The sequence below is a fragment of the Vulpes vulpes genome, chromosome 1 (assembly GCF_048418805.1).
Source record: "Vulpes vulpes isolate BD-2025 chromosome 1, VulVul3, whole genome shotgun sequence".
Lineage (NCBI taxonomy): Eukaryota > Metazoa > Chordata > Mammalia > Carnivora > Canidae > Vulpes > Vulpes vulpes.
The window spans coordinates 17658196-17730284 of NC_132780.1; the positions used below are offsets into that span (position 1 = coordinate 17658196).

Consider the following 72089-nt stretch of genomic DNA (forward strand, 5'->3'; position numbering starts at 1 on the left):
GGCATGATCCCAGAGTCCCAGGATTGAGTCCTACATCAGGCTCCCTGCATGGAGCCTGCTTCTCCCTCTGCCTTTGCCTCTCTGTCTCTCATGAATAAATAAATAAAAATTTTAAAAAGTACACTTGGGGATCCCTGGGGTGGCTCAGCGGTTTAGCACCTGCCTTTGGCCCAGGTCGTGATCCTGGAGTCCCAGGATTGAGTCTCACAAAGAGCTCCCTGCATGAAGTCTGCTTCTCCCTCTGCCTCTCTGTGTCTCTCATGAATAAATAAAAAAAAAATTTTTTTTAAAGTACACTTAAATGTGGTGAGCACTGAATATTGAATCGTTGCATCACTATATTGTACACCTGAAACTAATATAACACTACATTAATTACACTGGAGATTTAAAAAGTTTATAAAGCCTAACAAAAAAGTTAGGTAAGGAAAGTAAGGAAAATACACAGTACTACACTGTAAAAAAATTCACATATACGTGAACTCATACAGTTCAAACCCATGTTGCTCAAGGGTCAACTGTATATTTTATTTTAGCCATTCTACTAGCAACATAGGAGAGACTCAGTTGCTCTCCATACTCCCCAGCACTTGGTAGTTTTGCTGTATTTTACAGTAACTGTTCCCTTGTTATATAGTAGTAAACAATCTTGAGCTTAACTTTCATTTCCCTAATGGCCAATGATGTTCAACACATCACTATTATTAGACTTATTTCTTTTTTTTTTAGACTTATTTCTCTTGTACCTTTTGACTGCCTTTACCTTCATCCACAATGTACCCCCACCAATTTTCCTCTAGAGTTTCTTTTTTTCTTTTAGATTCCACATATAAGTGAGGTCATACAGTACTGAACTTTCTCTGACTTATTTCACTTAACGTAATACCCTCAGGGTCTATTCATGAGTTATAAATGGCAGAGTTTTCTTTTTTATGGCTGAATAACATTCAGTTGTGTACCATATTTTCTTCATTCATTTGTATAGGACACTTAGGGTTTGATGCTATGGCTATTGTAAATAATGCCTCAATGAGCATGGGAAACAGCTGTCCTTTTGAGAGAGTGAGTTCATTTCCTTTGGGTAAATACAAATAGAGTTAGTGGATCAGGTGGTAGTTTTAATTTTATGAGGAACCTTCATACTGTTTTACATAGTGGCTGCATCAGTTCACAGTGTCCATTCTTTTTTTGTCTGTATGCTGTTCATGAAGGGACATTTATGATTTATTTAACAAATCACCTACTAGGGGCACTTGGGTGGCTCAGTGATTGAGCACCTGCCTTCTGCTCTGGGAGTGATCCTGGGGTCCTGGGATTGAGACTTGTATCAGGCTCCCTCTGGGGAGCCAGCTTCTCCCTCTGCCTATGTCTCTGCCTCTCTGGTGTGTCTCTCATGAATAAATAAAAAATTTTTTAAATCTTAAAAAAAAAGATAACTAATACCAATATGAAGCATATCAGTAGGTGACTTGTTTTTTGGGTTTTTAAAAAGATTTTATTTATTCATGAGAGACACAGATGCAGAGACATAGACGGAGAAGCTGGCTCCCCACACAGAACCTAATACAAGACTCAATCCCAGGACCCCGGGATCACTCCCTGAGCAGAAGGCAGATGCTCAACCACTGAGCCACCCAGGCGTCCTGGTATTAGTTACCTTTGATTGCATTATGAAACTAATTTCCTAAACATTTGCTAATTCTGTAGTATGGGTCTAGGGTTGGATTATCTGGTGGGGCTGCCTGGATAGAGGCTGCAAGAGCTAGCTGGCTTTTTTTATACATCTAAGCTTCCACTGGAATGGGGTGATTCAGTCTCTCATGCTGCAAGAAGTTAGCTTGGGCTTTATTCTAATGTGTTAGAAGACCTCCAAGAGATAGACCATAACTCCTTGAGCAAATCCAGTTTTATCCTTTTTGTTACTATCCTATTGGACACATTGGTCGGTCACTAGGAGAGGATGCTATCCAAACGTGTGAATATAGAGATGAAAAAGTATTATGTTACAAGCAGAAGAGTGTTTCCTAAAATTGTGGACATCGATGCTATAATTATCCTTGTACATGTTCTCAAAAAGGTTTTCTACTGAATCATTTCTTTAAAATTCCTAGCTAAAATAGATTGTTTAAATTGGATAATTGCAGAATTGTGCTCCAAAAACATTTTATTTATTTATTTTTTATTTATGATAGTCACACAGAGAGAGAGAGAGGCAGAAGGAGAAGCAGGCTCCATGCAGGGAGCCCGACGTGGGATTCGATCCCAGGTCTCCAGGATCGCGCCCTGGGCCAAAGGCAGGCGCCAAACCGCTGCGCCACCCAGGGATCCCCCCAAAAACATTTTAGATTTATATCCTGCCTCCCTTAAAACACATCAAATACCTAATATTAAATGTAGTGTGCATTTTTAACTCCCAACCATGATAAGCAGGATAGTAACAGTTCATTCAAAGCTGTATGTGGTAGACAATACTTACCTACCTAGGCAGTATGAGTAAAATAAGATTTAGGCTTAGCATGATAGAATGCCTGTATCCCATGGCCTCGCCATATTCATTGTTCAACCTTTATGACTTAAGGTTTAAAATATTTTTGTTTCATGTTTACTTTGCCTTTATTTGAATGTTAGACGCATTTAAAAAATCGGGTAATTCCAATGTAAAAAGATAAATGGCTTATTACTGAGCTGTTTAAATACTAGGTTGGTCTTTTTCTTATTCCTTTTATAACAGGATGTGGAGAGTGGATCTCATGTTGATGGTGGGAACAGAAACTGGTACACTGCCTGGAAAAGTGTGGCAATTACTCCGTCATACGCACAAGCCCTTCTCCCCATTCTACCTTGTTTCTGGCCCTTGGTCCTCAAAGCCTGCCTTCCTCTCTGGGCCCAGGGAAAGCTCCGCCTAGGTTCAGCCCTACACCCTGGGCACTAACTTTCCCCCATTTCGCTCCCCCAAGCCTATCTGGCGCGTTCCAGCGTTTTTATTTCCTAGTCAGTGACCACCATCCCTGTGCCCTCAAGGCTTCTCTGGTCGTCATTTTTTGCCCAAAAGTCGCTTCAAGCCTATTTTTGCTAGAAACTCAGTGGAGGAAGCTTCTCTGGGTGGGTTCGCCTTTTCCTAAACGAGTTCCGTGCCGGACAAATACCTCCCGGTCCTCAACAGGACAGCGCCAACTGAGCCGTCTAATTTAATTTTACAGTTGGCTCCCTGAAAGGGATCTTCCCCTCGCCGTCTTCGTGTCATATAAGATTCAGCCTGGACACACCTGTGCGTTTCTGCCGGGACGGAAGGGCCCTTACACTTTCCCAGCTGCCCCTCCTCGCGGGCGCCGAAGAGGCCCCTGGGCGTTCAGTAGGGCCGTGATCCAAGATGGCCGCCCCCGCGGGAAACGGCCAGGGCGCAGCCATGTTGATGCAGCGGAAAAGCCAAGAATACAGTTGTCTTTTCTCTAGAAATGCCTCAGACCCTTGTTGGCCACCGTCCTGTGGTGCGGAGGGACGCGGACGAAGTTCAGCGAAGTAAGTTCAGGCGCTGGCCGGTCGCGGTGGTGTGTGGTGAAAATCAGGTCAGTGTTGGGTGTATTCGTGGACCACGGCCGAGGAGGGTCGGTCGGCGCTCGCCTTGGGTGATGCGGCTGGGATTCCAGCGGGAGGAAGGCGTGGGTGGGCGTTCTTCCGGGCTTGGGGTGCCGGTGGCCTCGGTCAGGAGGTGCTTTCGGTGTTCGTGGTTCAAGATCTCTGGAAAACAGCGACCTGGTGCTGAGGGCACATTTGGGGGCCGTGTGCTTTCTGGGACTCGGAGATTGCGAGCCGGAGCGTGGTGGCTGTCAAGGAAGGCTGCGCGAGGTGCGGTTTTGTTCCAGGCTCAAAAATGAGGAGCTTCTTTGGGGATTCACGTGCAGGGGTCTGTGGGGTTCATGAAGGATGGGGTGGGGCGTCCGGGGCGCGGGTGCGAGTGTAGGTTGCGCCTGAAGGCCGGGGGCTGGGCCAGCGCGTGCTGAGCCGGGACCCCGGCCGTTGGCACCGAAGCAAGATGCGTTTGCATCCCCCTTCTGCCCTGTAGCCCCAAGTCCCGCCTTCGGTTCTAGTTTTTAAACCTTCTTTGGCAGCCAGCATCACCCATTACTTTCGAACTTTGAGAAATCAAAGTTTTTTGGCGAGGTTAATGATCCAGCATATCTAATAGCAGTTTTATTTATTTATTTTTAAAGATTTTATTTATTCATAAGAATACGCAGAGAGGAGAGAGAGAAGCAGAGACATAGGCAGAGGGAGAAGCAGGCTCCATGCAGGGAGCCCGACGTGGGACTCGATCCTGGGTCTCCAGGATGACACCCTGGGCTGAAGGCGGCGCTAAAACGCTGAGCCACTGGCGCTGCCCTAATAGCAGTTTTATATTTATTTATTATTTTTTTTATTTTTAAAATTCACTTATATATGATAGTCACAGAGAGAGAGAGGGGCAGAGACACAGGCAGAGGGAGAAGCAAGCTCCATGCACCGGGAGCCCAATATAGGATTCGATCCCGGGTCTCCAGGATTGTGCCCTGGGCCAAAGGCAGGCGCCAAACCGCTGCGCCACCCAGGGATCCCGCAGTTTTATATTTAAAATGCAGCCTTTTATACTTTGTCCTGCAAGATTCCTGCACATTGCTCTTGGATTTTTTTTTTTTTTTCAGACTCTGACATAAGTGAAATAACATCCATTGTCACTGTTAAGTTCTGTTCCCCAGGGATAATCCTTTTCAAGATCTTAGTAGATTTCAATTTGAGGCTTTTATAGTATGTGCTTAATATTGGTAATTCAGATAAATTGTGTACCTGGTACTATGATTTTCTCTATTACATGGTTTCATGTAATAAACATTTATAAATCATTTTTGATGTATGAACCGGTGGTATTATGAGTGGATTCTTACTCAGAGTTTGCATGTGTTTATATAAAGGTGAGATGTTTGAAGTGTTTAGGTATCATTTTGGGGGCGTTTTATTTTTTTGGGGGGGGGACAGTTTATGATTATGCATTTACTCATGGGTTTGTGCCCCTGACTTTCATCTTTAATGTAGACTATTTTTATCGAAGTTGTAACTGTGTTATTACTTTCTGACTCCCTTTTCCTTATAATTTTCTATAATGTAAAAGATCCATTAACTTTAAACATTTCCTTGCTTCTTGGCCACCCAACTAAATTCTTATTACAATATCTTTCTCTCCACCTAACATTTTAGTATGGAAAAATTTCAAGCATACAGAAATACTGAAAGAATGTTAAAGTACCCATCTATATACCTACCACCTAAATCCTACCATTAATGTCCTACTGGACTAGCTCTGTTACCTAACCCTCTATCCATCCTCTGTTCATGAATGAGTCTTTTTTTTTTTTTTTTTTTAAGAGTTGGGGAGGTGCTGAGCAAGAGGAAGAGAGAGAATCCCAAGCAGCCTCCATGCCCAATAGAGAGCCAGAAGCTGGGCTCCATCTCACAAACCTTAGATCATGACCTGAGCCAAAATCAAGAGTCAGAAGCTTAACACCCTCCAGGCACATCATGAATCAGTCTTCTCTTTTTGGTTTTGGTGCATTTTTTTTTTTTTTTTTTTTTAATTCATAGAGACAGAGAGAGGCAGAGGCACAGGCAGAGGGAGAAGCAGGCACCATACAGAGAGCCCAACGTGGGACTTGATCCGGGGTCTCCAGGATCATGCCCTGGGCTGCAGGCGGCACTAAACCGCTGCAGCACTAAACCGCTGCGCCACTGGGGCTGCCCAGTTTTGGTGCATTTTAAAGACAGGTGCACCCCTCTACTGTTACCCTAAATGCCTCTGCAATTACTTGAGTAACAGAATTTTAATAGCTTTTTACTCATTTCCTTTGTTTACTTAATGAACAGAGATCTTATTTATACATAGTTTTGGCTTGCTGAGAAGTGAGATGAAAGTGAATTTTGGAATGAAATGAATCTGATTTTTGTTTTAAGATGTTATTTATTGATTTGAGATAGAAAACAAACTGGAGGGGCAGAGGGAGAGGGAGAAGCATTCTTCCCACTGAGCGGGGAGTAGGGCAAGGGGCTCTATCCCAGGATCATGACCTGAGGTAAAGGCAAACACTTAACCAACTGAACCACCCAGGCACCCCTGAAATGAATCTGATTTTTCAAATCCCATTGTGTGATTGGTGTGACCTGTGTCTCTTTCCTTGATAGCAAAAGGAAGTTAAAATCTCTCCCTCAGGGGTGGTTTTGAAGATTAAGTGAAGTAAAATACCTAAAATAAAGATCTGTGAAGGCAGGAACCTAGTATATTTGAGTAAAAAGGCTGATAATTTCCCCATATTTATGGTTTTGTGCTTTGTAAAATTTGTATTTATAACTCATTTTCTCTCTCTGCCTCCCCCTTTTTTTTAAGTATGAAAACTTTCAAGCTGTGAACTTACATTAATGATCTAGCAACAGAAATTTTAATTATAGAATGCTGATAATTGTCTGATTAAAACATACATGCTCTTATTTTAAATTATTCCCATGAAATATCCTGTTCTTTAACACTGACCTTGACCTATGTATGCTTTAGGATGGTATAGAATTTTTCTATTTATTTATTTTAAAATATTTATTTATTTATTTGACGGAGAGAGAGTACAAGCAGAGGGGAGCAGCAGAGGGAGAGGGATAAGCAGGGAGCCTGATGCAGTGCTTGATTTCAGGACCCCGGGATCATGACCAAGTCGAAGCCAGATGCTTAACTGAGCTACCTATGCACCCCTAGAATTTTTCTTTTTTTTTTTTTTTTTTTGAATTTTTCTATTTAAACATTGTAACCAGCCACCTGCCTAAAGAGGTATATAGACATGTTAGGTGAATACTGATAATTTGCCTCTTTATATATTCAGAAGTCATCTTTGATTATTTTTTCTTTTTTTTTTAAGATTTTTATTTATTTATTCATGAGAGACACAGAGAGGCAGACATAGGCAGAGGGGTAAGCAGGCTCCCTTTGGGGGGCCTAGTTTGGGACTGGATCCCAGATCTTGAGATCATGACCTGAGCCAAAGGCAGACACACAACCACTGAGCCACCCAGGCGTCCCTGATTATTTTTTCAAACAGTGCCATATTGGGTAATGTTTTCAGACACAAATTCTCAACTCTGCCATTATAGTGTGAAAACCACCTGACTGAGACAATAGTCAACAAATGGATCTGTGTTCTCATAAAAGTTTATTTCCAAAAACAGGTGGTCTAGGCCCTATGTTACTGACCGTGATTTAGAAGATTATATGGCTTTTTTGTTCTGATTTGGAGTTGGGCAAGTAGAGCCCATGAACTGAATCTGGTCCAGTGCCTGTTTTTGTTAATAAATTTTATTGGAACTCAGACACACTATTTTTTTTTAATATGATTGTTTTCAAGCTGCAATGGTAGAATTGAGTAGTTGCTACAGAAACCATGTGCATTATATATTTTTTCTCTTTTAACATGGGAATTATGCATGTTTTAACAAATATATTAGTTTTATTCCTTACATGAGAGATTGCAAAATAACTTACAGTTTTTATTTGTCAAACTATTGTAGTAATTAGTACTTTTTTTTTAGACAGAGAGAGGGTGCTTGTCTGTGCTTGGCATTGGTGGGGTGGCGGGGTGTGATGGGGGATGCTGGGAGGGGTAGAGATGGTGCAATCTCACCACCCTGAGATCATGACCTGAGCTGAAATCAAGAGTCAGACGCTGAAGTGACTGAGCCACTCAGGCACTCCAGGAATTAGTTCTTTTATACTTTTCTCTATCTATACAGATATCTTAGAACAGTTTTTCATTTACCCATTTCCTAATTTATACGCTTTCATGGACTATTTTAACTCTTTATAGAGTTAGTCCTGATAGAGGTGCCTGGGTAGCTCAGTTGGTTAAGTGTCTGCCTTCAGCTCAGGTCATGATCGCAGGATCCTGGGATCAAGCCCCATGTCTGGCTCCTTGCTCAGTGGGAAGTCTGCTTCTCCCTCTTCCCCTGCCCTCCCCCACTCGTGCTCTCTCTTTCAAATAAATAAGATGTTTTAAAAAATAGATAAGACCTCCTGAGAGATGATCATTTTTATGTTCCTATTTAGTACTAATTTATTATTTTTTTAAAGATTTTTATTTATTTATTCATAAGAGACACACACACACACACACACACACAGACACAGAGGCAGAGACACAGGCAGAGGGAGAAGCAGGCTCCATGCAGGGAGCCTGATGTGGGACTCGATCCCAGGACTCCAGGATCATGTCCTGGGCCGAAGACAGGTGCTAAACCGCTGAGCCACCCAGGCATCCCTATTTGGTACTAATTTAGACTTAAACTCTTACATATCAGTTTTGTTTCTCTCGACTCCTTCTTGCTCCTGTGGTTATGTTGGAGGATCCTTTCCTTTTGCTTGAAGAACATTCATGTTTGCTATAACACAGGCCTTCTGATGAAGAATTCTTTCTTCTTTTGTCTGAAAATGTCTTTCAGTTCTATTTCTAAGGAGTATTTTTCTGACTATGCTATATAGGTTAATATTTATTACTCAACAGTATCAAAAAGTAGATGGTAATGAGAAATTAAGTAAGATGGTGCTTATTATTTGCTTTGCATGATCTTCTCAAAATCAAGTGAATGCATCCTGGGATGTAAAAAGACTTTTGAAGAGGTAGATGGACATGCATGATTTAAAATAAAAATGTGGAGGTGCCTGGTTGGCTCAGTCAGTTTAGGGTCCAACTCTTGATTTCAGCTCGAGGCATGATCTCAGGGTCATGAGATTGATCCCTGTGTTGGACTCAGTGCTGTGCATGGCTTCTGCTTGGGATTCTCTTTTTCTCTGTCCCTTTCCTGTTCACAGGTGCTCTCTCTTTCTGAATAAGTAAATAAATAAAATTTAAAAAAATAAAATTGAGATGTCTATATATTAACTGTCTGTATGCCCTCTTTCCTAAAATTGATCTGCCTGAGGAGTCCCCTGCCATTGGGCATTACACTGTTCTGGGTCACTGTCCCACATTCCCTTTGACAATCATACCATTTCTACTCTACAGAAGAAAAGCGTGCTTCTCAAACATTCTGAATGTTATGTTTTCTTGACCCAGAGCATTTAATAAAAAGACAGATCTTTTGGGGCCTTGGTTTAAGGTGGATGCTCAGCAACAGTGACAAGATCTGAGCCTAAAGATAATGTGCCACTATCTAAGTAATTTGCTTTTCAGCCTGTAGGTACTGGCTCCCCAGGAACAAAAGGGATGAAGGGAAGAAAGGAAAAGATTCCAAGACTTGGGTAATATAACATCATTTCTGGGGAAACCCTTGACTGAAAACCAAGATTTCTGAACAGAAATGTAGAGCTGATCCAGAAGAGCTAAAGACAGAGCATCCCAGTTACTAGCAATTTCACAAAATCAGAAGATGATCCAGGCCCAGGTGATTTTTTGGTTTCTTTTATTCTTTCCTTAATTTCCCAATAGATTTGTAGAGACCTGTTAAAAAAAAAAAATCAGTGCAATTAAAAAGAAAAGTTTAAATTGAGAATAGCAGGATCTGGAGAACGGGCAAAGTAGGAGCAGGAACCTATTTTTCATAGGTTTCATACTTTGTGATTCATGTTCTAATATATGTGACTGTGTGAGACCCTGTAGATCACATTAGCTAGCAGTGTGCTGCAAATATCTCTGACAGTCATCACAAGAGAATTTTGGTAAGTTACATGGTAGGCATTACTGTGATGTTTCTACTGCCAACACTTGTAACACCAAATATGTGAGTTTTTCCACACCAATGACAAGTTCTCCAACTTTCCAGACACCACCAATCTGCAATTTGATTCAATCTTGACACTGACTACATGGAGTTACTATCGTACTTCACAAGTTTATAGGGCTCAGCCCTGCAAGACTGCCCTCATTTCAGATGCCAAGTATTCTGACTTGGCTACAAACACACAGTTTCCCACAATCCCTTTGTTGAGTTTGATAATTAACTACAGTGGCTCACATAACTCAGGAAAATACTTTACTTCACATTTTCCAGTTTATTGTAAAGGATACAAAGTGGGAACAGCCAAATGGAAAAGAAGCATAGGGCAAGGTATGGGAGAATCCTTTTGCTTTATTATATGTTTCGTACAGTTACTTTTGTTTTATTAGCCACTGAAATTAGTATATATTGTCTTGTGATTCTAGCATCTGCCATCTCCTCATTACTCGTTTTGGTATTGGCTCAAATGCTCACGGTGAATTTAGAAATGTATTCATCTACTTATAAGTATTATATAGTTCAGTACTGGCAAGCAGATGCTCAAATATATATAGATTACAGATGTTCTTACACTAGCAGGAAGATTTAATGGTATGTGTAACAGAAACTTTCTTAAATTTTCGTTTATTGAATAGAAAATTGCACAATGACATAATATTTTATAAGATTTCTTCTATCACAATGTATTAAGGAATAACAATCACCCATTTCCTATATGGTGAAATGAACAGAATAATTTCCTTTATCTGTTTTTTCCATATCGCCACAAGAATTTCACTTCATTAAACATAACTGTGTTTAACAGGAATCCCTCACATTTGATGATGTGGCTGTGGACTTCACCTGGGAGGAGTGGCAGCTCCTGGCCCCTGCTCAGAAGGACCTGTACTGGGACATGATGTTGGAGAACTATAGAAATCTGGTGTCAGTGGGTGAGGACAGCTTCCCTGTGGCACTCACAGGGTGTTCTGCCAGTGGCTTTTTCTTTCTCATCTACTTAACTCTTTTGTACTTTGAATCAGAAGATTCTCAGATCCTTCTCTTGCCTCAGCCAAGAGGGTATAATATCCCATCTTTTGAGAGAATAGCCTTGATATTACCTGTTAAGTCCCTAAAATGTAACATTATCCCTTCTTGCTGTACCCCAGTCCATTGAGTCTTTTATCTTTTTTCATGAACAGGATATCAAGCCAGCAAACCAGATGCACTGTCCAAGTTGGAACGAGGAGGAGAACTTTCGATGATAGAAGATGAAATCCACAGTCGAATCTGCCCAGGTAAGTGAGAACTGGCAAGATGGGCAGCTGTAGTAGTATTCTGGTCAGTCAGAGAAGGCCTCAGAACCCTGACAGTATCTGAGGAAATGTAAATAGTCCCTCTATCTTTCTTCCCATATGAGAACTCTTTTTCTTTGTTGAAGTTTAGAGGAAAATATGCCCCCTTTTTTAAGATCTGATCTCTGTTTACTTTATATACTTCCTGGTTTTGTTTATTTACATAGTCATCTTCCTAGGACTTTCTTTTAATTTTATTTTTTAAAAGATCTATTTATTTTTAGAGAGAGAGTGTGTATGTGAGTGGGGGGGGGGGGGATAGTGGGAGAGGGAGACAAGAGAGAGAATCCTCAATCAGACTCCCTGCTGAGCACAGAGCCTGACACAGATCTCCATCTCACAACCCTGAGAGCATGACTGGAGTCAAAATCAAAACTGAAATCAACCAACTGAGCCACCCAGGTGCACTCTTTTTAATTTTTTTTTTAAGGATTTTTATTTTTACCAAGATGGGCCTTGAACTTAACTCTGAGATCAAGAGTTGCACCACACACTTCAGTGACTGAGCCAGCCAGGTGCCCCTTCCTATCATTTTCTAATCTTTCTCATCTTCATCCACTGTGACAGTGTCTCTGCCTGTTACCACCTCTCCTGCTATGAAATTCTACATTCCAGGCCTCTCTGTAAAGAAACAGCTTCGACTTCACTTTTTTCTTACTACTATGCTTGCCTGCCTTACTAGGAAATAATGTTTTCCTTCCATAACATCTGACCCCACCTTGGATGCTTTGTCTCCATGATAACCTGATTTTTGGTGTGCATTTAGGTCATTCTTTGACTCCCCTCCCCTACTGTTTTACCAGAAACCCCAGAGGTTCTCCATACTTCTATTTTCATTTTCTTCTCAGTTCTCATAACTCTTACAAGCTTCCTCTATTCCCATGAATTAACCCCTTTCCCTTCTCTGCGACATCTAAATTGGCTTCTCTCTTAATATTGTCTAATCCATGTTTTTTTTCTATGGATTTTACCTTTCTTCATGGCAGCTAGCCTAAGTCTTCCCATTTTGTGTGTGAGAATGAGAATCATCTTCTCTCCATCCTTTCTAAAAAAAATTTAGGTTCTCAGGACACCTGGGTGGCTTAGCAGTTAAGCGTCTGCCTTTGGCTCAAGGTGTGATCCTGGAGCCCCAGCCCCTGCGTGGAGCCTGCTTCTCCCTCTGCCTATAACTCTGCCCCTCTCTCTGTGTGTCTCTCATGAAAAAATAAATAAAATATTTAAAAAATAAATAAAATAAAATTTAGGTTCTCTTTCATCTTGACACAACTACCTTTTTAAAGTTCTCCTTAACCTGGCATTACCTCATTACCTTAAATGTTCTCTACTTGGGATCCCTGGGTGGCTCAGTGGTTTAGCGCCTGCCTTTGGCCCAGGGCGCGATCCTGGAGTCCCAGGATCGAGTTCCACATCAGGCTCCCGGCATGGAGCCTGCTTCTCCTTCCTTCTGTGTCTCTGCCTCTGCCTCTCTCTCTCTCTCTCTCTCTCTGTCTATCACGAATAAATAAATCTTTAAAAAAAAATGTTTTCAGGATCCCTGGGTGGCGCAGCGGTTTGGCGCCTGCCTTTGGCCCAGGGCGCGATCCTGGAGACCCAGGATCGAATCCCACGTCGGGCTCCCGGTGCATGGAGCCTGCTTCTCCCTCTGCCTATGTCTCTGCCTCTTTCTCTCTCTCTCTGTGTGACTATCATAAATAAATAAAAAAAATTAAAAAAAAATGTTTTCTACTTGCTGAACTCTCTTCTTTACTTGGGGGAGTGGGAGGAGGGGAAGAAAGAGAATCTTAATCAGGTTCCATACTGGGCTTGGGGCTCAGTATCACAACCCTGAGATCATGACCTGAGCAGGAATTAAGAGTTGGATGCTTAACTAACCGAGCCATCCAGGTGCCCCTGAACTCTCTTTGTAAAGGTCATTTGATTAACAAGAAGATATCTTTTTTAGCATGCTACATGATTTCCAAACCAAACTAGATCATGACTATGTCTACTTTAAATGATTTCCTTCATGGTTTTGCTAATTCACATTTTCCTTTAATTATTAGGTGTTATCACTGCATGTATTTTCCTAAAGCTTTTGTTTTCATATTATTTATTTATTTGTAATTTAGCCATGCCCTGACACTGGCTGTGCCCATTTATTGTTACTTACCAATTTCTAAAGTGATGGCAAAATGGAATTTTCACTAATTTTTTAAGAACTTGAGTCTGATTCTCTTTTTTTATTCAAATATCATTAGCATACAGTGTTACATAAGTTTTGGGTATACAGTGTAATGATTCAACAATTCTATACATTTCTCTGTGCTCATCCAGGTAAGTTGCTCTTAACTCCCCTTATCTCTTTAACCCATCCTCCCACCTACCTTCCCTCTGGCAATCATTAGTTTGTTCTCTGTATTTAAGAGTCTACTTTTTTGCTTTTTCCTTTGTTCATTTGTTTTGTTTCTTAAATTCCACATATGGGTAAAATCATAAGGTATTTGTCTTTCTCTGGCTGATATACTTCGCTTAGTCTTATACTCTTTAGGTCCCTTCATGTTGTTGCACATTGTAAGATTTCCTTTTTTATGGCTGAGTAATACTCCATTGTGTGTGTGTGTGTGTGTGTATCATTTTTATCTTTTTTTTTTCAAATTTATTGATTTTAGGAGTAGAATTTAATCATCACTCACATATAACACCCAGTGCTCATCGCAAGTACCCTCCTTACTACCCATCACTCATCTAGGTCACGTCCCACCTACCTCCCTCCACCAGCCCTCAGTTCTCTATAGATAAGAGTCTCATGGTTTGCTTTTCTCTCTTTTTTTTCCTTCCTGTATATTCATTTGTTTTGTTTCTTAAATTCCACATATGGGGGCACCTGGGCAGTTCAGTGGTTGAGTATTTGTCTTTGGCTCAGGTTGTGGTCCCGGGGTCCTGGGATCAAATCTTCCATCAGGCTCCCTGCCTGCTTCTCCCTCCGCCTATGTCTCTGCCTCTCTCTGTGTCTCTCATGAATATATAAATAAATTCTTTTAAAAAAAAATTTGACATATGAGTGAGATCCTATGGTATTTGGTTTTCTCTGGCTGACTTATTCCACTTAGCATAATACACTCTAGCTCCATCCATGTCATTGCAAAAGGCAAGATTTCATTCTTTTTGATGGCAGTAATATTCTGTTGCATATATATATATATAATATCATGTATATATATATATGCAACATATATATATATATATATATACCACATCGTCTTTATCCGTTCATCAGCAGGTAGACATTTGGGCTCTTTCCATCAGTTAGCTATTGTTGATAATGCTGCTATGAACATTGGGGATCACATGCCTCTTCAAATCTGTATTTTTCTATCCTTTGGTTAAATACCTAGTAATGTAATTGCTGTATCATAGGGTAGTTCTATTTTTAACAATTTTTTTAAAAGATTTTATTTATTTGAGAGGAACAAACCTGAGTAGGGGGAGAGGTAGAGGGAGAAGGACAAGCAGACTCCCCGCTGAGTGTGGAGCTGGACAAAGGGCTGGATCCCAGGACCCCAAGAACATGACCTGAGCTGAAGTCAGACACTTAACTGACTGATCCACCCAGCCACCCCCACATGAAGACATATTTAGTTTTATTCTAAGCCAAGATTATGAGAGATTACAGAATGATTCATTGTTCCTTTCTCTCCTAGAAATCAGGAAAGCTGATGATCCTCTGCAGTGTCACTTGCAAAATCGAAGCATTCAGAAGAGTGTGGAACAATGCTATGAACATAATACATTTGCAAATATTCTTAATCAGAGTGAAAGTCATTTCCTGTTAAAGCAAAATTATATGTTTGACTTATGTGAAAAACCTTTAAAATCAAATTTAAGTTTTGAAAGCCAGAGTATAAACTCAAAGAACTCTACTGAGTTTAATGAAAATGGAAAATCCCTTCTTCATTCTAACCATGAACAATTTTATAGTGTAATTAAATCTCCTGTAAACGTAAAACCCATCAACAATACTTCCCAGGTTTTTAAACAGCAGAGAACTCACAACATGCAGAAATCCCATGTATGTGGTGAATGTGGGAAAACCTTTGTCATGGTGTCTCAGCTCGTTGATCATCAGAGAGTTCATACTAGAGAGAAACCTCATGGGTGCAATCTGTGTGGGAAAGCATTCTCTAGAAAGTCCAGGCTAACTGAACATCAGAGAATTCATACAGGACTGAAACATTATGAATGTACTGAATGTGACAAAACATTCCTCAAGAAATCACAGTTCAGTATACACCAGAAAACTCATTTGGGACAGAAGCCTTATATGTGTAATGAATGTGGGAAAGCATTCATCAAGAAGTGTCAGCTTATTTATCATCAGCGAACTCATACAGGAGAGAAGCCTCATGGATGCAGCCTATGTGAGAAAGCCTTCTCTACAAAGTTTAGTCTCACTACGCATCAGAAAACTCATACAGGAGAAAAACCTTATATATGCAGTGAATGTGGAAAAGGCTTCATTGAGAAGAGACGTCTTGTTGCACATCACCGAACTCATACTGGTGAGAAACCTTTTATATGCAATGAATGTGGGAAAGGTTTCACCTTGAAAAACAGTCTTATCACACATCAGCAAACTCATACAGAAGAGAAATTGTATACATGTAGTGAATGTGGAAAGGGCTTTTCCATGAAGCAGTGTCTCATTGTACATCAGCGAACTCATACAGGAGAGAAACCCTACACATGCAGTGAGTGTGGAAAAGGCTTCACCCTGAAGAGTCCTCTCATCAGACATCAGCGAACACATACAGGAGAGAAACCCTATGTATGTAGTGTATGTGGAAAAGGCTTTACCATGAAGAGTGATCTCATTGTACATCAGCGAACTCATACTGCAGAGAAGCCATATATATGCAATGATTGTGGGAAAGGTTTCACTGTGAAGAGCCGTCTGATTGTACATCAGCGCACTCATACAGGAGAGAAACCCTATGTATGTAGTGTATGTGGAAAAGGCTTTCCAGCAAAGATACGGCTGATAGGACATCAACGAACTCATACAGGAGAGAAGCCCTATATATGCGCTGAATGTGGAAAAGGCTTCACAGAGAAGAGTCATCTCAATGTACATAGGCGCACTCATACGGGAGAGAAACCCTATATATGTAATGAATGTGGCAAAGGCTTAACTGGGAAAAGCATGCTTATTGCACATTTGCGAACTCATACTGGGGAGAAACCGTATATATGCAATGAATGTGGAAAAGGCTTCACCATGAAGAGCACTCTAGGTATACATCAGCAAACTCATACTGGGGAGAAACCATACAAATGCAATGAATGTGATAAAGCCTTCAGGAAGAAGACCTGCCTCATACAACATCAGAGGTTACACACCGGAAAAACTTCCTTTGCATGTACTGAATGTGGAAAATTTTCTTTGCGCAAAAATGATCTCATTACCCATCAGAGAATTCACACAGGAGAGAAACCATATGAATGCAGTGATTGTGGGAGAGCCTTCACTACAAAGTCAGGGCTCAATGTTCACCAAAGAAAACATACAGGAGAGAGGCCCTATGGCTGCAGTGATTGTGGGAAAACTTTTGCCCACTTGTCAATCCTTGTTAAACATAAGAGAATTCACAGATAGTCACTTTGGGATGACCTGTTGCCAGATGTAGGCCCTGAAGATAATAATAGTATGTAATGAAGAATAACAATGCAAAGAATGATATGTTTAGTGATCAATTGTGTCATATTTTATATAGATGAAAAAATTTACAAAACTCATACAATCAGCTTTGATGAAAATATTTTAGGACATTGTACATCTAAATCTAAAAAGTACAGATTGAAATAGATTCTATGAATGTGGCAGACTAAGAAAGCCTTCAATGGGAAGTAGACCCTTTTATGTTCATCATCACAGATCATGAATGAATATTTGTTATTGGTAGAAATATAACTGTGGGAAAACCTGTGCCCAGAAGTAAGACCTTAATAGATGTCAGTTCACACTAGACACGTACTTTCCTATGGCACTAAATGTAGCAGGGCTTGAAGTAATATATTTGCCAGGAAATCCATTCAGAAATAACCTAGGAACACATTCAATGTGGTAGACTTTAACAAAGTAGCAAACAAGGAAAGAAGCCTCCCAGAAGTGATGAATGAGAGCATTGTCATGTCTACACATAACAGATAATATGCCTCAGAAACATTCAGAATAGGATATTTTAGCTATATTTCTGATTGCCTTATAATTGATTATATAAATTTTAATAGTGGCAGTTTCTCTCACCATGGATTAAATTTTAACATGTAAAATACAGGGGGATTCCATACCTGTTTCATTATATATTTAACTTTTGAATTTCTCTAGTTCCAAGTTTGTTATTGCAGAATACTTGAAGTACTTCAAAATGAATATATTCATTTCATATGTATAACTCAATATGTTTAATCAAGTTTATAAGCAGCATCAATTTTGAATTTGAAATAAGTTTAGAATCACAAAAACTGGAATTTTTCAAGGATTTCCTAAGTGCTCTTCAGTCAGCTACTTCCAAAGGTAAAAATCTTACATAACCAGAGTTCATTATCAAATAGAGGAAAGTGAAATTATTATAACACTTCTAACCACAGGATTTACTTGGATCTCACCAGTTTTAACACACTCGTTTTTGTTTGATTTTTACATATAGTTTTAAGAAACTATCATGTAGGCTTGTATAACCAACACCATAGAATGTCTTGTCAACACAAACTCCCTCATGCTATCCATTCATAGTCATGTATTTCTGTGACCCTAACCCCTGGTATCAGAGACAAATTTATAGAATTTGTCATTTATAGACTATGAGAATAGTAGAATCATTTAGCACTTACTCTTTAAAGTTAGCTATTTGACCTTGTGGGATATTGGTCTCTTCCCCTCGTTTGTAGCACCCACTCCTGAAACCTGTGTAAATTCCTAAATGATGAGTGTGCAAGGAGTATTTATTCTAATGAGGCAACTCTGGGTGGGTTTCTGGATGGCTCCTGGATGGGGACTGGTCACTGGAGAGACTAAACCATAGTTAGAGACTTAGAACTTTGAGCCCTGGGGCACCTGGGTGGCTTAGTGGTTGAGCATCTGCCTTTGGCTCAGGTCCTGATGCCAGGGTCCTGGGATCAAATCCTGTATCAGGCTCCCTCATGGCAGTCTGCTTCTCCCTCTGCCTATGTCTCTGCCTCTGTGTCATGAATCAATAAATAACATCTTTGGGAAAATAAAAAAGAACTTTGAGCCCTACATGTCCCCCCATCCTCCAGAGAGAGGAGAAGGAAATTGAGTCAAAAATTGAGCAATTTTAGGGGGTGCCTGGGTGGCTCAGTGGGTTGAGTGTCTTCCTTTGGCTAAGACCGTGATCCTGGGGTTTTGGGATTGAGCCCCATGTGGAGCTCCCTGCTGGGGGGGGGCAGGGGAGAGTCTGCTTCTCCCTCTGCCTGCCAACCCCCCCCCCACTTGTGTTCTCCCCTCTCTTATCCTGTGTCAAGTAAATAAATAATAAAATCTTTTTAAAAATTGAACAATTTTACCTGAGGAAGCCTCCATAAAATCCACAAATAGTAGGTGAACTTTGAGGTAGGTGAACACCTCCTTGTACAGGGAGGGTAACATACCACAACTCCACAGACATAGAAGCTCTGGTGCTTGGAATGGGTCCTTCCAGGTCTCACCCTATGTATCTCTTCATCTGGCTGTTCATGTATATTCTTTATCATCGCCTTTAATAAACTGGTTCAAGTGTTCCTCTGAGTTCTGTGAGCTGCTGCCGCAAATTAATGGAACCAGAGGAGGGGGCTGGGAGAAGCTCCCACTAGTAACCAAGTCAGAAATTGGGCAGACCTGCTGCTTGCCACTGGCATATAAAATGGAGATGGGCACACTCTGTAGGGCTGGGCGCTTCACCTGTGGGATCTGACACTGTTCCGGTAGACCGTGTCACAATCGAGTAACGTTGCAGGACACCCAGCTGGTGTCCTGGAAATCCCTTCAAACATCTGGTGACCAGAAGTGTCCTGTGGCAGGTGTGTGAGTAACGGAGACGCACAAGGAGAGGAAAATTCAACGGAGATCCAGCGAGGAGCACTCTGGGGTCTTTGCTTTTGAACACCGGACTTTACGCAAACGGGCCGCACTCACGAGTTTTCTCGTGGTGCCTGCCTAACGGCTCAGGGCACCATCCGCGCGCTGTTTCTTCCAAACTCATGAGTAGAACGCGCCCCGCGCCACGTCAGGCTTGGGTAGGTTCCCGTCTCTGGAAAGTAGTTAGCTCTGCGCCTGTGACCCTTTTGAGAAGAGAGGAGGCCCCGCCCGGGTGCCCTTAAGACCGTTTCATTTCTTTCCGCCAGGGAGGGTGGTGGCAGCCATGCCACTCCAGTCAGAAGCGCCAGACATGCTCCGTGAGGAAACGGTGGTCACCTCACAGCCGCGGGCTCTCAGGCCCCAAGCGAGGGGCGCGCGCTTCCTGCAGGACCCGAGGCCGCTAGTCTCCCTCCTGGCAGCCCTCGACGTCCCCATCGCTGGCCCGCGGGGCGCGGAGAGCCCAGCAGTCCGACGCAGTTGGGAGGGCGCGCTGGGGGTCTGGCGCGCCCAACCGGGTGTGGGTCTCAAGCAAGGGGCCGGGCGGGGAAAGCGAGAACGCGCGTGAAGACGTCCCCAGCGTTTGGGGGTTTATTTGGCTTCAGTAGCGGAGGATTGCGGGCGCCGGTTAAGGCGTGGTCTTCCGAGACTGACGACGAACGGCGAATGGTCAGAGCCTGGGGCCTGTGTGTTAATTTGGCCGTGTGCAGTGATTCAACACTGGGTGGCAGGTGTGGACCCGCCATCACTGCCTCTCAGGCACCCAGGGCACCTGACAAGAAGCAGCCTGGGGGGGTAGGGGATGGGAGGGAAGTGTCTCTGGACCAGGAGCTCTGGGGTGAACATGAGATGGAATTTGAGGTCAGTGTTGTTTGGGGAGTGCAGGGCTTGTGTTTTTTGTTTTTGTTTTTTTTTTTTAATGTATTTATGATAGTCACAGAGAGAGAGAGAGAGAGGCAGAGACACAGGCAGAGGGAGAAGCAGGCTCCATGCACCGGGAGCCTGATGTGGGATTCGATCCCGGGTCTCCAGGATCGCACCCTGAGCCAAAGGCAGGCGCCAAACCGCTGCGCCACCCAGGGATCCCTTTTTTGTTTGTTTTTAAGATTTTATTTATTTATTCACCACACACACACACACACACACACACACACACACACAGGCAGAGGCAGAGGGAGAAGCTGGCTTCAAGAAGGGAGTCCGATGTGGCACTCGATCCCGGACTTCAGGATCACGCCCTGAGCCAAAGGCAGATGCTCAACCGCTGAGCCACCCAGGCGTCCCGCACACTTTAGTTTTAATTTGTAATTTCCTAATAACAAATTATGTTGATCATCATATGCTTGTTTCCCATCTTTTTGTCTTCGATCAAGTGCCTGTTCAAAGTCTTTGCTCATTTTTATAACTGAATTTTCTTGTTGACTTTTAAGAATTATGTGTTCTGGATACCAGTCCTTTATCAGATATATGACTCATGTGATGGATGCTTAAATTCTTTTTTTTTTTTTCCCTAGGGATGTCTATGTGTTCTAGTATGATGTGTTGAAGTCTATCTTTTCTCCATTGAACAGCCTTTATACCTTTGTCAAACAATTGAGTATATTTGCTTTGCATGGGTCTTCTTCTGGGATCTCTGTTCTATGTGTTTATCTTTTCAAGAATACTACATTACTATAGGTTTATAAGTCTTTTTAAGTCTTTTTTAAAAGATTTTATTTATTTATTCATTCATAGAGACACAGAGAGAGGCAGAGACTCGGGCAGAGGGAGAAGCAGGCACCATGCAGAGAGCCCTACGCGGGACTCGATTCAGGGTCTCTAGGATCACGCCCTGGGCTGCAGGCGACGCTAAACCGCTGCGCCACCGGGGCTGCCGGGTTTATAAGTCTTGAAATGCATTGATGTGAGCCCTGTATCTATGATGGTTCTTTTTGGCCAGAATTGGTATTTTCAGTGGAGAAACCCGGCAAACATACTTTACTAGATCAACGTTAAGTCATTTTGATACTACTACATATGACGCGATGAGAAAGGGACTTCAAGCCTTAGGTGTCTTTCCAAAATGCATTAACCAACCCAAAAGATGGACAATATGCAAAGGACCTGATCGGTACTCCTCAAAATAATTGAGAGATGAAAAAGACAAAAATGGTCACAGAAATGAGAAAATCAGGCAGCCCCGGTGGCGCAGCGGTTTAGCGCCGCCTGCAGCCCGGGGCGTGATCCTGGAGACCCGGGATAGAGTCCCACGTCAGGCTCTCTCTATGGTGCCTGCTTCTCCCTCTGCCTATGTCTCTGCCTCTCTCTCTCTGTCTCTATGAATAAATAAAATAAAATCTTAAAAAAAAAAAAGAAATGAGAAAATCAAGGAAACATGATTTCTAAATGCATTATTCTTGGACAAAAAAAAAGAGTAATGGAAAAACTTGTGAAATGTGAATAGAATCTGTAATTTAGTTGAGTATTATACAATTTTTTTCTTAATTTGACAAATGTACCATGATTATATAAAGTGGTCACATGAAAGGAAGTTGAATAAGGTATATGTGAACTCTTTGTGGTACCTTGTGACTTTTAAGTTAATCTAAATTTTTCCAAAAATACAAAGTTTACTAAAAATAGGTATAACAGGACGCTTGAGTTGTTCAGTGGTTGAGCATCTGCCTTCTGCTCGGGGCATGATCCCGGGGTCCTGGGATTGAGTCCCATACTGGGTTCCCCGGGGTGAGCCTGCTTCCCCTTCTGCCCGTGTCTCTGCCTCTCTCTCTGTGTCTCTCATGAATAAATACGATCTTAAAAAAAAACATATAATTTATGTCAATTATATCTTTTTTTTAATAAAGATTTATTTATTTATTTATTCAGAGAGAGCAAAAGAGAGGCAGAGACACAGGCAGAGAGAGAAGCAGGCTCCATGCAGGAAGCCCTACGTGGGACTCGATCCCGGCTCTCCAGGATCACACCCCGGGCTGCAGGCCGCGCTAAACCACTGCACCACCGCGGCTGCCCTATGTCAATTATATCTTAATAAACTGGGAAAAATAGGTATAATTTTGTCACTTAATTTCCCGTTGTAAACATATTTCCATATTATAAAATGTATATTCATGTCTCTATTATTATTAGTAAGCAGCTGTAATAATATCTTGGTGAATTTGTAGGATGGTAACTAGAGCCACATAAAATGTAGGCATTAAAGTGAGGTTTATAAAATCTTCAATTATGTTGTTTCTATTTTGATCCTCTCATTATTCCAAATTGTTAACATTCTCACTACAAGATTTGTTGTAATTTTTTTTTTTTTTCAAAAAGGAATTTATTGGGGCACCTGGGTGGCTCAGCGGTTGAGCGTCTGCCTTTGGCTCAGGTTATGAACCTGGGATCTTGGGATGGAGTTCCACGTCAGGCTCCCCCTACTTCCCCTCTGCCTGTGTCTCTGCCTCTCTCTGCCTGTCATGAATAAATAAAATAAAATCTTAAAAAAAAAGAATTTACTTATTTATTTGAGAAAGAGAGCATGAGCATTAGGGAGGGGCAGAAGGAGAGGGAGAAGCAGACTCCCCACTGAGAAGGGAGCTTGATACAAAAGTGCATCTCTTTCCGCGGAGGGGTCCTGTTCCCGAGCTACTTAAGTAAACTTACTAAGTTGCACCACAGTAACACTCAAGAATTCTTTCTTGACTACTGTGCTCAACACCCCCAAAACAACTCTGTACCGGTTGCCCAAAAATCTTTCTGTTCTTAAAAACAGCTTCTTGGAAGCAATTTTTCACCACAAGCTTTCCGTGGGTGTCCGTTTACTCCCCCCCCCCCTTTTTTTTTGGTCCAGAGTTCCTTCCTTGCTGCATCATCCACACCTGAACTTCTACTGACTGTTCTGAAATTTCCTTTTTTAAAAAAATAGAGTGGAAAAAAAAAAAAAAAGAGTGGACAGTATACACCCTGATCTTGTTACTTCCTGCCCCACTCGCGAACACGATTTAGCTTACACCATTCTTGCCTCCGGGATCTTGAGTCTCTGAAAATCTAGTATTTTTCACATGAGTCAACACTGAGGAAATGGGATATGAGTGGCTTCTCACTACCGCGGCCATCCCTAGCTTGTGGCCTCAAACCGCCCCTTTGCCTTGTGCACATTAGGTGTCCAAACATGGCCGCCCCCATAGCCACAGAGAGCGGGCGCGGACATATTGCCTCCCTGAAAATAACAACACATAGTTGTTCGCCATGCTTCAAAGCCTTAAGGTCTTCCTCGGCCGCCATAGGCTGACGAAAATTCGGGGCGACGTTTCCAGCAGAAGTAGTTCGCGGAAGTGTTCGGTTTAGGCTGTCCATTCGGTCTGGAGAAAATCAGGTAAGTATGTGCTTTTATTCCTTGAAGATTTTTTTTTTTTCCTGTTTTGCCCCATAGGAGGTTTGTTTTTTTCTCACAGGATGACATCATGTTCACAGGGTGGAAGTGGAGTAGGGTGAACCTATGTAATTATTGGGGCGGATCGATTGGGCCGAAGGTGAAAGTGAGAGGAACCGGGTGAGAGTCTGACTCACCTGACTGTGGTTGGGATACTGTTGAGGTCATTAAGACGGTTTAGGGTTTGTAGAGACCAACCACCGTGTCCAAGCTGTCGAGAGTTTGGGTTTCTACAGATCGGTCCACTTGTCGGGGGTGCGGGTGGTGCAGATCATTTACGATGATATCAGCGTCTGGTTCTGGTGGGGGATTTAATTTGGGGCTCAGTGATGTTGGGGCCTCGAGTGGATGCTCATCACATCAGGGTGTTTGGCCCGGGTTTCAGATTCGTAAGGATGTGTGTGATCAGTGTCTGGTACAGAGACATGCATGTGAGGACTGATTGAGGTTCCAACCTCCCCTGCTGGGAAGAGGCTGCAGAGCCCAGAACAGTAGTTCAAAACCTGGTGTGTGTGTGTGTGTGTGTGTGTGTGTGTGTGTGTGTGTGTGTGTGTTTATAGTTTGAAACCCTCTGGTTGTGTGTGTATGTTTATAGATCGAAACCCTTTTGGGTGTGTGTGTATGTTCGTGTGTATTACCCGTGTGTGTGTGTGTGTGTGTGTGTGTGTGTTCGTGTGTATTTAAAGTCTTTGTCCATAAATAAATAAATAAATAAATAAATAAATAAAGCCTTTGTCCAGGGATTGAGTAACTGCTGATGGAGGGACTAAACCGCCAATCCCGTCCCCCATGTGTTAGGCGTTGTCTATGTCTGCTTTCCCGCGGCAAAGGAAGAATTGAGTCCTTGTGACAGAGATTTAAAAATTTATTTATTTATTTATTTATTTATTTATTTATTTATTTGAGAGAGAGAGAGCAGAGAGCACAAGCAGGAAGTGGGAGGAAAGAGGGGCTGAGGGAGAAGCCGGCTCCCCACTGAGCGGGGAGCCAGATTGGGGACTTGATCCAAGGACTCCGGGATCATGACCTGAGCTGAAGGGAGACGCTCAACGGACTGAGCCACCCAGGCGCCACGTGACAGAGATCTTAAAGTTGAAAATGTGCAATATTTATCCCTTTGCAGAAAATGTTGTCAACCTCTGAACTCCCCTCTTACTACTACATAGCAGCTGTGAACATGGTTGCTTACTTGCCTGACATACATTCACACTTTGTTCTTTGCTAACAGAATTTCCATTTTGTTTAGTATCCGTCCCTCCTGGAAGGTGACCCACATCTCAGTTTATTAGTAAGTACTGGTTGGTTTTAATCATGGTGGTTCCAATTCCCATTGCTAATGATCGAATTTCTGTGAAATGTGCAATTCTAGCCAGATATATGCGAAAACCTGCTAGTGGTTTCTGGAGGAGCATTTTCTCTCTCTGTGTGTGTATTTTCTCTCTTTTATATTAGTAATTCTTTAAATCTTTTTCCGGGTCCCTGATGATACTGAGTATAACCTTAATTTTCATTCCAGTTTTCAATGTTTGTAATTTATTCTTATCTCCATGCATTGGGTCTACTCAGCAATTAGGTGATAGTGGACATACATGTCCAATTGTTTACCCATAAAATTCACCTGCTATATTGTCTGGAGTTAACATGTTTTCAGGAAGGAGGGTTAGATCATAAAATTATGAATTCATCCAGGCTTAGTGACCTTAAAATGTTCATAGCATTTTTTCAAGATAAAAAAAATGTCTATTTTACCTGAGTGATCCATTTCACTACAAATGGGTATGTTTTATTGGTCTTTTTAAAAAAATATCTTTATTTATTCATTCATGAGAGATACACAGAGAGAGAGGCAGAGACACAGGCAGAGGGAGAAGCAGGCTCCATTTAGGGAGCTTGACATGGGACTCCATCCCGGGTCTCCAGGTACACACCCTGGGCTGAAGGTGGTGCTAAACCTCTGAGCCACAGGGCTGCCCTTATTGGTCTTTTTAAAGAACAGACTTTTGGCGTTGTTGAGCACTTCCATTTATTTGTTAATTTAAAAGATCTACAAGTTAATCTGTATAAAAGTAATATATTTTTATATAAAGCCATCATTGCCCAGGTCAAGAAACAGAGTGCTGCCAGCACCCATAGGTGTGCTGTGAGCCTCTTCCCAATTATATTGCATCTTCACACCCAAGGGCAGTTAATCGTCCAGTTGTTGATAATCATGCACTTTAAGCCTTTTCTTTACAGTTTTGTCATATTAAAAAAATCATTCCTAATCGTATTTTATTTAGTTGTGCCTATTTCTGTGTGTCAGTGTAATTATACTTTATGCATTTTTATTATATTTTTTATAGTTTATTTATTTTTTAAAAGATTTTGTTGATTCATAAGAGACACAGAGAGAGACAGAGACACAGGCAGAGGGAGAAGCAGGCTCCATGCAGGGAGCCGGATGTGGGACTCGATCCCGGGACCTCAGGATCATGCCCTGGGCGGAAGGCAGGCACTAAACCGCCCAGCCACCCAGGGATCCCCTTTTAATATGTTTTGATTAAAAAGTCATCTAAGTGCATTGCAGTTGCCCCACTTATTCTCAGTTTCTTATTCTCTCTCTCTTTCTTTTTTTTTCCCCCTTGTTTTGGATGAATTTCTTGTCCTTATATTTCCCCCTTCTGTTAGTATGAAAATTATGTACATTAAGACAATTGTTAGATTTCATCATGACACTAGAGATTATATACAGCATAGAACCTTCTTTTGTCAAATTCTTATGTTAATTGGTACTTTTATACTCTTCTCCAATGATACAAGAATCTTTTTTTTTATAAATTTATTTTTTATTGGTGTTCAATTTGCCAACATATAGAATAACACCCAGTGCTCATCCTGTCAAGTGCCCACCTCAGTGCCCGTCACCCAGTCACCCCCAACCCCCACCCACCTCCCCTTCCACCATCCCTAGTTTGTTTCCCAGAGTTAGGAGTCTTTCATGTTCTGTCTCCCTTTCTGATATTTCCCACTTATTTTTTCTCCTTTCCCCTTTATTCCTTTTCACTATTTTTTATATTCCCCAAATGAATGAGACCATATAATGTTTGTCTTTCTCCAGTTGACTTATTTCACTCAGCATAATACCCTCCAGTTCCATCCATGTCGAAGCAAATGGTGGGTATTTGTTGTTTCTAATGGCTGAGTAATATTCCATTGTATACATAGACCACATCTTCTTTATCCATTCATCTTTCGATGGACATCGAGGCTCCTTCCACAGTTTGGCTATTGTGGACATTGCTGCTATAAACATCGGGGTGCAGGTGTCCCGGTGTTTCATTGAATCTGATACAGGAATCTTACAGCACTTCAACTTCACTTTCCAATTTATTTACAATATTCTGTATTTTTGTTTTTTATCTATTTAAAACATCCTAAGATATCATAAGACAATAATACATAATTTGTAAGCCAAAGCCTCTGATATGCCCTGTACTTTGGTTTTCAAACTGAAGTGCTTGTACTCACAGACTGTACAAAAGATTTGAAGAGGTACCTGAGCACTCATGGTTTAAAGGAAAACAGTGCTCCATACTCTCCTTCTGTCTTATCTGTTTTATAAAAGTAATCTGCCTGAAATTCCTCTTCTCCTGAGGCATGATGCTGGGGTATATCTCATTTTCCTCTTCTCATGTCACACTCACCCCACTTACATATCACAGAGTGAAGGAAAACCTCCACTGGATTCAGAACCTCAGGCTTTGTTGGCCAGAAGAATAAACTTTCTGGGGCATCAAATAAAGGGACATTTGGTAGTACTGTGGGCATGTGTTAAAGTGAGTGCTCAGGAGGAATGACAGCATCTGGGCCCATAGGAAATGCACCACTCAGACTACATTGTCTCCTTAACCCATAGGTCCTGATGCCCCAGGAGCAAAAGGATCATTTGAAGGAGGAAGAAGTTACAAGCTGTGATGTCAGTTTTTATGGGGACACACCTGACCAAGACAGATTTCTGAAGAGAAATTTAGAGTAGATCCAGAAACACAGAGCTTCTCCACTGCCAGCTGTGTTCAGAGAGCAGAAAAAATGATCCAAGCTCAGGTGACTTTGGTTTATTTTATTCTTTCCTTTGTTCCCTAATAGATTTGGAGAGACCTGTAAAAAATCAGTTCCGTTAATCTGAAAAGCATATATCCTTTGTCTGTCATATACATATGGATAGTGTTTTTAGGTTAATGAGAAGATTAGACTTTTACATGTTATAGAAACCTCTCAATGGATCAATGGATGGATGACTGAGTGCACAATTACCAAATATTTAATTAGGCATTTGCTTCTTCCACAATGTGTCAAAATAAAAACCCTGCTAGATGTCTAGAAACAACCTGTAGAGTAGAAATAAGCAGAAAAATTTTAACATTTCTTCTGTATCATCAAAAAGACAATCACTTCATTAGAGAACACTGTTATTACAGGAATCTCTGACATTTGATGATGTGGCTGTGGAGTTCACCTGGGAAGAGTGGCAGCTTCTGGCCCCCTTTCAGAAGGACCTGTACCGGGATGTGATGTTGGAGAACTATAGGAACCTGGTGTCAGTGGGTGAGGACAGCTGCCCTGTGTCACTTAGAGGGTCCCCATCAGTGCCCTTTCCTTTTTTGCTTCTTAAAGCTCTGTAGTGTTTGTGTTGCTCTGAAGTGAGATTCTTAGTGCCTTCCCTGGCTCCAGAGACATGGGTATCTTCTCCCTTCTCCTGAGTTCAAGCCTTTACTTTGTACATATGTGATATATATATTATGCTGTTTGTATATATCATACACATATATATGAAATATATGTATTTTTGGTCTTCATCTTGAATTTTAGCACAAGCTCCTATAACGGTTGTGATTTTCTAAGTTATAAGAGGGTAAAGATAAAATGGGTGTCTTTTGTTATTTATATAATAAGACTCAACTACATTTGAGTTTATGTTAATGAAGTGATTTTTAGAAACCTGCTGTATAACCCAAGGATCTAGTCTGGTTGCCAGGGGAACCAACCATTGTTAGAGGGATGGAGTTCCATCTCACTTCTGGAGAGGAGAAAAGAGCTGGAGTTTGAATCAGTCACTAAAGGCTAATGATTTAATTTAATTAACCATGCCTACTTAATAAATGCTCCATAAACACCCAAGAGGACAGTTTTAGAGACCTTTTGAATTGGTGAACAAAAGAAGGTATGGGGAAAGTGCTCAGGGAGGGCAAGGAAGCTCCACACCCCTTCTCATATACCTTTTACTCTGTATCTCTGCCATTGGATTGTGCCTGGGTTTATAATAAACCAGTAATGTAATAAGTAAACTTTTTCTGAGTTCTATGAGTTCTTCCAGCAAATTAATTGAACCAGAAAAGGAGTCATGGGAATCTGTGATCCATACATATTCTATCAAAAGCTCAGGAAACAACTTGGACTTGTGATTGGGGAAGTCTGAGGGGAGTGGAGAGATTGTGCAGTCTTGTGGGAGTGAAGCCCTAACCTGTTAGATCTGAAGTTATCCCGAGGTAGAGAATGTCAGAATTGAGCTAAATTGTTGGACACCCAATTAGTGTCTTTGGGTGTCACAAAATTCTTTGGTGTGTGAAAACCCCATGTGTCAGGGGTCAGAAGTGAAGTACTGTAGTAGAGTATCAACAGTAGAGGACACACACAGTGCAGTATGTTTTTCCTTTATGTTGTGAAAATTGTTTTGTCCTTAAGCTTAGCCTTCTGTCATTTCACATGAACAGGTTTTCACACCAGTAAACCAGATGTGCTCTCCAAGTTGTACCAAGGAGAACCAACATGGACGGTGGAAAATGAAATCCCCTGTCGAACCCGTTCAGGTGAGTCAGAGAACTGGAGGGGGCCAGAACTGTAGAAATCATATTCTAGTTGCTCAGATAAAAGGCACAGCTGTGAGAAGGTTTGAGGGTCAGTAGGCAGTGCCTCCCTGTGTCTCTCTCCTGATATGCAACCTCTTTTGCTTTGTAGGAATTTAGAGAAAAATGTGCCTTTTACCTATTCTGGGATCTAGTCCAATTTTATTTTATCTACATCTTAAATTTTTGATTGTTTGCATAGTTCTCTTTTTGTTAGTATTCTCAGATCTTTTCTTCTTTATGTTCTTCTACCTTCCTTGTCATTTAAGTCTACTGTCCAAAAGTCTCTCTCCAAAGAGAAAACTGAATTCCTTACTGTCTTCTAACTATTGCACCTTTCTGTCCCATTATTAATGTTGATTTTTCCTTCCTAACCTCCTTCCCATCCTGGATGCTGTGGCCCCAAAATAAACTGGTTTTCGTTGTGCCCTTGTCTTCACTTTGAGGTCCTCCAAAGGTTCTGTTTTCCATTTTCTCATTGGGTCTCCTAACCTTTCAAACTTTCTTTTTTTAAACCTTATTTATTTAAGTAAACTCTACACCTAATATGGGACTCCCACTCGTCGCCCTGAGATCGAGTCACATGCTCCTCCCTGAGCCAATGAGCCACCTCAGATTTTATTCTAATAAGCTGAGCTTCTCCTGTTCCCTGCAGGAGACTCTCAAATTGACATCTCCCCAAAGTGATCCAGCAGACTTTAGTTCTGTGTAATCCACTCATCCCCCTGGCAACTCTCCTGAGAGCCCAAGAAGTGCAAGGAACTCATATCATCTTCTTTCCCAGAAACCCCCCGTAAGTTTAGGTTCTTCTTTACTCCTGTGATTCTTAGAGCCTGGCCATCCCAGCATTACCTTAGATGTTCCCTGTGTGCAGAGCTCTCTTCTTTAAAGGAGTCTCTTGTTCATAAATTGCAACTAAGAAGATATTTTAGCATCCTCCATTCTTGCCTAAGCCAGATCAAAACTCCTTTCTACTTTGATTTAATGCCTTTGTGTATTTATTAATTTTCAACTTTATTCTTGTTCATTTTAGGTGTTGTACTGTACAAATGTATGTTGTAAACATACAATACAAACACATAACATACAAATGTTACATTACAATACAATACAAACATTACAACATACAACATACAATACAAACATACAACATACAAATGTTCAAATGAAATGAACATTTCATTTCCCTAAAACTTTTATTTTTTTTCCATCATATTCTGATGACATTAGGTCCCAATTAACAACATTATCTATCATATAACATGAAATTCTTCTTTCTGTGATCTCTTCATAACATATTATCTTGCTCAGAGTTTCATCATCTTTCCTACACTCTCCCCACTGTATTCTGTACATGTGATTGCTTCCTTCATTCATTCCTTTCAAAATTATTTTTTTGATAGCTCAGCAATGTATGCTTGAGGGTAAGAGCAGTGAGAAAAATGCATACAAATAGACCAAGAACTTTCATTCTAAGAGAAGTTTTCAAAAAATTAAAATAAACAAATGAATCATAAGCATAGGGGGTGAAAAATACTCTAATAAAAATTTAGTCACCATAACAGAAACATAGAGGCTTGATCTCCGGTTTAGGAATGGAACACCCCCCCCCCGATATGGAGCCTTAGAGCCAACCGGTGAGAGAAATTAGCAGGCTACTGGATTTGGAAGTGTTTCAAGTAGAGAGCATAGAAAGTTTAAAAGCAAAAGCCCAAAGCAGAGCATAGTAAGTTTAAAAGCCCAAAGTCCTTAATGAGAAACATTAAGGAGCTATGTGGACAGAGTGGAGTGTGCTGTCGGGAACATGATGGAAATAAGACCAAAGAGGCAGTAGCAGCAGGGGGAAGGGAGAGTAAGATCAGTCAAGTAATCCATTTCAAGGAATCATGATTTTACTTCTAATAAGGTGAGAAGGGATGCCTGGGTGGCTCAGAGGTTGAGCATCTGTCTTCGGCTCAGGGCGTGATCCCGGAGTTCTGGGATTGAGTCCCACTTCGGGATCCTTGCATGGAGCCTGCTTCTCTCTCTGGCTATGTCTCTGGCTCTCTCTCATGAATAAATAAATAAAAGCTTAAAAAAAAAATGTGAGAAAACATGATCTGTTCTTGAGTACTGGAATGACATGAAATAATTATGTTTTCAAAGAATCCTTTTGGCTTTTGTGTAGACAGTAGTGGGCAGGGGTGCTATATAGGAGGTTGTTGCACAACATGATAGTAGGTTTCTTGGCTTTGGTATGGGTGGAGGGGGAAGTGTTGCTCACTGTCTGGATGTAGTCATTACAGAGGGCAGATGAAATTCTACATTATATATGGGCTGCATGAGATGAAGGAATGGATGGAGGTTGAAGGTAAGGCTCTGGGGGTGAAAATGGCTATAAGGAACATTGAAACAATATGACTGAATAATGAGTGGTTGGCCTTGGCTATGATTTGGGGAATAGGAAATCCTTATTAAGGTACATTTGGAAAAAAAAAAAGGTACATTTGAGCAGGTAGATGAGGAATTTCAGTAGGCTCCTTGGGTAAGGAACGTTCCAAAGTAAAAGTGGAAAGTTCAAAGGCCTGGGGCAGCAGTGTGGTCTGAAGAATGAGAAGGTCAGTGGGGGTAGTGGCTGGGGATTGGGGTAGAAGGTCACATAAGGGCCTTTCAAGGACATGGTAAGACCTTGACTTTATTCCTCTTGAGATGAGAAAACTTTAGGGAGTTTTGAGTGGAGGAGGCTTGACATGATGTGATTTATGTTTGGAAGGTTCACTTTGGCTGTTCTCTAGAACGTAGACGGGAAGCTGGCGGGGCAGGAACAGGAAAGCCAAGTAGGAGGCTGCTGCTATAAAACAAGGAAGCGACTGGCTTCTGTGAGGGTGGAAGGCATTGGTGTTGGTCCAGTTCTGGTTATGATTATAAAGAGGGCAGGCAGCATTGCTACTGTGTGTAAGTGAGAGACAAATGACAGGAGATGCTGAGAAGTTCTGTCCTGGTTAAAGGGAAGAGTGGAGGTGTCATTCACTCTGATGGAGGTGATATGTGGTGGAGGAGATTTGAGATGGGAAATCAGGAGTTCCCTTTTGGATGTTACAGGTTGCATATGCTTGGAGCCCAGCATGTATAATTATCATTTCTCCCCAAGGCCAACCATGACAATGAATCCTTCAGGGAGGCCTGTCTTCCTCCACAGTGTCACTTGATTTCTTGCATCTGTCTCCATCTCCATTGCTCCTTCACATCAGTTTTCACAACATGCAGCTGTTTTCCTTGTGTGTTGCTTTTTATTTTTTATAAAGATTTTTAAAAAAATTATTTATTAGAGATGGGGGGAGAAAGAGAGAGAGTGAGAAAGAGGGAGGGAGGGAGGGAGAGAGAGGCAGAAACACAGGCAGAGGGAGAAGCAGGCTCCACACAGGGAGCCTGATGTTGGACTTGATCCTGGGTGTCCAGGATCATGTCCTGGGCTGAAGGCGGTGCTAAACCTTTAAACCACCAGGGCTGCCCTGTTGTGTGCTTCTTTGCCCTTTATAGTTTTATTAAACTGCAGTGTAGGCTCCCTGAACATGAGGACTCTGTGTGTGTCCCCAGCACCATGTCCCGACAGTGGTCCTCAGTAAGGATTTGTGAAGTGAATATAAGTCTTCCTGTCACCAGTTTGGATGAGGTAGGCCTCCAACCTGTGGTCTGCTGCTCATGGTAAACTGCATGTAGTGAAATACACAGGCTCTGTATGTTTTGTAAGGCCTCATTTAGAAATCAGTCAGATCTACATTTGTTTATTGTGAATGATCTAACTTTGTTTTAATACTAACTACTTTTATCTTTTGGGTTATCTATATTATTTTATCTGATGTGCAAGGAACATTAAATGTGGAATTTTATTGATACTCTAATTTCATAGAGTCATCACTACATAGGCATATGACATCAAAGGAGTCTTTTTTTTTTTATTTATTTACAATAGTCACACACACACACAGAGTGAGAGAGAGAGAGAGAGAGAGAGGCAGAGACATAGGCAGAGGGAGAAGCAGGCTCCATGCACCGGGAGCCTGACGTGGGATTTGATCCCGGGTCTCCAGGATCGCGCCCTGGGCCAAAGGCAGGCGCCAAACCGCTGCGCCACCCAGGGATCCCCCAAAGGAGTCTTTTAATCGTGTTTTGTCCAAATCAAGATGATAAATGAATTCATTATTTCTTTCTTTTCTAGAAATCTGGAAACTTGACTATTTGCCAGAGCACTTACAAAACAAAATCATGGAGAATAATCTTGAACAATGGCATGAACTTAAAACATTTGAAAATAATGTTCATCAGAGCACAACTCATTTCATGTTAAGGCAAAATCATGATGTGTATGACTTATATGGAAAAACTGTGAAGCCAAACTTAACTTTATTTAGCCAGAGCAGAAGCTGTGAAATAAAGAACCCTGCAGATCTTACTGGAGATGGAAAATCCTTTCTACATGCTAATAATGAACAATTTCATACTAAAATTATATTCCCTGAAAGCAGAAAACTTATCAGTACTAAGTCCCAATTCATCAAGCATCAGAAAAAGCAAAAAATAGACAAGACTCATGTATGTAATGAATGTGGGAAAGCCTTCATCAAGAAGTCATGGCTCACTGATCATCAGATCATTCATACAGGAGAGAAACCCCACAGGTGCAGTCTGTGTGGGAAGGCATTCTCCAGAAAGTTCATGCTCACTGAACACCAAAGAACACATACAGGAGAAAAACCGTATGAATGCACTGAATGTGGCAAAGCCTTCCTGAAGAAATCACGGCTCAATATACATCAGAAAACGCATACAGGAGAGAAACCATATATATGCAGTGAATGTGGAAAAGGCTTCATCCAGAAGGGAAATCTCATTGTACATCAGCGCATCCATACTGGAGAGAAACCTTATATATGCAATGAGTGTGGGAAAGGCTTCATTCAGAAGACATGCCTCATAGCACATCAAAGATTCCACACAGGAAAGACTCCCTTTGTGTGCAGTGAATGTGGAAAATCCTGTTCCCAGAAGTCAGGTCTCATTAAACATCAAAGAATTCACACGGGAGAGAAACCCTTTGAATGCAGTGAGTGTGGGAAAGCCTTTACCACAAAGCAAAAGCTCATTGTCCATCAAAGAACTCACACAGGCGAAAGACCCTATATCTGCAATGAGTGTGGGAAAGCTTTTGCCTACATGTCCTGCCTCGTTAAACATAAGAGAATACACACAAGAGAGAAATGTGGAGATTCAGTCAAAGTGGAAAATCCTCCCTCAGAGAGTCATAGCTTATCACAGACCAGTGGTGCCATGCAGGGGAAAGACCTTGTTAATACAGTGACTATGCAAGTGCCTTCTGTGGCTTGTCAGACGCCATTACACATCAGTGGGCTCTTAGCAAATAGGAATGTGGTCATAGTGGGACAGCCTGCAGCCAGATGTGCACCCTCAGGAGACAACAGAGGATCTGCACAGGACAGAAACCTTATGAATGCAGTGAATGTGGTTGTGCCTTCAGTGGTTAATTATGTCCTATTTTATGTTGCAGAAAACCAGTAGGAAAAAAACTCAGAAACATTCTGTGTGGAGAAGGGTTGCACAAAAGTTTCTAGGTCATATTATGTCAGAAAAGTATATTCAGAGAGAAACTGTAAATTCTGAGGCTGGGAAAGCTTGATCTCATCCTATTAAAAATATGTATTGATACACAGGCGTAATGTGATGTTAACTCAAATACACACACCTCAGTTGCTCCATTTATGTCTGTTAAAGGAATGAAGAAGTCTTAGTTCAATAAGTGGAGGAAATAGGTGAATTTTAAAAACTCACAAGTAAGTGTGCCTGGAACACTGCTATGAATGAAAAATAGGAAAGGGATAATATTAGGTGGGTGGGATATGGGGCATGTATATAGCAATTCGGTATCTACAGGCCAAGGTAAAGGATTAATTGGAAACTGTAAACTCTTAGAAGTTTATTTTATGCAGAGGCACTTAATGAAACAGCAGCCTTAGGTTGAGTCAGTTCATTCATTTACCGAATATTTGTTAAATACTCCCTTTGTACTGGGTTTTGTTTGAGGAGCTGAGGATACAGTGGTGACCAAAACAAAGAGCCCATGGTTTCTTGGAGAGAGCACTGAGGTAACTGGATTATTTTTTAGTGGTACATTTACTCAGCTTATCTAGTAAGAGGATGTAAATATCTATACTAGGTGAAATACTGTCTTGGTTCATTCTGGCTGTTATAAGACCATACAGTAGCCTGTATGGCCTACAGAGAAAGAAATTTATTAAAAAAAAAAAAGTGCAAAGTTCCTCCATAATGAAAGTTTCAAAACTTTCTAAATGACATATGATAAGTCTTGAATAAATAATGAAAAAAAATTATTTCTGTTTTGGAAGCTGCAAGGTCTAAGATCAAGGTGCTGGCATATTTGGTGTCTATGGAAGGTCGGCTTCTTGCCTCACAGAAGGTACTCATCTCATTGTGTCCTCACATAGGGGAAGGGGAGAGACATTTTCTGCGATGTCTCACAGGGGTACTAATCCTATTCATGACTGTTCTATCATCATGACTTAATCACATCACCTCTTAAGGACCCACTTCTAAATACCATCATATTTGTGACTAGCTTCAGTATATGAATTGGGGGGGGGGGATACAAACAGTCCACAGATGATAATGGAGTACATAAGTCCCCTCTTATATGGGGGATATGTTCTAAGACCCCCAGTGGATGTCTGAAGCTAGGATAGTACTGAACTCTATAGTTTTTTTTTTCTTTTAAGATTTTATTTATTTACTCATGAGAGACAGAGAGAGAGAGAGAGGCAGAGACACAGGCAGAGGGAGAAGCAGGCTCCACGCAGGGAGCCTGACGTGGGACTCGATCCCGGGTCTCCAGGATTGCACCCTGGGTTGAAGCCGGCGCTAAACTGCTGAGCCACCCAGGCTGCCCTATAGTTTTTTCTTATACATACACATCTATGATGAAGTCTAGTTTATAAATTAGACATTGTAAGAATTAACACTAAAACTAATAATAAAATAGAACAATTATAACTGTATACTATACTATATACTGTAATAAAAGTTATGTGAATATGTTCTCTCAAGACATTTTATTGTCCTGTACTCACCCTTCTTCCTGTGATGACGTGAGATGATAAAATGCCTATGTGATACGGAGTGACTTGTAGGAATTGTGACTTAGAGTTAGGCTACTGTTGACAGGATCATCTGCTTCCGGACCACCTTTGATTTCAGGTAACTGAAACCCCTGAAAGTGAAACCATGAATAAGGGGTGACCACTGTAATTGGTTCAAGGGATTGTGATAATTTCTTGTTAAAGGGGTATATTACTTCAGTGGAGGCAAGGACTCTTATTAAAGGACTTTAAAGTACCATAGGATTTAAGTAAGTTATTATTATTTAAAGACTTTATTCATGAGAGACACAGAGAGAGGAAGAGACATAGGCAGAGGATGAAGCAGGCTCCCCACAGAGCCCAATGCAGGACTCGATCCCAGGACCCGGGATCACATCCTGAACCAAAGGAGGCAGACATTCAACTATTGAACCACCGAGGCATCCAAGTAAGTTATTTTTTTTTAATGTCCATGTCTTAGCTTTCCAAGTAGATTGAAAATTCCTTGATTTTTTTTGCTATTTAAATTTTAAAGTTTTATTATTTATTTATTTTTTAAATTTTATTTATTTATTTATGAGAGACACAGGCAGAGGGAGGAGCAGGCTCCATGCAAGGAGCCTGATGTGGGACTCGATCCCGGGATGCCCTGTGCCAAAGGCTCAACCGCTGAGCCATCCAGGTGTCCCTAAATTTTAAAGTTTTAAGAACAAAATAAATCACTTCCTCAGTTGCACTAAACCACGTTTCAAGTGCTCAGTAGCCATATGTGACTAGTGGCTACCCCATTGGGCAGCACACTGAGCCAAATTTTGTAGCTAATTATATGGCTAAAAAGCACAGACTGAGAAATCTGTCATAATTTCTAGAAAGTTATCTTGGATATTGGTTTGCATGATTTTCTATTTCCCAGCACAGAAAAATTAAGGTAAATATGTTGACTTGGAAAGTGAATAAATTAGTGAACTAGTAGAATGTTTTGTCATTGAAGGAAGCAGTAAGTCATTTGAAGGCAGTTCTAAAGAGCACAGATACTGCCTTCCAAATTGAGTGTGATCGGAGACTCAATAACTGAATATAAACCGGGAAGAGCAGAAAAAAGGGATCCTCAGGATAAATAGAATAAAGAAGACAAGAGTCTCAGTCTCTAAGAACGGAGGAGACTATAGGAAATGGGAGATGAGTTCCTTTTTTTTTTTTTTTCTTAAGATTTTATTTATTCATGGGAGACAGAGAGAGAGAGATAGAGACACAGGCAGAGGGAGAAGCAGGCTCCATGCAGGGAGTCCGACGTGGGACTTGATCCCAGGACTCCAGAATCATGCCCTGTGCCAAAGGCAGGCACTAAGCTGCTGAGCCACACAGGGATCCCCAGCAGATGAGTTCCTTAAGGGAAGTCATGGAGAAGAACCTTTGTGTTTGTCCACAAAACTATCACCCTTGAGAGGTACCACCATATCAAGGATTCATTCCAGCTGTAATGATTGCTGCTGAATTGAGAAATGTGCTTTCTCTTCATTATTCCTTCTCCCTCTCCTGGGAGTGGGGCTCTTGGCCTCTCAGTACTGAGTAATTTGCCTTAATCTCATAAATATCACATAGTTATCCACCTATCCAAGTTATAGTTTTCTCAAAGGAAAAGAAATGGAAATTTCCCATCCTATGGCTGTCTCAGCATTTAATCTGAAATACCAGTTATTGGTATTCATTCCTTCAGATATATTTTGAATTATCAACACTATGCAAGGCACTGTTCTGTACAGTGAGGCCACATTACTGAACAAAACAGGCAAAGATACAGCCTTTATGGATCTTACAGTATAATGAGGGAGAGACACTGGATTACATAATCTTGGGAGGTGTTGAATCCTAAGAAGAAAAATTCTAGTAATACTAGTTTATAGTAAGTATGGATAGTAATAGGAGAGGCTCCTCCCACCTTCTCACCCCTCCGTGGGCTTTTCTGGATAAAATTTGAGTGAAGACAGAAGCAGTGAGAGGAGTTACCTATCATATTTGCAACTACAGAACATTTTACAACTGTTTATAATGATTGTCTGTGACAGGCCTCTTGTTTCAGATCCTCTGAGAAACTTAAAGGAATGCAGACTCCTAAGTCACACCCCATGCATCCTAAACCAGACTCTGGCTAGAGTTCAGGATTCTGAATTTTTAACACTGGCCTGGTGAACACCCAAATTTAGCATTCTTTGCCCTAAAAACTGGATTACTGCCCTCCACCACACTCACATTAAAATGGGATGGATTCAGTTGGTGCCTTTCTCATTGGCTCCAGGCCTTTGTTGGCTTCTATTCTAGTGGTCTTTTTCCCAGGCTCCAATCCCAATTCCAATTTAGGTTGTTCCAGCTGCTCTTTCCCTCTAGTGGGTGATGCCACACTCACACTGTACCAGTTTCTGGGAATCCTGTGTTTTTAAAAACTGCTTTCACAATCTTTCCCTCTAGGCTTTTATTGGATGTCCTTTACAGTCCTTTTTTTTTAATTTTAAAGATTTTATTTATTCATAAGAGACACACAGAGAGGCACAGACACAGGCAGAGGGAGAAACAGGCTCCATTCCGCGCAGGGAGCCTAACCTGGGACTCGATCCTGGGTTTTCAGGATCACACCCTGGGCTAAAGGTGGCACTAAACTGCTGAGCCACCCGGGCTGCCCTATAGTCCATTTTTCTTTTCTTTCTTTTCTTTTCTTTTTTTCTTTTCTTTTCTTTTCTTCTTTTCTTTTTTCTTTTTCTTTCCTTTTCTTTTCTTTTCTTCTTTTCTATTTTATTTTTCTTTTCTTTTTTCTTTCTTTTTTTTAAAGATTTTTATTTATTTATTCATGAGAGAGGCAGAGGCAGAGACATAGGAAGAGGGAGAGGCAGACTCCCTGCAAGGAGCCCAATGCGGGACTGGATCCTGGAACTCCAGGATCAGGACCTGAGCTGAAGACAAAGGCTCAACCGCTGAGCCACCCAGGTGTCCCACAGTCCGTTTTTCTTACCAAAAGTTCATTCTCTGCTGCTCGTGGACACTTGCATTCATAGTCCTCCGTTTGGAAAGTTTTTCTTTTTTAAAAGATTTTATTTATTTTTGAGAGAGACAGAGTATGTGGAGGGGAAGGGGCAGAATGAGAGAATTTCAAGGGAAGGTCCCGTTAAGGACAGGCTCCAGGTGGGTGGGGGGAATCTCAAGACCCTAAGATCATGACCTGAGGGGAAATCAAGAGTCAGGTGCTTAAGGTACTCAGCCACTCTGACGCCCCTGGAAACTTTTTAAATACAAAGTGGATAATATACCTCTCGGCCATGTAACTTCCTGTCCAGCCTGCGGAAGGCAATGTAACCTGCACCAGGTTGGCCTCCCCAAGCTCCAGACTGAAAATTTACCATTTTTCCGCAAAAGTAGACGTTGAGGATGTGGGATTATTTCAGTGGCTTCCCACCTCCACATGCTTCAGTTGCTCTGGCCCAAATTCGCCCCTTTGCCTTGCGTAGTCCAATGTTCCAACATGGCCGCCCCCGTGGCCACGAGGAGGGTTTACCCGCACGTTGTCTCTGCAGAAATACCAGAAACCGTTGTTCAGTTTTCGGAAGGCCTGAGATCCTCGTCGGCCACCATACACGGAATATCAACATTTGGGTTCTTCCTTTGGGTGTGGAAAAAACCAGGTCGCTGTGTGGTTTTGTCCCTGAAAATTGTTTTTTGTTTTGTTTTTGCTGTCGCAGTAGAGGTTTTGCTTCTCACAGAGTGACGTGTAGATGTGCTGTAGTATGGACTCATGAAATCATTGCTGGTGGCGGATGGGGAGGTAGCGCTGACGTGGAGGAATTTGAGAAGCTGGTGGGACTTTGATTTGAGGTTTTAACATAAAGATACTCATAATGTTCTTTCAGGTGCCAGGCAGGTCACTCTGTGGTTGGGGTACTGTGGGGGTCATTAAGACAGTTAAGGGTCTGTAGAGATCAACCACTGTCTTGACTCTCCAGAGTTTGGGGTTCTGCAGATCCGACCACTTGTCGGGGGTGTGGGCAGTGCAGATCATTTACCGTGATCTCAGCGTCTGGTTCCAGTGGGGGATTTGATTTGGGCTCAGTGATTGGGGCCCCGAAGGGATGCTCATCACATCGGGGGGTCTAGCCAGGGTTTCAGATTTGTAAGGGCGTGTGTGATCAGTGGTACAGAGACATGCATGTGAGGGCTGATGGAGGTTCAACCTCCGCTGCTGGGACAGAGGCTGCAGAGCCCAGAACCGTGTGTGTGTGTGTGTGTGTGTGTGTGTGTGTGTGTGTGTGTATGTTGTTCAGGGGTTGACTAACTGCAGACAGAGGGATTACACCACCGCTCCCATCCCCCATCTGTTAGGCGCTGTCTATATCTGGTTTCCTACGGCAAAGGAAGGATTGAGTCCTTGTGACAGAGATCTTAGAGTTGCAAATGTGTAGTATCTTTCCCTTTGCAGAAAATGTTTGCCAGTGTCTGCACTCACCTCTTAATACACAGCAGCAGTGAACCCTGTTGCTTACTTGCTGTTTGTTCTGTGTAACAGAATCTCCACATTTTGTTTAGCATCCCACCCTCTGGCAAGGTGACCCATATCTTGGTTTGTGCTGGTTGGTCTTAGTCATGGTGTTTCCAGTTCCCATTGCTAATGACCGAATTTTTGTGAAATGAGCTTAGTATATAATATGGTGTAGTTCTAGCCAGCTATATGTGAAAATCTGCTTAGTGGTTTCTGGGGAGCATTTTCTTTTTTACATTACTAATTCTTTGAATCTTTTTCCATGTCCATGATGATATTGTCTGTATAACTTTATTTTTCATTCCAGTTTCCAATGTTAATAATTTAGTCTTACCTCAGTGCATTGGCTCCACTCTGCAATATGGAGTTCAAAAGTGGGGTGGTAGTGGACATCTTTGTCTTGTTGCCTACCATTAAAATTCACCTGCTATTCACCTGTCTGGAGTTAACATGTTTTCACGAGGATTACTCCAGGATTTTAAATTTAACAACATAAAGATACTCATAATATTCTTTCAGGCAAAAAAAAAAAAAAAATCTTTATTTTGTGAGTCATATCTCTAACTTTATTTATTTGCACTTTCTCTTTTGACTCTATAGGTATTTGTAGTGAGACAAATATATATATTATTGGCTTTTTCAAATAACAGGCTTTTGGTATATTTGAGTTCTTGCATTTCTTTGTTAATTTAAAATATCACCAAGTAGGGCACCTGGTTGCCTCATTTAGTACAGCATGAGACTCTTGATCTTGGAGTTGTAAGTTTGAGTCCCACATTGGGTGTAGAGATTATATAAAATAAAATCTTTAAAAAATCTGCAAGTTGGGACGTCTGTGTGGCTTAGCGGTTGTGCGCTTGCCTTTGGCTCAGGGCATGATCCTGGAGTCCCAGGATCGAGTCCCTCATCGGGCTCCTTGCATGGAGCCTGCTTCTCCCTCTGCCTCTGTCTGCCTCTCTCTCTCTCTCTCATGAATAAAAGATAAAATCTTTTTGAAAAAATAAAAATAAAAAATCTGTAAGTTAATCAGTATATAAAAAATATTCATATATAAATAGTCAGTACACAGGTTAGGAAACAACACTGCCAGTACCCCAGTGGTGTTTGTGCACTTTTTTCCAATTATATCCCATCTTCATACTCAAAGGTAATTACCATCTTGTCTGTGTAGCAAGCACTTATAGGCTTTTCTTTATAGTTTTATAATATAATTAACCATTCTTAATCATTACAACTGTGTATCAAAGTAATTATATATACATCATGCATTTTTTATGTTAAGGCTTTTGCTTAATATTTGTGAGAATTATTCATGTTGCATGTAGGTTTTCTTTTCCCTTTGTAAAGAGGGTCAGGCATTATATATTCACACAGTAAATATTTTGGGATTTGTAATCTATGGGTGTCCCACATATTTTTGTTTCTGTTTTATGATCTTTAAATTTATTCTTTGTAAATGTTTTTTTAAATAATAAATTTATTTTTTATTGGAGTTAAATTTGCCAACATACAGAATAACACCCAGTGCTCATCCCATCAAGTGCCCCCCTCAGTGCCTGCCACCTAGTCACCCCCACCCCCCGCCCTCCTCCCCTTCAACTATCCCTAGTTCCTTTCCCAGAGTTAGGAGTCTTCATGTTCTGTCTCCCTTTCTTTTTTTTTTTTTAATTAATTTTTATTGGTGTTCAATTTACCAACATACAGAAAAACACCCAGTGCTCATCCCGTCAAGTGTCCACCTCAGTGCCCGTCACCCATTCCCCTCCAACACCCGCCCTCCTCCCCTTCCACCACCCCTAGTTCGTTTCCCAGAGGTAGGACTCTTTATGTTCGGTCTCCCTGATATTTCCCAACATTTCTTTTCCCTTCCTTTATATTCCCTTTCACTATTATTTATATTCCCCAAATGAATGAGAACATACACTGTTTGTCCTTCTCTGATTGACTTATTTCACTCAGCATTATACCCTCCAGTTCCATCCACGTTGAAGCAAATGGTGGGTATTTGTCGTTTCTAATTGCTGAGTAATATTCCATTGTATACATAAACCACATCTTCTTTATCCATTCATCTTTCGATGGACACCGAGGCTCCTTCCACAGTTTGGCTATTGTGGCCATTGCTGCTAGAAACATCGGGGTGCAGGTGTCCCGACGTTTCATTGCATCTGAATCTTTGGGGTAAATCCCCAACAGTGCAATTGCTGGGTCGTAGGGCAGGTCTATTTTTAACTCTTTGAGGAACCTCCACACAGTTTTCCAGAGTGGCTGCACCAGTTCACATTCCCACCAACAGTGTAAGAGGGTTCCCTTTTCTCCGCATCCTCTCCAACATTTGTGGTTTCCTGCCTTGTTAATTTTCCCCATTCTCACTGGTGTGAGGTGGTATCTCATTGTGGTTTTGATTTGTATTTCCCTGATGGCAAGTGATGCAGAGCATTTTCTCGTGTGCATGTTGGCCATGTCCATGTCTTCCTCTGTGAGATTTCTGTTCATGTCTTTTGCCCATTTCATGATTGGATTGTTTGTTTCTTTGGTGTTGAGTTTAATAAGTTCTTTATAGATTTTGGAAACTAGCCCTTTATCTGATATGTCATTTGCAAATATCTTCTCCCATTCTGTAGGTTGTCTTTTAGTTTTGTTGACTGTATCCTTTGCTGTGCAGAAGCTTCTTATTTTGATGAAGTCCCAATAGTTCATTTTTGCTTTTGTTTCTTTTGCCTTTGTGGATGTATCTTGCAAGAAGTTACTGTGGCCGAGTTCAAAAAGGGTGTTGCCTGTGTTCTCTTCTATGATTTTGATGGACTCTTGTCTCACATTTAGATCTCTCATCCATTTTGAGTTTATCTTTGTGAATGGTGAAAGAGAGTGGTCCAGTTTCATTCTTCTGCATGTGGATGTCCAATTTTCCCAGCACCATTTATTGAAGAGACTGTCTTTCTTCCAATGGATAGTTTTTCCTCCTTTATCGAATATTAGATGACCATACATTTCAGGGTCCACTTCTGGGTTCTCTATTCTGTTCCATTGATCTATGTGTCTGTTTTTGTGCCAGTGCCACACTGTCTTGATGACCACAGCTTTGTAGTACAACCTGAAATCTGGCATTGTGATGCCCCCAGCTATGGTTTTCTTTTTTAAAATTCCCCTGGCTATTCGGGGTGTTTTCTGATTCCACACAAATCTTAAAATAATTTGTTCTAACTCTCTGAAGAAAGTCCATGGTATTTTGATAGGGATTGCATTAAACGTGTAAATTGCCCTGGGTAACATTGTCTGTCTCCCTTTCTGATATTTCCTACCCATTTCTTCTCCCTTCCCTTCTATTCCCTTTCACTATTATTTATATTCCCCAAATGAATGAGATACATCCACGAAGGCAAAAGAAACAAAAGCAAAAATGAACTATTGGGAGTTCATCAAGATAAGAAGCTTCTGCACAGCAAAGGATACAGTCAACAAAACTAAAAGACAACCTACAGAATGGGAGAAGATATTTGCAAATGACATATCAGATAAAGGGCTAGTTTCCAAGATCTATAAAGAACTTATTAAACTCAACAGCAAAGAAACAAACGATTCAATCATGAAATGGGCAAAAGACATGAAGAGAAATCTCACAGAGGAAGACATAGACATGACCAACACCCACATGAGAAAATGCTCTGCATCACTTGCCATCAGGGAAATACAAATCAAAACCACAATGAGATACCACCTCACACCAGTGAGAATGGGGAAAATTAACAAGGCAGGAAACCACAAATGTTGGAGAGGATGCGGAGAGAAGGGGAACCCTCTTGCACTGTTGGTGGGAATGTGAACTGGTGCAGCCACTCTGGAAAACTGAGTGGAGGTTCCTCAAGGAATTAAAAATAGACCTGCCCTACGAACAGCAATTGCACTGCTGGGGATTTACCCCAAAGATACAGATGCAATGAAACGCCAGGACACCTGCACCCTGATGTTTATAGCAGCAATGTCCACAATAGCTAAACTGTGGAAGGAGCCTCGGTGTCCATCGAAAGATGAATGGATAAAGAAGATGTGGTTTATGTATAAATTTATTCTTTTTAAAAAGATTTATTTATTTATTTATTCATGATAGATATATATAGAGAAAGAGAGAGGCAGAGACACAGGAGGAAGGAGAAACAGGCTCCATGCTGGGAGTCTGACATGGGACTCCATCTCGGGACTCCAGGATCGTGCCCTGGGCCAAAGGCAGGAGCCAAACTGCTGAGCCACCCAGGGATCCCCGTTTTATCATCTTTAAAAATATAAGGAACATTCTTAGTTTGCAATCTGGACAAAATCTATAGTTTCCCCATAGCAGTCCGTTGTCTGAATATATGCAAGTTTCCCTACTATTTATTAAACTGGGATTATTTGCATTTTGAATAATGCTATTAAAATTCTTACCCATGTTTTCTGATACAAATATACTTTTATTTTTGGAGGGATTTTGCCCTGGATCTACTTTTAATTCCTCTTCAAAAATTTCCGTCTCAGGATTGCCTGGGTGGCTCAGTTAGTTAACTGGGAGAGGGAGAGAGAAACTCAAGCAGACTCCATGCTGAGCACAGAGCCCAGTCTTGGGCTCAGTCTCAGAACCCTGAAATCAGGACCCCAGCCCAAAGTAAAAGTCGGACACTCAACCAACTGCTCCACCCAGGCACGCCTGAACTTCTACATGCTATACAAACTTTTCATTGGATCAACAGATGGATGACTGAGTTCACAATTACAGAATATTTAATTAGGCATTTGCTTCTTCCATAATGTATCAAAATAAAATTAAAAACCTCACTAGTATCTAGATACAGACGATTGAATGGAAGTAAGCAGAAAAATTTTAACACTTCTTCCATCTCATCGAAGTGTATCGCTTCATTAGGTAGCACTGTTATAACAGGAATCCCAGAAGTTTGATGATGTGGCTGTGTACCTCACCTGGGAGGAGTGGCAGCTCCTCCGATCTGCAGCCTCTTTTTCTTTGTAGGAGTTTATAGTAAAATGTATCCCATTTGTCTCTTCAGGGATTTGATACCTCTTTATTTTATTACATCTTGAATTTTGTTTGCATGGTTTCCTGTGATTCTCAGATCTTTCTTTTCTTCATATTCTTCAGCCTCCCCTGTTATAAAAGTCTACTGTCCAAAGGCCTCTCTCCAAAGAGAAAACTGAATTCCTCACTGTCTTCTAACTATTGGACTTTTCTGTCTCATTGGTATTGTTGATTTTCTTTCCCAACCTCTACCCCATCCTGGATACTGTGCCCTTGTCTTCACTCCGAAGATCTCCAAATGCTCTGTTTTCCATTTCTTATCTGCTTTCCTAACCCTTCAAACTTTCCTTTATTATTATTTTTAATTTTTTTGGAGTTCAATTTGCCAACATATAGAATATCACCCACTGCTCATCCCGTCAAGTGCCCCTCTCAGTGCCCATCACTCAGTCACCCCAACCCCCGCCCATCTCCCTTTCCAATACCCCTTGTTCGTTTCCCAGAATTAGGAGACTCTCATGTTCTGTCACCCTCTCTGATATTTCTCACTCCTTTTCTCTCCTTTCTCCTTTATTCCCTGTCACTATTTTTTATATTCCCCAAATTAATGAGACCATATAATGTTTCTCCTTCTCTGATTGATTTACTTCACTCAGCATAATACCCTCCAGTTCCATCCACGTCGAAGCAAATGGTGGGTATTTGTCGTTTCTAATGGCTGAGTAATATTCCATTGTATACATAGACCACATCTTCTTTATCCATTCATCTTTCGATGGACACTGAGCTCCTACCACAGTTTGGCTATTGTAGACATTGTGCTATAAACATTGGGGTGCAGGTGTTCCGTCGTTTCACTGCATCTGTATCTTTGGGGTATATCCCCAGTAGTGCAATTGCTGGGTCATAGGGCAGTTCTATTTTTACTCTTTGAGGAACCTCCACACAGTTTTGCAGAGTGGCTCCACCAGTTCACATTCCCACCAACAGTGCAAGAGGGTTCCCCTTTCTCCACATCCTCTCCAACATTTGTGGTTTCCTGCCTTGTTAATTTTCCCCATTCTCACCGGTGTGAGGTGGTATCTCATTGTGGTTTTGATTTGTATTTCCCTGATAGCCAGGGATGCAGAGCATTTTCTCATGTGCTTGTTGGCCATGTCTATGTCTTCCTCTGTGATATTTCTGTTCATGTCTTTTGCCCATTTCATGATTGGATTGTTTGTTTCTTTGCTGTTGAGTTTAATAATTTCTTTATAGATCTTGGGTACTAGACCTTTATCTGATATGTCATTTGCAAATATCTTCTCCCATTCTGTAGGTTGTCTTTTAGTTTTGTTGACTGTTTCTTTGGCCGTGCAAAAGCTTTTTATCTTGATTAAGTCCCAGTAGTTCATTTTTGCTTTTGTTTCCCTTGCCTTCATAGATGTATCTTGCAAGAAGTTACTGTGGCCAAGTTCAAAAAGAGTGTTGCCTGTGTTCTCCTCTAGGATTTTGATGGATTCTTGTCTCACATTTAGAGCTTTCATCCATTTTGAGTTTATCTTTGTGTATGGTGTAAGAGGATGATCTAGTTTCATTCTTCTGCATGTGGCTGTCCTATTTTCCCAGCACCATTTATTGAAGAGACTGTCTTTCTTCCAGTGGATAGTTTTTCCTGCTTTGTTGAATATTAGTTGACCATAGAGGTGAGGGTCCACTTCTGGATTCTCTATTCTGTTCCATTGATCTATGTGTCTGTTTTTGTGCCAGTACCACACTGTCTTGATGACCACAGCTTTGTAGTACAACCTGAAATCTGGCATTGTGATTCCCCTGGCTCTGGTTTTCTTTTTTAATATTCCCCTGGCTATTTGGGGTCTTTTCTGATTCCACACAAATCTTAAGATGATTTGTTCCAACTCTCTGAAGAAAGTCCATGGTATTTTGACAGGGATTGCATTAAACGTGTAAAATGCCCTAGGTAGCATTGACATTTTCATTTTCACAATATTAATTCTTCCAATCCATGAGCATGGGATATTTTTCCGTCTCTTTGGTCTTCCTCCATTTCTTTCAGAAGTGTTCTGTAGTTTTTAGAGTATAGATCCTTTACCTCTTTGGTTAGGTTTATTCCTAGATATCTTATGCTTTTGGGTGCAATTGAAAATCGGATTGACTCCTTAATTTCTCTTTCTTCAGTCTCATTGTTAGTGTATAGAAATGTCACTGATTTCTGGGCATTGATTTCGTATCCCGCCACACTGCTGAATTACTGTATGAGTTCTAGCAATCTTGGGGTGGAGTCTTTTGGGTTTTCTATGTATAGTATCATGTCATCTGCAAAGAGGGAGAGTTTGACTTCTTCTTTGCCAATTTGAATGCCTTTTATTTCTTTTTGTTGTCTGATTGCTGAGGCTAGGACTTCTAGTACTATGTTGAATAGCAGTGGTGAGAATGGACATCCCTGTCTTGTTCCTGATCTTAGGGGAGAAGCTCCCAGTGTTTCCCCATTGAGAATGCTATTTGCTGTGGGCTTTTTGTAGATGGCTTTTTAGATGTTGAGGAATGTTACCTCTATCCCTACACTCTGAAGAGTTTTGATCAGGAATGGATGCTGCATTTTGTCAAATGCTTTCTCTGCATCTATTGATAGTATCATATGGTTCTTGTTTTTTCGCTGGTTGGTATGATCTATCACATTGATTGCTTTGTGAATGTTGAACCAGACTTGCATCCTGGGGTAAATCCTACTTGGTCATGGTGAATAATCTTCTTAATGTATTGTTGGATCCTATTGGCTAGTATCTTGCTGAGAATTTTTGCATCTGTGTTCACCAGGGATATTGGTCTATATTTCTCCTTTTTGGTGGGGTCTTTGGTTTTGGAATTAAGGTGATGGCCAGCCTCATAAAACGAGTTTGGAAGTATTCCATATCTTTGTATGAAAGATATGAATTTAGTGTCATCATAATACCTATTCAGTCCCTGTTTTTGTGGATTATTTCTTTGGGCATCTTCTTTCTTTTACAGGTCCCCCTTAATATTTCTTGCAGAGCTGGTTTGGTGGTCACATATTCTTTCAGTTTCTGCCTATCTTGGAAGCTCTTTATGTCTCTTTCTATTCTGAATGAGAGTCTTGCTGGGTAAAGTATTTTTGGCTGCATGTTCTGCTCATTTAGGACACTGAATATATCCTGCCAGCCCTTTCTTTTTTTATTTTTTTAAATTTTTTTCTGCCAGCCCTTTCTTGTCTGCCAGGTCTCCGTGGAGAGGTCTGCTGTTAATCTAATATTTCTCCCCATATAAGTTATGGATCTCTTGTCTCTCACTGCCATAAGGTTTTTCTCTTTATCTTTGGAATTTGCAAGTATCACTATGAAATGTCGAGGTGTTGAACGTTTTTATTGATTTTAGGGGGAGAGTCCTCTCTATCTCCTGGATCTGAATGCCTATTTCCCTCCCCAAATTAGGGAAGTTCTCGGATATGTTTTGTTTAAATATGCTTTCTGGCCCTCTCACCCTTTCGGTGCTCTCTGGAACCTCAATTAAACATAGATTTTCCCTTCTGATGCTGTCAATTATTTCCCTTAACCTTTACTCATGGTCTTTTAATTGTTTTTCTCTTTTTTTCTCAGCTTCCTTCCTTGCCATCAACTTGTCTTCTATGTTACTCACTCGTTCTTCTACTTCATTAACCCTCGTTGTTAGGACCTGCAGTTTGGATTGTATCTCATTTAATTGGTTTTTAATTTCGGCCTGATTAGATCTAAAATCTACAGTCATGAAGTCTCTTGAATCCTTTATGCTTTTTTTCCAGAGCCACCAGTAGCTTTATAATTGTTTTTCTGAATTGACTTTCTGACATCAAATTGTAATCCAAATTCTGTAACTCTGTGGCAGAGGGTGGTACTCTTTCTGATTCTTTCTTTTGTGGTGAGTTCTTCTTTCTAGTCATTTTGCTCAGTGCAGAGTCGTTAAAAACAAGTTGTACTGGAAAAAGGAAGAAAAAAAGAAAAAAAGTGGTTCTATATACTGTAAATCCCTCAACTTCCCTGGAGCTTTTTAGCTCTGCTCAGTCAAGAACTTGCTCGTCCCCTTCCTTCGAGCTGGTTTTCTGGGGGAGGGCCCTGCTGTGCTGATTCTCAGGTGTGTGTACCTGGGGTAACTCCCCTGCCCCGGTCAGGTGCAGGGCTCAGTAGAGCTGTTGACCCCGTGAGGCCCCTGTTCCCTGGCGGCCCTGCTCTGTCCCAGGCATAGGGTGACACCAGGAGTAACAACACCACTGGCGGTGGCCAGCTCTCCAGCTCTGGAGTCAGCTCCCGCAGTAACTACTGCAGTCTCCCAATCCACACTTGCCTGGATGCTCCTGGGGCGGGTGGCACTGATCTGCACAGCTTGGGGGCGCCCGGCGGCAGGAGAGTCCTCGCTGTCCTGTGCCCTCCCCGCCTCTGCCTGTTGGGGGTGGGGGAAGCTCAGGATCGTGGGCTGTGTACGTTTGGCACCCTGGGATCTGGGGCCTGCACTGCTGGAATTGTGCCCCTAGGGCTGCAGCTCCTGAAGGCATCAGGGCGCAGCCCCCTCCATCCAGAGCCACCACCTGAGCTTCTCTCGAGGTTCCACTGGGCGCGCTCCAGCCCTTTACTGAGATCCACCCACAGTCTGTGGCCCACTTCTCCGGGCGCACTTCCTGTGTTAGTGATGCCAGGAACCTGGAGGCTCCACTGCCCCTCTTGGGATTATGCCCGAGTTCCCTGCTAAGTGCCTCTGTGTCCAGGAAGAATCTGGTGCAGATTTTTAAAGTTTCTGCTTCTCGCGACTGGGCTTTCCTGTCCCGGGAGGCTTTGGCCCTCCTGGCCTTAGCCCGGCTTCTCCCGGGGGCCTCTCCCCCACTTGATTCCCCACCCCCGCCTTCCCACTTGTTAGAAGCGCAAACTCTGGGATCCCTGGGTGGCTCAGCGGCTTGGCGCCTGCCTTTGGCCCAGGGCGCGATTCTGGAGTCCCGGATCGGGTCCTGCCTCGGGCTCCCAGCATGGAGCCTGCTTCTCCCTCCTTCTGTGTCTCTGCCTCTCTCTCTCTCTGTCTATCATAAATAAATAAATAAATCTTAAAAAAAAAGAAATGCAAACTCTTCTCTATGTAGTGTTCCAGCTGTTCTCTCTTTAAATCTCAGGTCGAATTTGTAGCTTTTCAGGATGATTTGAAAGTTATCTAGGTCAGTTGGTGGGGATAGGCGACCTGAGGACCCTACTCTTCCGCCATATTGCCCCGCCCCCAGGGAGAGTGAGTCTTAACTAGACCCTTAACCATAGAGCCCAGAGCCCAAAGCAGAGCTTGATCTCATGATCCTGAGACCTGAGATTACTACCTGAGTGAAACCAAGAGGCCCCCACTTAACCGACTGTGCCACCCAGGTCCCCCAAGCTGGCACATTTCTTAAAGCAGCCACTTATTTCCAAGGGCAAGTACCGGCCAGGGCACAACCATGTTGTCTTATGGGTGTAGGTGAGAAATCGGTCCCAGAAGTCCCTATGGGGTCTCCATACCACTGCTGTGCCTGCATGTCAGGGGAGCGGGTAGACTAGCTCTAGTGGGTGAGCAGCCGAAGGTGCCTGACTGGCTGGGAGCTGTTGCCCTTATATTCATGTCCCAGCAGAACCCTGCAAAGAAAGCCCTGTGGGGAGGCCTGTGTCTTGAGTTGGGGATTGGGTCCTGAGGAGACCTGGGCAGGCACAGTGACTCTGGGTTCAAGGGATTTGCCTCTGAAATCCCTGGTGTTTCTGATTTGGAGTCTGAGGTAGATGAATGATAGACAATGCGATTAGAGCGTGGGTTCTTGGAAGTCTATGAGGGGGTCTCAGTGAGTCTAGGGGACAGGGAGAGTGATGATAAAGGGAGAATTTCTGGTGGGAGGATGGGAGGACTGTTTGACAAATTCTAGACCTGTACATTAAAAAGTGAAATAAGTCAATTGGAGAAGGACAAACATTATATGGTTTCATTCATTTGGGGAATATAAATAATAGTGAAAGGGAATAGAGGGGAAGGGAGAAGAAATGGGTGGGAAATATCAGAAAGGGAGACAGAACATGGAAGACTCCTAACTCTGGGAAACTAACTAGGGGTGGTGGAAGGGGAAGAGGGCGGGGCGTGCGGGTGACTGGGTGGCGGGCACTGAGGGGGCACTTGACAGGATGAGCACTGGGTGTTATTCTGTATGTTGGCAAATTGAACACCAATAAAAAATAAATTTATTATTAAAAAATAAAAAAATAAAAAGTAACACTTTATGTACATTAAATGCAAATTTAACAAAGTTTTTAAAAAGGAATACAGTCCTGACACATGCTACAGTGTGGATGCACCTTGAAAACATTTTACTAACTAAGTCAGTCACAAAAGATGTTATATTACATTTGTATGATTCTATGTATAGGAAATGTCCCAAGTGGGCAAATGTATAGAAACAGAGAGTGGGTTCATGTTGCCCAGAGTTGGGAGGAATGAGGCTACTTTGGGTGATGGCTGAAGGCTATAAGGTTTTTTTTTTGTGGTGATAGAATATTTAAAAATTGGTTGTTTTAATATTGGCACAGCTCTTTGATAAAACCATGGAAACCACTGTGCACTCTAGGTAGGTGAATCATATGTGAATTGTATCACAACGCTGTTGCAGAGCTGTTACAAAAAGATAAGAAAGCTAGAGGGATGCCTGGGTGGCTCAGTGGTTGAGTGTCTGCCTCAAGCTCAGGTCATGATCCCGGAGTCCTGGGATCGAGTCCCACATTCTGCTTCCTGTGGGGATCCTGCTTCTCCCTCTGCTTATGTCTTTGCCTCTCTCTCTCTGTGTCTCTCATGAATAAATAAAATCTTAAAAAAGATAAGAAAGCTAGAGTGCCTAGTTTAAAATCTTACAAAGTAGACTTCAGGAAAAATAGTAGATAGGAGAAGGGAGTTTATACTTTGATTAAAGGATCAGCTTACCAGAAGTCATAACAATCCTGAATGCTGCACCTACCATCACAAATTTAAATTTTGTGAGGGAAAATACTGATAGCAGTTAAAAGAGAAATATGGAAACCCACAAATATGTTTGTAGATATCAACACTGTTTCCTCAGTCATTTATGGAACAGGTGCACAAAAGATCAGCAAGGTTATGGAAAACTTGAGCCAACACTGTTGGTGATGGTGACCTAAATGGAAGACTTTATTCCACAATTGCAAGTGTACATTCTTTTCAAGCACACATGAAATATTGTGCAAGATAGTCCAAATTCTGAGACATAAACCTAAACCAAGGGAATGAAATTGTTTAGTCTCTGACCATAATAGAATGAAGCTAGAAATCAGTAGCAAAAAGGTATTAGGAAATTCTAAATAATCTGAACTCTGAGAACACAGTTTGTTTTAAGATTTTTTTCATTTGAGAGAGAGGAGAGATAGAACACAAGCCAAGGGGAGAGGCAGAGGGAGAAGGAGAAGCAAACTCCCTGCTGAACTGGGTGCCCGATACAGGGTTCCATGTGGGTATTGATCCCAGGACCTGGAGGTCATGACCTGAGCTGGAGGCAGACACTTAACCAACTGAGACACCCTAGAAAATGCACTTCTAAATAAACATGAGTTAAAGTGGAAGTCTCAAATCAGATGCCATCTTGAACTGATTTAATAAAAATGGTACATGTCCAAATTTGTGGGATGCAGCTAAAGCAGTGCTTACAGGCAAACAAAGCATTGGGATCCTGGGATTGAGTCTTGGGTCCAAATTTTTCCATGGATTTTGTTTTCTGTAATTTTATTAAACTCCCTTATTAATTTTAGGAGCTTTCATTATTTTCAAAGAAACAATCTTATTTTCCATCAGTCTAATTTCAATTTTGTTTAACAGATTGTGCAGGAAAGCCTCAAGCTGCTCAGTGGTTGCTCCTACCCATTTGGTGGCCTGAGCAGTGAGAGCTGCACGCCAGTCTTCAGTGGTGGGCTGAGTGCTCCAGTCTTCAGTAGGGAACTGCTGAAAAGGCACAGAGGCACCTGCCCACCTACAGAGCAGGTCTGGGACCACAGGTTGAATAGCAGTGAACTCGGGAGACGGAGCAGTCCATTCACCCTGAAATTCTTTCCTTGGTTAGTTGCTTTATTTTTAAATTTCATCAAGTTTTCTGTATAGATGACCTTGTCATTTGTGAATGAAGTTGTTTTACTTCTTTTCAAAACTAGAGGCCTTTTTTTTTTCTTCTCTGATTGCATGGACTAGCACAAACAGAACAATATTGAATAGAAGTGGTGAGGAATCCTTACTTTGATCCTAATGTTTGGGGAGAGCATTCAGTATTTCATCATTAAATACAATGTCAGCTGTAGGTTTTCATCAGTCTTCTTTATGAGGTTGAGAAGTTCCCTTCTATTAGAGTTTTTTTCCATAAATTAATGTTGGAGTTTGTCAAAAGCTTTTTGGATATCTTTTCAGATGATCATGGGACTCTTCATTTTTGTTTCTTAATATGATTATGGTCATAATATGATTATGATTATTGGTCATAATTCTGAGTAGGGGCCCCAGAATCTCTTTCAACAGGATCCCCAGGTGATTTGTATGCTGATATTATACATTAAAGTTTGAGAAGCAAATAAGTCAATCAGAGAAGGACAAACATTATATGGTCTCATTCATTTGGAGAATATAAATAATAGTGAAAAGGAATAGAGGGGAAGGGAGAAGAAATGGGTAGGAAATATCAGAAAGGAGACAGAACATGAAGACTCCTAACTCTGGGAAACGAACTAGGGGTGGTGGAAGGGGAAGAGGGTGGGGGGTGGGGGTGACTGGGTGGTGGGCACTGAGGGGGGCACTTGACGGGATGAGCACTGGGTGTTATTCAGTATGTTGGCAAATTGAACACCAATAAAAAATAAATTTATTATAAAAAAACATGGGACAGAGGATAAAATGGTCTGAAAAGGAAGAGATAGAAATATGAATATTAAGGCTTTTCACTTGAAAACAGTGTCTGGACTTAAAGGTATTGGCGTAGCCCAACAACCTGTATAGTTCTAGAGTGTGATAGTTTAGGGGTGAATACAATTTGAACTCATTCATGTTTAGATTGCTATTTTGAAGATCATCACTCTGGCTTTGGTGGAACTATGGTGATTGGCGGCAGAAAGAATCACATGTCAAATATCTTAAATAAAAATTTATTGAGTTTAAATAATTTTGCCTATACTATACATAATTTAAAAAACTTTACACTTTTAGTAAAAAAAAAAAGTCTGGAAATCACTTCCTGTAGCAGAGGACAACAGAGGACAAAGGCCAGACCCTTCGGGTTTTGGCTAATTCTATACACAGTCTACCCCTTGGCCTCTACTCAGGACTCTCATAAAAAAACATGTTTGTGTGGATATCTACATGTAGTACAACATTTACAGGACAATTGGCAACAGATAGCTGTGAGTAGGCCTAACATATGGAATAAGCAGTGTGGGGTAGGGACAGATTTAAAGAAACAGCTAATCCATCCACTGTATTGCTACATACATTTTCATAATTTTGTACTAACTGAATTACTCAATTCCCTTTTTGGTACAGACCTATGTTCGGGGGAGGCCAATTCTTCTGTACTCATATCCTAGTTGCCACATCAGGCAAAATAGCCATATGGATGACAACTCATTCTTAACACACAAATGTACACACATGGTTACTCAGACATATGTGCAAATGCATGTATGTACACTTACAGACTTAAACATACTGAAATATGTACTGAAATAAGTCCTTACATGCACACTCACCACATGCAGATGTTCACATTCTGAGACACGGTGCACACACCCACACAGATGACACCCACAGATGTCCTTCTCACATTCCCACAGTCACCAGGAAGATATGTATCTCAGTAACATGTTCATAGATTCTGTGGATGATTCCTTATCTAGTAGTAGTTGGCTTCAGAACAATTAGAGTTGATGCATGATGGCTGGGTAGGAGAACTCCATGAGGGGAATGGTAGATATTTGGATTGCTTATTTGCTCAAGGAGAGCCTGCTGTCCCCTAGCTTGGGACTCCAGACTGGCTCAAGGCAGCATGAAACAGGAAACTCAAAACTCTATTACAATGTAATTTTTGGATATTTATGTTCTGGAAACTGTTAGTATCAAGATAGAGCCAGAGGTGGGAAGGGGAGCAGCAGCCTTACAAGGGTGATAGTGGACTTGGGGAGACAAAATGGTTGTGGGTAATGAAATCTGAGGGGGAGGGTAGTGGTTTTGGGTAGACTTCAAGGCCCAGAGGAAATTAGTAGATGTAGGGGTGTGAATGGGGGCATAGGGTGGTGATGGCATCCAATTTTGAAGGGTGGTATTTTGAGGGAGGTGTAAGGAGGATATGGAATTAGGCTGAGGTCACTGGAATTGGGACAAATATACATCCAGAGGGAGGCAGAGGCAGTGGAAGTCAGGAGTGTTTGGCTGAGGTCTTGGTAATGGAATGTGACAGAGAATTGACCGAAGGAAGGAATCCCAAGTGGGTGAGAGGTGGAGGTGGGGCATATATGTAGAATGGTTCAGTCAGTGGAGGTGGGAGGGGCAAATGCATCTTAGGGAGTTGAAGGGTAATCAAAAAGGTTCTTATAGATGGGAAAGATCTAAAGATTTGTAGGATGAAGATCTCAAGGGCAATAAAGATGAAGAGGGACCAGTATGGAGATTCAGAGGATGGATGTATGGGGCCTATTGGGCTTCAGTGACTTTATTCCTTCACTCAATATCATCATTTACATTGAGGCACACATTACTCATGGATCATGTTTACTTTGAGCCCATGAAGCAAAACTTTTACTCATATAAATTGCTCCTACAAAACTTTTAGCCTACAGTGGGACCACAGGTAGAAAGTTGAGCGATCAGCACTCCATCCCTATCCCACTCTTGTGTGAAATTCAGGTGGAAGATATGGCTGGGGTGGGTCTGGTAGGAGAGCTTGTTCAATAGGACTAGGTACTCAGTGTTGGCAACCGATAGCAGGCCTCACCATTCCCAATACTTAGATTTTCAAGAACTGTTATTGTCCAAAAGTGATGAAGTTGTTGTTCTTTAGTGGAATATTTCTGAAATGTCATACATGCTGTTTATAGGGATTAAACAAAACAGAATTGAAGAATGGTAAGTAATGTTTGTTCCTTGGAACGCCTGAGTGGCTTAGTGGTTAAGCATCTGCCTTCAGCTCAGCACATGATCCTGGAGTCCTGGGATCGAGCCCCACATTGGGCTCTCTACATGGAGCCTGCCTCTCCCTTTGCCTATGTCTCTTCCTCTTTCTCTCTCTGTCTGTCTCTCATGAATAAATAAATAAAATGTTTTAAAAATGTTTTTTCTTGTGTATGATTATTCAAAATGGTAATAAGTAGTGATATTTTTGTGGGTATTATTACAATTAAGGGTATTTTTACCTTTGTTTTACTGAGGTAGCAGTTTCCTGGTGTTATCCGTTGGTTGTATTTACCTTACATGACTAAAGGGACTTTGGAGATGAAATTAATGTTACTCATCATCTGACTTTAAAATTAAGAGATTATCCTGGATTGTCTGGGTGGATGGACTATAATCATATGGCCCTGAAAGCTGATTCAACTAGGTGTAACAGAAGAGGAAGAGATTGGAAACTGGGAGGGGGATTCAATGTGCTGATGCTGGCTGTGAAGTTGGAGGGGTCTTCTTGGAGACTGTTCATGGAAAGGACCTCTGCCAACAAGGGATATTAGCCTGGAGGAATTCTCCCCCAGAGGCTCCAGGTAAGAGCTCAGGAGAGCTAGCATCTCGATTTGGCACTTTTCACCTCTACTGACCTGTGAGAAAATAAATGAATGATGTTTCATTGGAAATTTGGTCCGGCAATAACAGAAACCTAATATGGCCGTACTTTATTTTATCGCACTTTGCCATATGGCACTTACAGATACTGGTTTTTATTTTTTATTTTATTTTATTTTTTATTTTTTATTTTGGTTTTTATTTTTTAAAAAGATTTTTATTTATCCATTCATCAGAGACACAGAAACAGGCAGAAACACAGGGAGAGGGAGAAGCAGGCTCTATGCAGGGAGCTCAATGCAAGACTTGATCCCTGGTCTCCAGGGTCATGCTCTGGACTGAAGGCGGTGTTAAACCACTGAGCCACCTGGGCTGCCCCCAGAGATACTGTTTTTTACAAACAGAAGGTCTGTGGCAACCCTGCCTGGAGCAAGTCTATCAGTGCCAGTTTCCCAACAGCATTTGTTCACTTCCTGTCTCTGTTTCACATTTTGGTAATTGCTACAATAGTTCAAGTTTTTCCATTGTTACTATGTTTTTTATAGTGATCTGTGATCAGTGATCTTTGATGTTATGATTGTAATTGCGTTGGGGGCACTGGAACCAGTAAGACCACAAACTTAATTGAGAAATGTCTTGTTCAGACTGCAGATGTGGTGGAAATAGCAAGAGAACCTGCATTAGAAGTGGAACATGAAGATGAGTCTGGATTGCTGCAGGCTCATAATCAAACTTGAACAGATGAGTAGTTGCTTCTGGAGGAGGAGCAAAGAGAGTGGTTTCCTGAGATGGAATCTCCTGCTGGTGAAGATGCTGTGAGGGTTGTAGAAATGACAACAAAGGATTCAGAACATTACATAGTCCTAGTCGGTAATGCAGTGGCAGGGCTAGAGGAAATGGACTCCAGTTAAAGCAGTTCTGCTATGACTAAAATGCTATGAATCAGCATTATGTGCTACAGAGAAATCATTCCTGAAAAGATATGTCAATTAGTGTGGGAAACTTCATTGTTGTCTTATGTTAGGCAACTGCTATATCCATGCCAAGCGTCAGTAATACCACCCTGACCAGTCATTCAGCAACCCTTAACATGGAGGCATGACCCCTCCACCAACCAAAAAGGTTTTCACTTGCTGAAAGCACAGATAATGGTTAGCATTTTTTTTGTAATAAAGTATTTTTTTTATTTATTTATGATAGTCACACAGAGAGAGAGAGAGAGAGAGAGGCAGAGACACAGGTAGAGGGAGAAGCAGGCTCCATGCACCGGGAGCCCAACGTGGGATTCGATCCCGGGTCTCCAGGATCGCACCCTGGGCCAAAGGCAGGCGCTAAACCGCTGCGCCACCCAGGGATCCCTAATAAAGTATTTTTAAATCGTTATACACATTGTTTTTTTAGGCATAGTGGTATTGCACACTGAATAGACTCCAGTATTAGGTAAACATAACTGTTAAGTGCACTGGGAAACAAAAAAATGCATTTGGCCTCCTTTATTATGTTAGCTGCTTTATTGGGGTGGTCTTGAACTAAACCTGCAATATCTCTGAGGTGTGCCTGTACACAGAAATATGCACTTAATAATTCACAACAAAATAAGTAAAATTTTATTTTATTTTATTTTTAAAATTTTTAATTATTATTTATGATAGTCACACATAGAGAGAGAGAGAAAGGCAGAGACACAGACAGAGGGAGAAGCAAGCTCCATGCACCGGGAGCCCAACGTGGGATTCAATCCCGGGTCTCCAGGATCGCGCCCTGGGCCAAAGGCAGGTGCTAAACCGCTGAGCCACCCAGGGATCCCAAAAAGTGGCATAAAATTAAATATTTACACACACCTTTAACATATTCTGTGTTGGTTCAATGTTTACATAAATATATTATACTGGACTTATTTTCCAATCAGATAACATTCCTGAGAATCAGTGATCTGGAAGGAGATGTATTTATGCATTAGAAATATGTCTGCCATATGCTTTTAAACATGATTCAATAGTATTAATGAGTTATCTTTATCAAAACACTCCTTATTTATACATGTAAAGAGTTTAATGAGAAAAAATTCTTTATATTGATTATCTGGGTAGGGTTGTAAGAGCTGTAACTTCCTCTGTAAATTTTTGAAGTAGTGTACAACATTTCTATAATATTAGGAAAAATAAAGATATTTCCAAACTAAAAGAAAAAAATTGAATATTGCTATCCCACACATCAAGAGATGTGGAGAGTTGGTCAAGTTGCTTTATGCCCATATGGATGGTCTTGGTGGTTCTGGATATGGATTCACTTCACCACAACTGCTGGTTTTCACCGTGGCTGTGCACTTGATAAATCATCCTTTTAAATGGCTGTACCATGTATATCTGAGCACCTGCATGCCCACATGTTTCCACTTGTCATTCAATGCTCACTTCATTTCAGGGACTATCCCTATACAGATTCCAGAGTAATACAATGATGTCATTTTGTCTGTTTTCAGAAATTGAGGATCCAGTCATGTCAGGGATTGATTTTATTATCTTCTTTCCTTAGTTTCTTTAATCTAGATCAGTTACTTCTCTTGCTTTTTCCTTTATCTTAAGTGATAGGGAAAGTTTTGAAGACTGCTGCCATTGTTTTGCAGGATGTCCCTTGGTGTGGATTTCTGATTGTGTCTGTCATCCTGAGTCTCAGGCATCACAAACGAGCAGAACTTCAGTCCTGAGTGTATCAGCTCAGAGGCAAAGGTTATGAGGAAATGTCAGTGCACTAGATATGTGGATGAGCTTCTTCCAGGGAAAAGCAGGAGATGTGGTTTGATTGTTGCAGTGAGCTGGGGAGAGAAGGTGTGCCCATCCACTTCCAGGCTCCCAGAGGAGCCCAGGCAGCTCTTAGAGGCAGGCTGATCAAAAGCTTGTTAGCGTGGAATGTTGTAAAGAATCTCTTTCAGGCATATGCCAGGTGATTTCCAGGCTCATTATTTGAGAAGTGGTGTGCAGCTAAGTGGTCCTCCCTACTGGTTTCATGTTTATTATCACCTTGGGGAGGGGATTTCTGAAAAATCATTTTCAGATCTCTATATGTGCACTCCTAACCCTTCCATGCTTGTAATAAATGTTGGATGAATGTCTAGAAATCATGTGATCCTGTGCAGAAACAGTATGTCTGGTTGCATTTGCTGGAGCAGAAATGTTTTCTATAACTCTGGGTTATGAAGTGCTTAATAGATTAAATAACTGTGTCTCCATTAATTATGTAGAGAGTTTTTCCATTTTTTAATTTATTTTTATTTATTTATTTTTTTAATTAATTTTTATTGGTGTTCAATTTACCAACATACAGAAAAACACCCAGTGCTCATCCCGTCAAGTGTCCACCTCAGTGCCCGTCACCCATTCCCCTCCAACACCCGCCCTCCTCCCCCTCCACCACCCCTAGTTCGTTTCCCCGAGTTAGGAGTCTTTATGTTCTGTCTCCCTTACTGATATTTCCCAACATTTCTTTTCCCTTCCTTTATATTCCCTTTCACTATTATTTATATTCCCCAAATGAATGAGAACATACACTGTTTGTCCTTCTCTGATTGACTTATTTCACTCAGCATAATACCCTCCAGTTCCATCCACGTTGAAGCAAATGGTGGGTATTTGTCGTTTCTAATTGCTGAGTAATATTCCATTGTATACATAAACCACATCTTCTTTATCCATTCATCTTTCTTTTTTTTAATTTTTTTTATTTATTTATGAATGATAGTCACACAGAGAGAGAGAGAGAGGCAGAGACACAGGCAGGGGGAGAAGCAGGCTCCATGCACCGGGAGCCCGATGTGGGACTCGATCCCGGGTCTCCAGGATCGCGCCCTGGGCCAAAGACAGGCGCTAAACCGCTGCGCCACCCAGGGATCCCCTCCATTCATCTTTCGATGGACACCGAGGCTCCTTCCACAGTTTGGCTATTGTGGCCATTACTGCTAGAAACATCGGGGTGCAGGTGTCCCGACGTTTCATTGCATCTGAATCTTTGGGGTAAATCCCCAACAGTGCAATTGCTGGGTCGTAGGGCAGGTCTATTTTTAACTCTTTGAGGAACCTCCACACAGTTTTCCAGAGTGGCTGCACCAGTTCACATTCCCACCAACAGTGTAAGAGGGTTCCCTTTTCTCCGCATCCTCTCCAACATTTGTTGTTTCCTGTCTTGTTAATTTTCCCCATTCTCACTGGTGTGAGGTGGTATCTCATTGTGGTTTTGATTTGTATTTCCCTGATGGCAAGTGATGCAGAGCATTTTCTCATGTGCATGTTGGCCATGTCCATGTCTTCCTCTGTGAGATTTCTCTTCATGTCTTTTGCCCATTTTATGATTGGATTGTTTGTTTCTTTGGTGTTGAGTTTAATAAGTTCTTTATAGATTTTGGAAACTAGCCCTTTATCTGATATGTCATTTGCAAATATCTTCTCCCATTCTGTAGGTTGTCTTTTAGTTTTGTTGACTGTATCCTTTGCTGTGCAAAAGCTTCTTATCTTGATGAAGTCCCAATAGTTCATTTTTGCTTTTGTTTCTTTTGCCTTTGTGGATGTATCTTGCAAGAAGTTACTGTGGCCGAGTTCAAAAAGGGTGTTGCCTGTGTTCTCTTCTATGATTTTGATGGAATCTTGTCTCACATTTAGATCTCTCATCCATTTTGAGTTTATCTTTGTGTATGGTGAAAGAGAGTGGTCCAGTTTCATTCTTCTGCATGTGGATGTCCAATTTTCCCAACACCATTTATTGAAGAGACTGTCTTTCTTCCAATGGATAGTCTTTCCTCCTTTATCGAATATTAGATGACCATACATTTCAGGGTCCACTTCTGGGTTCTCTATTCTGTTCCATTGATCTATGTGTCTGTTTTTGTGCCAGTACCACACGGTCTTGATGACCACAGCTTTGTAGTACAACCTGAAATCTGGCATTGTGATGCCCCCAGCTATGGTTTTCTTTTTTAAAATTCCCCTGGCTATTCGGGGTCTTTTCTGATTCCACACAAATCTTAAAATAATTTGTTCTAACTCTCTGAAGAAAGTCCATGGTATTTTGATAGGGATTGCATTAAACGTGTAAATTGCCCTGGGTAACATTGACATTTTCACAATATTAATTCTGCCAATCCATGAGCATGGAATATTTTTCCATCTCTTTGTGTCTTCCTCAATTTCTTTCAGAAGTGTTCTATAGTTTTTAGGGTATAGATCCTTTACCTCTTTGGTAAGGTTTATTCCTAGGTATCTTATGCTTTTGGGTGCAATTGTAAATGGGATTGACTCCTTAATTTCTCTTTCTTCAGTCTCATTGTTAGTGTATAGAAATGCCATTGATTTTTGGGCATTGATTTTGTATCCTGCCACGCTACCAAATTGCTGTATGAGTTCTAGCAATCTTGGGGTGGAGGCTTTTGGGTTTTCTATGTAGAGTATCATGTCATGGGCGAAGAGGGAGAGTTTGACTTCTTCTTTGCCAATTTGAATGCCTTTAATGTCTTTTTGTTGTCTGATTGCTGAGGCGAGGACTTCCAGAACTATGTTGAACAGCAGTGGTGAGAGTGGACATCCCTGTCTTGTTCCTGATCTTAGGGGGAAAGGCTCCCAGTGCTTCCCCATTGAGAATGATATTTGCTGTGGGCTTTTCGTAAATGGCTTTTAAGATATCGAGGAAAGTTCCCTCTATCCCAACACTCTGAAGGGTTTTGATCAGGAATGGATGCTGTATTTTGTCAAATGCTTTCTCTGCATCTAATGAGAGTATCATATGGTTCTTGGTTTTTCTCTTGCTGATATGTTGAATCACATTGATGGTTTTACGAGTGTTGAACCAGCCTTGTGTCCCGGGGATAAATCCTACTTGGTCATGGTGAATAATTTTCTTAATGTGTTGTTGGATCCTATTGGCTAGTATCTTGTTGAGAATTTTTGCATCCATGTTCATCAGGGATATTGGTCTGTAATTCTCCTTTTTGGTGGGATCTTTGTCTGGTTTCGGAATTAAGGTGATGCTGGCCTCATAGAACGAATTTGGAAGTACTCCATCTCTTTCTATCTTTCCAAACAGCTTAGTAGAATAGGTATGATTTCTTCTTTAAACGTTTGATAGAATTCTCCTGGGAAGCCATCTGGCCCTGGAGTTTTTCCATTAATGGAGGGAAGAAGCATTTAAGAAAAATATAACCAATTTTAGGAGGTATTAGTTGCTTGGGTGTCATAAGAAGGCCATGGACTGAGTGTCTGAAGCAACAAAAATTCAGTTAGGCAGTTCTGGAGGCTACAGCCTCAGATCAAGTTGTCCTCAGGGTGTGGACCTTTCAGATTGTCCCTGGGGAGAGTCTGCTCCAGGCCAGTCTCCCAGCTTTGTCTCCTAGCCTTATGGCAGCATAACTTCTGTCTTTATAGGGTGTTTTCCCTGTATCAATGTCTTCCTCCAAATTTCCCCTTTCTGTAAGGACACCAGTAATGTTGGATTAGGAGTCACTGTGCTCCATATGTCTTCAGCTTAACTAATTCCATCTGCAATGGCCCTATTTCCTAAGAAGAACATATTCTGAGATGTTAAGATGTCAGCATAATGATTTTGATGGAACTCACTGGAACACATAATAGAAGGGTTGATGCCATAAAAGGCATATTTGCAAAATGTGTTTTTTCCAGATAATGAGAAAGACCTGGACCAGGATAGCAAAGGGAAAATGTCTTTCTGCGATAAATAGTGAGTTCCAGGTGAGACTCTGTGTCCTTCCTTCCTCCTTGAGAGGCCATGTGTTTAGACCTTGAAAACCTTTCCTTCTCTCTCTCAACTATATCACCCTGGCTCTTTGCCGTGGGCTCTTTGGCTCACTCACATCCACTCTCCTCTTCAGGGCTCTCTGTCCTGTGCCTATGGTTCCTGCCCCTGCTTCTCTTTCCCCTAGGATTTGTGTCCTTGTCCCATATGCCAAGAATGTCTTAAGAGGTGCTCATTAGAAACTTGTAGTTATTCTTGGTAATTGGCAACTAAGAAAAAAGTTTTCAAAAATATGCTCAGCTCCCAAGCCTGTCAGTGCCAATGCTGCTTCAGGTGAAATGATAATTGAAGTTGTGAGGGGAAGGGAGCTCCCAGAGTCATAAACACACATCTCAGGGCCCGGCTGCCCCTCTTGCACACATACTGCTTGCTCTACCCATCCACTGAGCCCACCATGTGTGCAGCAGGACAAAGTTGGTGGATTTTTAAAAATTTCTGGGAGGTAGAATTTGTAAAGGAAGGAGTGGTATCAGAAGTCCAGATAAGGGAACATATTGGATAAAGGAGGATTTCTATGTATGAATCTGGTTCAGTGCCAAAGGCTGGCATGAAGGTGGAATACATCCTGAGGCAGGAGCTGAGCTAGGAAAGAGAGATGGTGGTCCTAGACCTATGGCCATCCCTTATAGCTCCGAAGGCGATGTGGTATCATCCTCACTGACAATGATTGCTGTGGTTTGAACCAAGTGGGATGTGAAAACTGATTTTTTAAAGTTTTAATTTTAATTCCAGTTAGTTTAACATACAGTGTTAGATTATTTTCAGGTGTGCAATATAATAATTCAACATTTTCTGCAAATAAATATAATAATTAATTTGCTTAAGGACAGTAATTCTGGAGTCCAGCTGCTGTTCAGGCTCTGTTCCAGGAGCAATAGACATTTTCTGATCTCTACATGTGCATTCATAACACCTCCATGCTTGTAATAAATATTGGATGAATGTATAGAAATTATCTTATCCTGTGCAAAAACAGTGTGTCTGGTCAGAGTTCCTGGAGCAGAAATGTTTTCTAAACTCTGGGTTATGAAGTGCTTAATAGATTAAATAATTGTGTCTCAGTTGTGGATAGACTTTTCCCATTAACGGAGGGAGGAAGCATTTAAGGAAAATATAACTTAGTGTAACACATGATTTTTAGTCTCAAATGTACCTTGTGATACATGTGCTGATATTAAATATACTACTCCAAAACCTATGTCACTTGTACAAGAGATAAGGATTTTGCTTTAGCATTCCATTTTGCATGTCTTGTAGTTCAATATCTTTCACAAGTCTTGCTTTACAGGTACTAAATTTATTTAAGCAGATATTAATAAGTAGATATGTATATGATCTGAATGCAGTCATAATTTTGTGTGGATGTTACAGGATTTAAACCATCAGCGGTGATTTTTATCCTGAGTTCCTATGTCTTGCACATTTGTTCCTGGAATAAAAGCCAATGATTCTTTCTTTGCCATCCTCGTATTGAGCCATTCTTGAATTCACTGAATCCAGCTTGTCATGGGGCAGGTTCCTTCAGCTTTGTAGTACTGCAATCAGTGCATCTACACTTTATTACGATATCTAAAGCTGTATTCAAGTTCCTAGTTGGCTATAGAAACAGTCTTCATTCCTAACTCTGGGAAACGAACTAGGGGTGGTGGAAGGGGAGGAGGGCGGGGGGTGGGGATTAATGGGTGACGGGCACTGAGGGGGGCACTTGACGGGATGAGCACTGGGTGTTATTCTGTATGTTGGTAAATTGAACACCAATAAAAAATTAATTTATTAAAAAATTAAAAAAAAGAAACAGTCTTCATAAATAAGTGAGAACTCATCATTAAAAAATGTAAATATGCCAGCAATCTAACTTGAAATGACAAGGTACAAACCTAAACTTAAATCGATAGCTGGTTTATTTCAAGAAACACAACTCACTAGCATTTTTGTATATTATGTATTAAATGCACTAGTTTGTAACCATTCTGGCCAGATTCGAATTGCCACTTTGCCCCTAATTAGTGAATGAATTAGACAAAGTACTTCACCTCTGTGTGCTTGTGTTTTCACCTTTATAAAGAATGCAATAGTCACTGCCTCATGTATTTGAGAGAAATAAGTTACCACATGGGTGGCCATTATACCAGTGAGTTACACATTACAAGTATTTGGTAATATTTGTGTTTGCAACACTTTGAAGGCCTTAAATGACAGAAGTGCTGTAAGTATTATTTCAAAGTAGGAAGTGTCAATAAGTGGAGAATATCGGAGTTCAGCTGACATGATTCATGTTGACCCTTCCTCATATTCCCACACGGGATCCTCTTACCCAGAAGACAAATACTAATCACTGAAACCTGCCAGGACCGCCACCAAGGATCTGGCAGTAGGAGTGATCTTCTTAATACAGACTATGGTTGGAATCCTGGGGAACTCCCTATCAAAATACCATGGACTTTCTTCAGAGAGTTAGAACAAATTATTTTAAGATTTGTGTGGAATCAGAAAACACCCCGAGTAGCCAGGGGAATTTTAAAAAAGAAAACCATAGCTGGGGGCATCACAATGCCAGATTTCAGGTTGTACTACAAAGCTGTGGTCATCAAGACCGTGTGGTACTGGCACAAAAACAGACACATAGATCAATGGAACAGAACAGAGAATCCAGAAGTGGACCCTCAACTTTATGGTCAACTAATATTCGATAAAGGAAAGGCTATCCACTGGAAGAAAGACAGTCTCTTCAATAAATGGTGATGGGAAAATTGGACATCCACATGCAGAAGAATAAAACTAGACCACTCTCACCATACACAAAGATAAACTCAAAATGGATGAAAGATCTAAATGTGAGACAAGATTCCATCAAAATCCTAGAGGAGAATACAGACAACCCCCCCCCCTTTTTTTTTTACTGTATGTCCTACTTATTTTATTTTATTTTTTTAAATAATAAATTTATTTTTTATTGGTGTTCAATTTGCCAACATACAGAATAACACCCAGTGCTCATCCCGTCAAGAGGCAACACCCTTTTTGATCTCTTCTTAACCATTATCTCTTCCTTTATTTCACTGGGTATAGGCTAAGGTCCACAGATTTCATTGTTAAGAATCTGATTGTAGCCAACATTTTGGTCCTGTTCTCATTTGGAATACACAATGCAATGCCATTTTGGGGGTTTTATCATATCCTCAGTGATTTTGGATGCAAATTTTTTCTCTATATTTGTGGGGTAGGCAGGGGAGTGTCCATTGGCACCACCCACCTCTTGAGTGTCTTCCAGGTCATCATCATCAGCCCCAGGAACTCCAGGTGGGCAGTGCTTAAAGGGAAAGCTTTCAAGTGCATTGTCCCTTTCATAGTCCTGTTCTGGGTCCTGCAGATACTTGTAAATATTGTGATTCCTATGTTTTTGACTAACACTTTGAACAACAAAAATATCACAAGTAGAAAAAGTTTTAGATACTGTTCAAGTGTTCGTGACAAAACCAGAAACTCATTGCATGTAGCATTGTTGTCATTCCCTGATGTCCTGTTTTTGGGGCTCATGCTCTCTGCCAGCAGCTCCATGGTCTTCATTCTGTACAGGCACAGGCAGAGTGTTCAACACATTCTTAGGAGCAGTGTCTCCTCCACATCATCACCTGAATCTACAGCCACCAAAACCATCCTTCTCCTGGTGAGCACCTTCGTCTATTTTAACACTCTGTCCTCTATCTTTCAGATTGTTTTGAGTGTGTTTGATAATCTCAACTGGTACGTAATGAACACCAGTTTAGTGATCAGTCTGTGTTTCCCAACTGTCAGCCCCTTTCTGCTCATGAGTCGTGACCCCAGGATATCCCTGGTCTGCTTTGTCTGGATAACGAATATAAAATCCCCTCATCTTATAAGAAATATTTAAATTGAGAAATTCCCATATATTTCCCAATCTTGTTAATTCATTCATAAATGATGAGACCCAAACAGAACATCTTGAACATCTTCATTGTTAACAATGAGTTATAATAGTGATTGTAATGTCTCATTTATATAATTTTTTAAAAAGATTCATGTGATTGAAGTCATGCTAATGGTCAGTGGAAGAGTGCAGAAATAATTCAATTATAAACTCCAGGTCCTGAAGCAATCTGGATATTACAGAGAAGTCTTTGAGTGTGTGACATAAATTTGCACACTAAAATGCGCAGAAGTGAAGTAGGCATGGAATCATAGAAAAAGGAGGATGATAATGGATCGGCATGGGGCAGGTCATCACTGAAACTGAAGAACATTCTGCTGGAGGGGAAATTTAGACAGTGAATAGAGGTTTGGGGAGCCAGTTATAATTTTTCCTTTTCATACTAGAGTGGTGGTAGTCACTCATGTGAAGTATTTATTGTTTTATGGGAGCTTGGGAGATAAGCATATGCAAACACTTTCAGATAGACATGGGCAGATTGAGCTGGAGTAGGTGGTGGAGAGCACAAATTACATTTTAGCTGATTCTTAAACCAGATCAGGCGATGGTAATAATTTAAATGACATGAATTCCATAGAATTGGCCTTTGTAGAAGGCAGATTTTTCTCTCTTTTCTGAAGGTGATTTGGGCCTGTTGGCAAGAAAGAGGTTTGGTGGTAAACACTCCTGTCTCTGAAGTGATGAGATTAGTTTATGGTGGAGACTTCCATTGAATGTGGAGCTGTGAAGTGAGAGCCATTTGAAAGACAGACGAAGAAATACATTGTTTATGTGGAGTTTGTAGCTCCTTGATTTTCAATTATCTTCAATTTTAGAAAGGATTTATAATTTTGTTTTACTTATTTAATTGAGACAGAGAGTGTGCATGCATGTGATTATGGAGGGGTGGAAGGGTGGGTAGGTATAGGAAGAAAGAGCCTGAGGCCGACTCTGCACTGAGTGTGGGGCCTAACTGTAAGGCTTCGTGCTCCGTGTCACAACCACTAGATCATGACTTGAGCCAAATCCAAGAATCAGAAACTCAATGGACTGAGCCTAGGCAACCCTCGGGGAGATTTTTACATAATATAAATACACTTATAGATTATATATGTAACTCTGCATCACAAAATGGAACCCATATTTGTGTCTCACATATGGCACTTAATATATATCATAAATTAGATCACAATGAAAGAAGACAGAAAAATAGATATTGACACACTCATACATACAGTTCTGCATGTAGGGTCTATTGTGTGTGATCTCTGTAGGAATATACACATACAGATGTAGATTTAATCATTTTTGTTATCCACTAATCAATGCATTAGAGCTTTGTCCTTTAGGGAAAATTATCAATGGTATCAGTTACAGTAATGACCAAATCAAGGCAAATGGGATCTGATGCATATATTGCCCTGTTCTGTGTTTGATTGTTAAAGTTCTAGGAAATTATTTTCATTTTCCTACTTTAATTCTATTATTTTGACATATCTCTAGAAATAACACTCAGTGAATATAGGAAAATATGTTTGAAATTAAAGAGGGGTAATTGGAGTGAAGATGACAGTGCTAGCTGATATTCCAGAGGTAAAGGGTTGTCCTCCACCCCTCTGGAAATCCTGTTCTTTCTGAGTTGGTGGTATTATGCTTACTATTCCTGCTGGAACTCCTCATATTTCTGTAGAAAGCTGTCCTGCTGCCATCTCCAACAGCCCATGTAGTAGTGGATGTGGTGATGCCTTTCTTTTACTTTGGAAATGAAGGAATTCGACTTTTATTTTTTATTTTTTTGGTATAAATGGAAACCTCTGCCATTGAAAGATGCCAGTTTGTAGTGTGGGTTTGACCTTCCGATCTGCCCCATGTCCTCCAATTGCCTGCTGCTGAAGACCTCTGTGCTCTTCTTGGAAGCCACCCTGAACAGCATGTTGCTCTTCTGTGGTCTAGAGCTGCTGCTTGAGGTGCTCACCTTGGCTGTTTTCTCCAGAATGAACAGGATTTGCAGTACAGAAATTTCAGCCAGCTTCGCTCATGGGCTGACATCACAGATACTTCTGGTCTTTAGCCACACCAGTGAGAATTTGTGGGTCAGATTGTCCTGGGAAAGGTCACAGCTTTTCTTCAGCGCGGACATTTGTGTAACACACTGAGCACAAACCATTGGGCATCTTCTTCTAATGCAGGACCAAGAGTCTAAGAGACTCTTCTACACTCCAGTGTCAGAACCTTCTCAGAAGCAGGTTCCTGCTGCCCTCCAGTTCTCCTTGATCCTCCTGGCCAGAGCATCTTGTGTGGGCCGGTAGGCTCCTTGGGCTACAGGCAGGGCCAGAGCCATGTATTCTCGATATGTGCTGTGCTACACCTGTCATAAGAGTACAGAGAACCTCAGGGTGGTCTGCTTCCAGGATGATGCAAAATCCTCTCACCTCATTCTTCAGAGATGAATGCCAGAACTTCTTCTTGTAGTTCATAGTGTTATTTTCCTACTCTTATTATGAAAGAAACATTTATTTTTTTAATTTATTTTTTATTGGTGTTCAATTTACCAACATACAGAATAACACCCAGTGCTCAATAATAAATATGTGTTTTTTGTCAAAAAATAAAGGAGTAATTAGTCTATTTACAGTTAATATAATTCACATATTTATGTATCAGTGGGGTTCCTCTTTTTATATATGTAAACCACTGTGAATTTTTTTAAAGATTTATTTATTTATTCATGAGAGACAGAGAGAGCGAGGCAGAGACACAGGCAGAGAGAGAAGCAGGCTCCTCGCAGGGAGTCTGATGTGGGACTCGATTCCAGATCCCGGGATCATGCCCTGAGACAAAGGCAGACGCTCAACTGCTGAGCCACCCAGGCATTCCACCACTGTGAATTCTTATTTATTTATTTATTTTTTAAATATTTTATTTATTTATTCATGAGAGACAGAGAAAGAGAGAGAGAGAGAGAGAGAGTGGCAAAGACACAGGCAGAGGGAGAAGCAGGCTCCATGCAGGGAGCCTGACGTGGGAGTCGATCCTGGGTCTCCAGGATCACATCCTGGGCTGAAGGCGGCGCTAAACCGCTGAGCCACCTGGGCTGCCCCACTGTGAATTTTTAAAAAGAATTTTACATTATGGTTCCATATAATACTTGAGCTCTCTTTTTAAGTTGTATCCATATTTCTTAGTTTTACCCAGAAATTTCAATATACTCTTAAAAAACTAATCACAGTGTCATTTCATTATGTACTATGAAAATCTACCTTTCTAAATAGGACAATAATAATCCATTTACCATGTCCCATCTATTTGATGAGATGTACTTTAAAAATTTAAAGACACATTCAGTGGTCATAAGTGTGTAGCTTATCAACAATTTACATA

General features: G+C 41.3%; 1 protein-coding gene and 1 pseudogene across 1 annotated transcript; both read left to right on the plus strand.

Annotated features, from left to right (window-relative positions):
• Window positions 1–2706: 2706 nt before the first annotated feature.
• On the plus strand, window positions 2707–35217 carry LOC112931488 (uncharacterized). The gene is made up of 10 exons (XM_072747313.1): window positions 2707–3566; window positions 9234–9444; window positions 10583–10709; window positions 10959–11054; window positions 14792–16742; window positions 19644–19952; window positions 27619–27715; window positions 28090–28216; window positions 29383–29478; window positions 33713–35217. The coding sequence occupies exons 2-10, from the start codon at window positions 9430–9432 to the stop codon at window positions 35068–35070; spliced, it is 4176 nt and encodes a 1391-aa protein (XP_072603414.1). The 5' UTR covers window positions 2707–3566; window positions 9234–9429; the 3' UTR covers window positions 35071–35217.
• Window positions 35218–67046: 31829 nt separating this feature from the next.
• Window positions 67047–68672, plus strand: LOC112931423 (vomeronasal type-1 receptor 4-like; annotated as a pseudogene).
• The last annotated feature ends 3417 nt before the right edge of the window (window positions 68673–72089 follow it).

Coding starts and splice junctions, on each gene's coding strand:
- LOC112931488 (XM_072747313.1), top strand. Junction 28,217..29,382: donor TAGGAACCTGGTGTCAGTGG/GTGAGGACAGCT, acceptor TCACATGAACAG/GTTTTCACACCAGTAAACCA. Junction 29,479..33,712: donor CCCCTGTCGAACCCGTTCAG/GTGAGTCAGAGA, acceptor TTTCTTTTCTAG/AAATCTGGAAACTTGACTAT.